Source organism: Panulirus ornatus, chromosome 11 (assembly GCF_036320965.1).
Source record: "Panulirus ornatus isolate Po-2019 chromosome 11, ASM3632096v1, whole genome shotgun sequence".
Lineage (NCBI taxonomy): Eukaryota > Metazoa > Arthropoda > Malacostraca > Decapoda > Palinuridae > Panulirus > Panulirus ornatus.
Genome location: NC_092234.1, coordinates 523,183 through 595,271, shown reverse-complemented (window position 1 = coordinate 595,271; position 72,089 = coordinate 523,183). Strand labels below are relative to the sequence as shown.

General features: G+C 41.0%; 2 protein-coding genes across 5 annotated transcripts; both read right to left on the bottom strand.

Annotated features, from left to right (window-relative positions):
• Positions 1-17,534: 17,534 nt before the first annotated feature.
• On the bottom strand, positions 17,535-69,454 carry LOC139751167 (uncharacterized). Of its 4 annotated transcripts, none has more exons than XM_071666282.1 (6): positions 69,286-69,453; positions 61,652-61,770; positions 51,715-51,952; positions 36,847-37,050; positions 29,537-29,722; positions 17,535-19,099 (listed from the first exon to the last, which is right to left on the bottom strand). In XM_071666282.1, the coding sequence occupies exons 1-6, from the start codon at positions 69,407-69,409 to the stop codon at positions 18,897-18,899; spliced, it is 1,074 nt and encodes a 357-aa protein (XP_071522383.1). In that variant the 5' UTR covers positions 69,410-69,453; the 3' UTR covers positions 17,535-18,896. The 4 variants fall into 4 exon arrangements, with proteins under 4 accessions (XP_071522383.1, XP_071522386.1, XP_071522385.1 ...); XM_071666284.1 differs by lacking the exon at positions 17,535-19,099 and adding an exon at positions 25,472-28,040 and having other exon boundaries at positions 69,286-69,454; XM_071666283.1 differs by lacking the exon at positions 17,535-19,099 and adding an exon at positions 28,047-29,405 and having other exon boundaries at positions 69,286-69,454.
• LOC139751637 (uncharacterized) lies at positions 19,112-26,871 on the bottom strand. Its single transcript, XM_071667273.1, has 4 exons — positions 26,799-26,871; positions 26,141-26,216; positions 24,776-24,956; positions 19,112-22,134 (listed from the first exon to the last, which is right to left on the bottom strand). Exons 1-4 carry the CDS (start codon positions 26,869-26,871, stop codon positions 21,835-21,837), a joined length of 630 nt encoding a protein of 209 aa, XP_071523374.1. The 3' UTR covers positions 19,112-21,834.
• Positions 69,455-72,089: the final 2,635 nt, after the last annotated feature.

Here is a 72,089-nt window from a genome sequence, read left to right as displayed (position 1 = left end):
TATATACATATGTCCACACACGCAAATATACATACCTACACAGCTTTCCATGGTTTACCCCAGACGCTTCACATGCCCTGATTCAATCCACTGACAGCACGTCAACCCCGGTATACCACATCGCTCCAATTCACTCTATTCCTTGCCCTCCTTTCACCCTCCTGCATGTTCAGGCCCCGATCACTCAAAATCTTCTTCACTCCATCTTTCCACCTCCAATTTGGTCTCCCTCTTCTCCTCGTTCCCTCCACCTCCGACACATATATCCTCTTGGTAAATCTTTCCTCACTCATTCTCTCCATGTGCCCAAACCATTTCAAAACACCCTTTTCTGCTCTCTCAACCATGCTCTTTTTATTTCCACACATCTCTCTTACCCTTACGTTACTTACTCGATCAAACCACCTCACACCACACATTGTCCTCAAACATCTCATTTCCAGCACATCCATCCTCCTGCACACCACTCTATCCATAGCCCACGCCTCGCAACCATACAACATTGTTGGAACCACTATTCCTTCAAACATACCCATTTTTGCTTTCCGAGATAATGTTCTTGACTTCCACACATTCTTCAAGGCTCCCAGAATTTTCGCCCCCTCCCCCACCCTATGATCCACTTCCGCTTCCATGGTTCCATCCGCTGCCAGATCCACTCCCAGATATCTAAAACACTTTACTTCCTCCAGTTTTTCTCCATTCAAACTTACCTCCCAATTGACTTGACCCTCAACCCTAATGTACCTAATAACCTTGCTCTTATTCACATTTACTCTTAACTTTCTTCTTTCACACACTTTACCAAACTCAGTCACCAGCTTCTGCAGTTTCTCACATGAATCAGCCACCAGCGCTGTATCATCAGCGAACAACAACTGACTCACTTCCCAAGCTCTCTCATCCCCAACAGACTTCATACTTGCCCCTCTTTCCAAAACTCTTGCATTCACCTCCCTAACAACCCCATCTATAAACAAATTAAACAACCATGGAGACATCACACACCCCTGCCGCAAACCTACATTCACTGAGAACCAATCACTTTCCTATATGTATATATATATATATATATATATGTATATATATATATATATATATATATATATATATATATATATATATATAAAACATATATAATATATATATATATATTATCCATGGGGATAGGGAGAAAGAATACTTCCCATGTATTCCTGCATGTCGTAGAAGGCGACTAAAAGGGAAGGGAGCGGGGGGCTGGAAATCCTCCCCTCTCATTTCCTTTTTTTTTTAATTTTCCAAAAGAAGGAACAGAAAAGGGGGCCATGTGAGGATATTCTCTCAAAGGCCCAGTTCTCTGTTCTTAACGCTATGTCGCTAATGCGGGACATGGCGAATAGTATGAAAAAAAAAAAAATATATATATATATATATATATATATATATATATATATATATATATATAATATATACTTTTTTTTTTTTTTATACTTTGTCGCTGTCTCCCGCGTTTGCGAGGTAGCGCAAGGAAACAGACGAAAGAAATGGCCCAACCCCACCCATACACATGTATATACATACGTCCACACACGCAAATATACATACCTACACAGCTTCACATGCCATGATTCAATCCACTGACAGCACGTCAGCCCCGGTATACCACATCGCTCCAATTCACTCTGTTCCTTGCCCTCCTTTCACCCTCCTGCATGTTCAGGCCCCGATCACACAAAATCTTTTTCACTCCATCTTTCCACCTCCAATTTGGTCTCCCTCTTCTCCTTGTTCCCTCCACCTCCGACACATATATCCTCTTGGTCAATCTTTCCTCACTCATCCTCTCCATGTGCCCAAACCACTTCAAAACACCCTCTTCTGCTCTCTCAACCACGCTTTTTTATTTCCACACATCTCTCTTACCCTTACGTTACTCACTCGATCAAACCACCTCACACCACACATTGTCCTCAAACATCTCATTTCCAGCACATCCATCCTCCTGCGCACAACTCTATCCATAGCCCATGCCTCGCAACCATACAACATTTTTGGAACCACTATTCCTTCAAACATACCCATTTTTGCTTTCCGAGATAATGTTCTCGACTTCCACACATTCTTCAAGGCTCCCAGAATTTTCGCCCCCTCCCCCACCCTATGATCCACTTCCGCTTCCATGGTTCCATCCGCTGCCAGATCCACTCCCAGATATCTAAAACACTTCACTTCCTCCAGTTTTTCTCCATTCAAACTCACCTCCCAATTGACTTGATCCTCAACCCTACTGTACCTAATAACCTTGCTCTTATTCACATTTACTCTTAACTTTCTTCTTCCACACACTTTACCAAACTCAGTGACCAGCTTCTGCAGTTTCACACATGAATCAGCCACCAGCGCTGTGTCATCAGCAAACAACAACTGACTCACTTCCCAAGATCTCTCATCCCCAACAGACTTCATACTTGCCCCTCTTTCCAAAACTCTTGCATTTACCTCCTTAACAACCCCATCCATAAACAAATTAAACAACCATGGAGACATCACACACCCCTGCCACAAACCTACATTCATATATATATACATATATATATATATTTTTATCATTTAATTATTTTGCTTTGTCGCTGTCTCCCGCGTTTGCGAGGTAGCGCAAGGAAACAGACGAAAGAAATGGCCCAACCCACCCCCATACACAATGTATATACATACACGTCCACACACGCAAATATACATACCTATACATCTCAATGTACACATATATATACACACACACACATACATATATACCCATGCACACCATTCACACTGTCTGCCTTTATTCATTCCCATCGCCACCTCGCCACACATGGAATACCATCCCCCTCCCCCCTCATGTGTGCGAGTAGCACTAGGAAAAGACAACAAAGGCCCCATTTGTTCACACTCAGTCTCTAGCTGTCATGCAATAATGCCCGAAATCATATATTTTTTTTTATTATTATTATACTTTGTCGGTCTCCCGCGTTTGCGAGGTAGCGCAAGGAAACAGACGAAAGAAATGGCCCAACCCACCCCCATACACATGTATATACATACGTCCACACACGCAAATATACATACCTACACAGCTTTCCATGGTTTACCCCAGACGCTTCACATGCCTTGATTCAATCCACTGACAGCACGTCAACCCCGGTATACCACATCGCTCCAATTCACTCTATTCCTTGCCCTCCTTTCACCCTCCTGCATGTTCAGGCCCCGATCACTCAAAATCTTCTTCACTCCATCTTTCCACCTCCAATTTGGTCTCCCTCTTCTCCTCGTTCCCTCCACCTCCGACACATATATCCTCTTGGTAAATCTTTCCTCACTCATTCTCTCCATGTGCCCAAACCATTTCAAAACACCCTTTTCTGCTCTCTCAACCATGCTCTTTTTATTTCCACACATCTCTCTTACCCTTACGTTACTTACTCGATCAAACCACCTCACACCACACATTGTCCTCAAACATCTCATTTCCAGCACATCCATCCTCCTGCGCACCACTCTATCCATAGCCCACGCCTCGCAACCATACAACATTGTTGGAACCACTATTCCTTCAAACATACCCATTTTTGCTTTCCGAGATAATGTTCTTGACTTCCACACATTCTTCAAGGCTCCCAGAATTTTCGCCCCCTCCCCCACCCTATGATCCACTTCCGCTTCCATGGTTCCATCCGCTGCCAGATCCACTCCCAGATATCTAAAACACTTTACTTCCTCCAGTTTTTCTCCATTCAAACTTACCTCCCAATTGACTTGACCCTCAACCCTAATGTACCTAATAACCTTGCTCTTATTCACATTTACTCTTAACTTTCTTCTTTCACACACTTTACCAAACTCAGTCACCAGCTTCTGCAGTTTCTCACATGAATCAGCCACCAGCGCTGTATCATCAGCGAACAACAACTGACTCACTTCCCAAGCTCTCTCATCCCCAACAGACTTCATACTTGCCCCTCTTTCCAAAACTCTTGCATTCACCTCCCTAACAACCCCATCTATAAACAAATTAAACAACCATGGAGACATCACACACCCCTGCCGCAAACCTACATTCACTGAGAACCAATCACTTTCCTATATGTATATATATATATATATATATATATGTATATATATATATATATATATATATATATATATATATATATATATATATATAAAACATATATAATATATATATATATATTATCCATGGGGATAGGGAGAAAGAATACTTCCCATGTATTCCTGCATGTCGTAGAAGGCGACTAAAAGGGAAGGGAGCGGGGGGCTGGAAATCCTCCCCTCTCATTTCCTTTTTTTTTTTAATTTTCCAAAAGAAGGAACAGAAAAGGGGGCCATGTGAGGATATTCTTTCAAAGGCCCAGTTCTCTGTTCTTAACGCTATGTCGCTAATGCGGGACATGGCGAATAGTATGAAAAAAAAAAAAAATATATATATATATATATATATATATATATATATATATATATATATAATATATACTTTTTTTTTCTTTTTTTTTATACTTTGTCGCTGTCTCCCGCGTTTGCGAGGTAGCGCAAGGAAACAGACGAAAGAAATGGCCCAACCCCACCCATACACATGTATATACATACGTCCACACACGCAAATATACATACCTACACAGCTTCACATGCCATGATTCAATCCACTGACAGCACGTCAGCCCCGGTATACCACATCGCTCCAATTCACTCTGTTCCTTGCCCTCCTTTCACCCTCCTGCATGTTCAGGCCCCGATCACACAAAATCTTTTTCACTCCATCTTTCCACCTCCAATTTGGTCTCCCTCTTCTCCTTGTTCCCTCCACCTCCGACACATATATCCTCTTCGTCAATCTTTCCTCACTCATCCTCTCCATGTGCCCAAACCACTTCAAAACACCCTCTTCTGCTCTCTCAACCACGCTTTTTTTATTTCCACACATCTCTCTTACCCTTACGTTACTCACTCGATCAAACCACCTCACACCACACATTGTCCTCAAACATCTCATTTCCAGCACATCCATCCTCCTGCGCACAACTCTATCCATAGCCCATGCCTCGCAACCATACAACATTTTTGGAACCACTATTCCTTCAAACATACCCATTTTTGCTTTCCGAGATAATGTTCTCGACTTCCACACATTCTTCAAGGCTCCCAGAATTTTCGCCCCCTCCCCCACCCTATGATCCACTTCCGCTTCCATGGTTCCATCCGCTGCCAGATCCACTCCCAGATATCTAAAACACTTCACTTCCTCCAGTTTTTCTCCATTCAAACTCACCTCCCAATTGACTTGATCCTCAACCCTACTGTACCTAATAACCTTGCTCTTATTCACATTTACTCTTAACTTTCTTCTTCCACACACTTTACCAAACTCAGTGACCAGCTTCTGCAGTTTCACACATGAATCAGCCACCAGCGCTGTGTCATCAGCAAACAACAACTGACTCACTTCCCAAGATCTCTCATCCCCAACAGACTTCATACTTGCCCCTCTTTCCAAAACTCTTGCATTTACCTCCTTAACAACCCCATCCATAAACAAATTAAACAACCATGGAGACATCACACACCCCTGCCGCAAACCTACATTCATATATATATACATATATATATATATTTTTATCATTTAATTATTTTGCTTTGTCGCTGTCTCCCGCGTTTGCGAGGTAGCGCAAGGAAACAGACGAAAGAAATGGCCCAACCCACCCCCATACACAATGTATATACATACACGTCCACACACGCAAATATACATACCTATACATCTCAATGTACACATATATATACACACACACACATACATATATACCCATGCACACCATTCACACTGTCTGCCTTTATTCATTCCCATCGCCACCTCGCCACACATGGAATACCATCCCCCTCCCCCCTCATGTGTGCGAGTAGCACTAGGAAAAGACAACTAAGGCCCCATTTGTTCACACTCAGTCTCTAGCTGTCATGCAATAATGCCCGAAATCATATATTTTTTTTATTATTATTATACTTTGTCGGTCTCCCGCGTTTGCGAGGTAGCGCAAGGAAACAGACGAAAGAAATGGCCCAACCCACCCCCATACACATGTATATACATACGTCCACACACGCAAATATACATACCTACACAGCTTTCCATGGTTTACCCCAGACGCTTCACATGCCCTGATTCAATCCACTGACAGCACGTCAACCCCGGTATACCACATCGCTCCAATTCACTCTATTCCTTGCCCTCCTTTCACCCTCCTGCATGTTCAGGCCCCGATCACTCAAAATCTTTTTCACTCCATCTTTCCACCTCCAATTTGGTCTCCCACTTCTCCTCGTTCCCTCCACCTCCGACACATATATCCTCTTGGTCAATCTTTCCTCACTCATCCTCTCCATGTGCCCAAACCACTTCAAAACACCCTCCTCTGCTCTCTCAACCACGCTCTTTTTATTTCCACACATCTCTCTTACCCTTACGTTCCTTACTCGATCAAACCACCTCACACCACACATTGTCCTCAAACATCTCATTTCCAGCACATCCATCCTCCTGCGCACAACTCTATCCATAGCCCACGCCTCGCAACCATACAACATTGTTGGAACCACTATTCCTTCAAACATACCCATTTTTGCTTTCCGAGATAATGTTCTCGACTTCCACACATTCTTCAAGGCTCCCAAAATTTTTGCCCCCTGCCCCACCCTATGATCCACTTCCGCTTCCATGGTTCCATCCGCTGCCAGATCCACTCCCAGATATCTAAAACACTTTACTTCCTCCAGTTTTTCTCCATTCAAACTTACCTCCCAATTGACTTGACCCTCAACCCTACTGTACCTAATAGCCTTGCTCTTATTCACATTTACTCTTAACTTTCTTCTTTCACACACTTTACCAAACTCAGTCACCAGCTTCTGCAGTTTCTCACATGAATCAGCCACCAGCGCTGTATCATCAGCGAACAACAATTGACTCACTTCCCAAGCTATCTCATCCCCAACAGACTTCATACTTGCCCCTCTTTCCAAAACTCTTGTATTCACCTCCCTGACAACGCCATCCATAAACAAATTAAACAACCATGGAGACTTCACACATCCCTGCCACAAACCTACATTCACTGAGAACCAATCACTTTCCTCTCTTCCTACACGTACACATGCCTTACATCCTCGATAAAAACTTTTCACTGCTTCTAATAACTTGCCTCCCACACCATATATTCTTAATACCTTCCACAGAGCATCTCTGTCAACTCTATCATATGCCTTCTCCAGATCCATAAATGCTACATACAAATCCATTTGCTTTTCTAAGTATTTCTCACATACATTCTTCAAAGCAAACACCTGATCCACACATCCTCTACCACTTCTGAAACCACACTGATCTTCCCCAATCTGATGCTCTGTACATGCCTTCACCCTCTCAATCAATACCCTCCCATATAATTTACCAGGAATACTCAACAAACTTATATCTCTGTAATTTGAGCACTCACTCTTATCCCCTTTGCCTTTGTACAATGGTACTATGCACCCATTCCGCCAATCCTCAGGCACCTCACCATGAGTCATACATACATTAAATAACCTTACCAACCAGTCAATAATACAGTCACCCCCTTTTTTAATATATTCCACTGCAATACCATCCAAACCTGCTGCCTTGCCAGCTTTCATCTTCCGCAAAGCTTTTACTACCTCTTCTCTGTTTACCAAATCATTTTCCCTAACCCTCTCACTTTGCACACCACCTCGAGCAAAACACCCTATATCTGCCACTCTATCATCAAACACATTCAACAAACCTTCAAAATACTCACTCCATCTCCTTCTCACATCACCACTACTTGTTATCACCTCCCCATTTGCGCCCTTCACTGAAGTTCACATTTGCTCCCTTGTCTTACGCACTTTATTTACCTCCTTCCAGAGCATCTTTTTATTCTCCCTAAAATTTAATGATACTCTCTCACCCCAACTCTCATTTGCCCTCTTTTTCACCTCTTGCACCTTTCTCTTGACCTCCTGTCTCTTTCTTTTATACATCTCCCACTCAATTGCATTTTTTCACGGCAAAATCGTCCAAATGCCTCTCTCTTCTCTTTCACTAATAATCTTACTTCTTCATCCCACCACTCACTACCCTTTCTAATCAACCCACCTCCCACTCTTCTCATGCCACAAGCATCTTTTGCGCAATCCATCACTGATTCCCTAAATACATCCCATTCCTCCCCCACTCCCCTTACTTCCATTGTTCTCACCTTTTTCCATTCTGTACTCAGTCTCTCCTGGTACTTCCTCACACAAGTCTCCTTCCCAAGCTCACTTACTCTCACCACCCTCTTCACCACAACATTCACTCTTCTTTTCTGAAAACCCATACAAATCTTCACCTTAGCCTCCACAAGATAATGATCAGACATCCCTCCAGTTGCACCTCTCAGCACATTAACATCCAAAAGTCTCTCTTTCGCGCGCCTTTCAATTAACACGTAATCCAATAACGCTCTCTGGCCATCTCTCCTACTTACATATGTATACTTATGTATATCTCGTTTTTTAAACCAGGTATTCCCAATCACCAGTCCTTTTTCAGCACATAAATCTACAAGCTCTTCACCATTTCCATTTACAACACTGAACACCCCATGTATACCAATTATTCCCTCAACTGCCACATTACTCACATTTGCATTCAAATCACCCATCACTATAACCCGGTCTCGTGCATCAAAACCACGAACACACTCATTCAGCTGCTCCCAAAACACTTGCCTCTCATGATCTTTCTTCTCATGCCCAGGTGCATATGCACCAATAATCACCCATCTCTCTCCATCAACTTTCAGTTTTACCCATATTAATCGAGAATTTACTTTCTTACATTCTATCACATACTCCCACAACTCCTGTTTCAGGAGTACTGCTACTCCTTCCCTTGCTCTTGTCCTCTCACTATCCCCTGACTTTACTCCCAAGACATTCCCAAACCACTCTTCCCCTTTACCCTTGAGCTTCGTTTCACTCAGAGCCAAAACATCCAGGTTCCTTTCCTCAAACATACTACCTATCTCTCCTTTTTTCACATCTTGGTTACATCCACACACATTTAGACACCCCAGTCTGAGCCTTCGAGGAGGATGAGCACTCCCCGCGTGACTCCTTCTTCTGTTTCTCATTTTAGAAAGTTAAAAAATACAAGGAGGGGAGGATTTCTGGCCCCCCGCTCCCGTCCCCTCTAGTCGCCTTCTACGACACACGAGGAATGAGTGGGAAGTATTCTTTCACCCCTATCCCCAGGGATAATATACATATATATACATATATATATATACATACACACACATACGCACATATACACACACACACACACACATATACATATATATACATATGAAAAATGTAAGAAACAATTTAGAAAACTGAAACTTCTAGCTTGAAAAGAAATGAAAAAATGAATGTCACATAATGGTTCAGCCTCAGGCTATGGAAAAGGGAAATGTATAATTTATTTACACAAACGTCAATAGCAGTTCTCATCAATTTAACCACTGTATCAATAAGCTTCAATGTCTAAGCTACATTTTTTCCAATTTCACTATTTTCTTGTCAAAGCACCATGTATGAAAAACTATCACTCCATTAACACAGCTATAAGCATTTACTTCCCCTTTAAAAAAGTTCTTTATATATATATATATATATATATATATATATATATATATATATATATATATATGTATATATAGGGTGTGTGATGTCTCCATGGTTGTTTAATTTGTTTATGGATGGGTTGTTAGGGAGGTGAAAGCAAGAGTTTTGGAAAGAGGGGCAAGTATGCAGTCTGTTGTGGATGAGGGAGCTTGGGAAGTGAGTCAGTTGTTGTTCGCTAATGATACAGCGCTGGTGGCTGATTCATGTGAGAAACTGCAGAAGCTGGTGACTGAGTTTGGTAAAGTGTGTGAAAGAAGAAAGTTAAGAGTAAATGTGAATAAGAGCAAGGTAATTAGGTACAGTAGGGTTGAGGGTCAAGTCAATTGGGAGGTAAGTTTGAATGGAGAAAAACTGGAGGAAGTAAAGTGTTTTAGATATCTGGGAGTGGATCTGGCAGTGGATGGAACCATGGAAGTGGAAGTGAATCATAGGGTGGGGGAGGGGGCGAAAATCCAGGGAGCCTTGAAGAATGTGTGGAAGTCGAGAACATTATCTCGGAAAGCAAAAATGGGTATGTTTGAAGGAATAGTGGTTCCAACAATGTTGTATGGTTGCGAGGCATGGGCTATGGATAGAGTTGTGCGCAGGAGGGTGGATGTGCTGGAAATGAGATGTTTGAGGACAATGTGTGGTGTGAGGTGGTTTGATCAAGTAAGTAACGTAAGGGTAAGAGAGATGTGTGGAAATAAAAAGAGCGTGGTTGAGAGAGCGGAAGAGGGTGTTTTGAAATGGTTTGGGCACATGGAGAGAATGAGAGAGGAAAGATTAATCAAGAGGATATATGTGTCGGAGGTGGAGGGAACGAGAAGTGGGAGACCAAATTGGAGGTGGAAAGATGGAGTGAAAAAGATTTTGTGTGATCGGGGCCTGAACATGCAGGAGGGTGAAAGGAGGGCAAGGAATAGAGTGAATTGGATTGATGTGGTATACCAGGGTTGACGTGCTGTCAGTGGATTAAATCAGGGCATGTGAAGCGTCTGGGGTAAACCATGGAAAGTTGTGTGGGGCCTGGATGTGGAAAGGGAGCTGTGGTTTTGGTCATTATTGCATGATAGCTGGGGACTGAGTGTGAACGAATGGGGCCTTTGTTGTCTTTTCCTAGTGCTACCTCGCACACATGAGGGGGGAGGGGGATGGTATTCCATGTGTGGCGAGGTGGCGGTGGGAATAAATGAAGGCAGACAGTGTGAATTGTGTGCATGGGTATATATGTATGTGTCTGTGTGTGTATATATATGTGTAAATTGAGATATATAGGTATGTATATTTGCATGTGTGGACGTGTATGTATATACATTGTGTATGGGGGTGGGTTGGGCCATTTCTTTTGTCTGTTTCCTTGCGCTACCTCGCAAACACAGGAGACAGCGACAAAGCAAGAAAAAAAAAATATATATATATTTTTTTGTTATATTCGTCATTTCCCGCATTAGCGAGGTAGCGTTAAGAACAGAGGACTGGGCCTTTGTGGGATATCCTCACCTGGCCCCCCTCTGTTCCTTCTTTTGGAAAATTAAAAAAAAAACGAGAGGGGAGGATTTCCAGCCCCCCGCTCCCTCCCCTTTTAGTCGCCTTCTACGACATGTGTACGTGTGGGAAGAGAGGAAAGTGATTGGTTCTCAGTGAATGTAGGTTTGCAGCAGGGGTGTGTGATGTCTCCATGGTTGTTTAATTTGTTTATGGATGGGGTTGTTAGGGAGGTGAATGCAAGAGTTTTGGAAAGAGGGGCAAGTATGAAGTCTGCTGGGGATGAGAGAGCTTGGGAAGTGAGTCAGTTGTTGTTCGCTGATGATACAGCACTGGTGGCTGATTCATGTGAGAAACTGCATAAGCTGGTGACTGAGTTTGGTAAAGTGTGTGAAAGAAGAAAGTTAAGAGTAAATGTGAATAAGAGCAAGGTTATTAGGTACAGTAGGGTTGAGGGTCAAGTCAATTGGGAGGTAAGTTTGAATGGAGAAAAACTGGAGGAAGTAAAGTGTTTTAGATATCTGGGAGTGGATCTGGCAGTGGATGGAACCATGGAAGCGGAAGTGGATCATAGGGTGGGGGAGGGGGCGAAAATTCTGGGAGCCTTGAAGAATGTGTGGAAGTCGAGAACATTATCTCGGAAAGCAAAAATGGGTATGTTTGAAGGAATAGTGGTTCCAACAATGTTGTATGGTTGCGAGGTGTGGGCTATGGATAGAGTTGTGCGCAGGAGGATGGATGTGCTGGAAATGAGATGTTTGAGGACAATGTGTGGTGTGAGGTGGTTTGATCGAGTAAGGAACGTAAGGGTAAGAGAGATGTGTGGAAATAAAAAGAGCGTGGTTGAGAGAGCGGAAGAGGGTGTTTTGAAATGGTTTGGGCACATGGAGAGAATGAGTGAGGAAAGATTGACCAAGAGGATATATGTGTCAGAGGTGGAGGGAACGAAGAGAAGTGGGAGACCAAATTGGAGGTGGAAAGATGGAGTGAAAAAGATTTTGAGTGATCGGGGCCTGAACATGCAGGAGGGTGAAAGGAGGGCAAGGAATAGAGTGAATTGGATCAATGTGGTATACCAGGGTTGACGTGCTGTCAGTGGATTGAATCAGGGCATGTGAAGAGTCTGGGGTAAACCATGGAAAGCTGTGTAGGTATGTATATTTTGCGTGTGTGGACATATGTATATACATGTGTATGGGGGTGGGTTGGGCCATTTCTTTCATCTGTTTCCTTGCGCTACCTCACAAACGCGAGAGACAGCGACAAAGCAAAAAAAAAAAAAAAAAAAAATATATATATATATATATATATATATATATATATATATATATATATATATATATATATATATATATATATCCCTGGGGATAGGGGTTTAAGAATACTTCCCACATATTCCCTGCGTGTCGTAGAAGGCGACTAAAAGGGGAGGGAGCGGGGGGCTGGAATTCCTCCCCTCTCATTTTTTTTTTTTTTAATTTTCCAAAACAGAGGGGGGCCAGGTGAGGATATTCCAAAAAAGGCCCAGTCCTCTGTTCTTAGCGCTACCTCGCTAATGCGGGAAATGGCGAATAGTTTAAAAAAAAAAAAAAAAAAAAAAAATATATATATATATATATATATATATATATAACAATTAACTTTTTGCAAGTTTTCTTTATCTAAACTCACACCCTAAATAACCTGTCCTTCAACCCTGCTGAACCAAATAACCATAATTTAATTCACATTTACTCTTAACTTTCTCCTTTCACATACTCACTCAGTCACAAACTTCTGCAGTTTCTCATTTGAATCTGCCACCAGTGCTGTACTGTCAGCAAACAACAACTGACTCACTTTCCAAGTCCCATCATCCCCCACATCTGCAAACTTGCCCCTCTCTCCAAAAGTCTTGCATTTACCTCCCTTACCACCACATCCATAAATAAACTGAACAACAATGGTGACATCACACACCCCTGCCACACACTAACCTTCACTTGGAACCATTCTTTATCCTCCCTTCCCACTCATACACAAGCCTTACACCTTTGATAAAAACTTCCCACTGCTTCTAACCATACCATACATTCTCAAAACCTTCCACACTCCATCACCCCTATCATATGCCTTCTCCAGATCCATAAATGACACATACAAATCCATGTTTTTCTAAATACTTGTCATACGCATCCTTTAAAGCACATACCTGATCCACACACCCTCTACCACTTCTGAAACTCCTCTGCTCCTCCCAAGGTTGATGCTCAGTATGTGCCTTCACTCTCTCAATCAATATACCAGATGCATTCAATAAATTTATACCTATGTAGGTGGAATACTTACCTTTCTCCCCTTTGCCTTGGTACAATGGCACTGTACATGCATTCTCCCAATCCTCAGGCACCTCATCATGATCCATACATACATGGAAAATCCTTACCAACCAACAATCAACATAGTCAAATCGTTCAACTGCAATATCATCCACTTCAGCCACCTTGCCACATTTCATTTTATGCAAGGCTTTCACCAATCCACTCTCCATGACCCCCTCTTAGCATACCACACCGACTCAAACACCCTACTTCTGCCACTATTGTCAAACACTAACAATCCTTCAAGATATTTACTCCTTCCCCTCACTTCATCACTACCTGTGAACACTTCCCTTTTTGCCCCTACAATGGTGCTCCCATTTGTCTCTTGTCTTTTGCACATTATCTGCATCCTTCTAAAACATCTTATTATTCTCCCTAAAGTTTGCTGATACTCCCTCACTCCAATTCTCATTTGCCCTCTTTTTCAAGCCATGTACCTTCCTCTTGACCTCCTGCTGCCTTCACTTATACATCTTCTAATCATTTCCACTCTTTTCCTGTAAGTAATGCCCAAATGCCTTTCATTTTTTTTTCTCTAGCAACTATGCTTCTTAATCCCACCTTTCTAATCTGCCTGTCTCCCATCTCTCACATGCCACATGTATTTCTTGCACATGCCTTCACTACTTCCTTAAATTCCTCCCATTCCCCACCCAATCCCTTAGCTTTATTTACTCTTACCTTTGGCCATTCTACTCTTTATCTCCCCTAGTATATCTTCAAACTAGTCTCTTTTCCAAACTCATTTATTTTTACCACTCTCTTCCACCCGACATTTTCCTCCTTTTCAAAAATATTTACGAATCTTTGCCCTTGCCTCCACAAGATAATGATCACAAATCCCACCAGCTGCCGCTCTCAGCATATTTACATCAAAAGTCTCTCTTTTACATGCCTATAAATTAAAATACAATCCAAGATAGCCTACTGACCATCTCTCTAATGTATACTTATGTATACCCTCTTTTTAAAGCAGGTATTCCAAATCACCATTCCTTTTCTAGCACACAACTCCACAAGCTCTTCACCATTTCCAATCATACCCTCAGCTGCTGCATTACGCTTGGACTTTGTTTCACTTAGAATAAGAACATCCAGGTTTCTTTGCTCAAGCATACTACCTATCTCTGCTCTCTTCTTATCTTGGTTACATCCACACACATTCAGACACCCCAGCCTGGATGAACACTCCCACCCAGGCTCCCTTCTGTTTCCTCTTTTAGAAATTGAAATATAAGAGTGGGGGTTACAGGGGTTTCCAGCCATCCACTCCTGCCCCATTTAGCTGCCCTCTATGACACACAGCGAATACAGGGGAAGAATGTCTAAATAATAGGTATAAATTCAAGGCTAATAATTCATGCTACTGCAAGTCAAGGTCATTACTGGTAATTTGATAGGGTTGGCAGTTTCCAGAAAAAAAAATAATGTAATGAAGACAGTTACGTGGCCAATGTTGGGTATTTTCAAAAGTGAATGTAAGTAGATCAGTCATAAGTCCAAAGTGGATTTCCAGTATCTTAAGTGAGCAATGTAGTCACAAGTGCAAGTTTGTGGATTGAGAAAAATCAAAGTTTTCAGTCAAATGTTACATAATCGAGAAAATTAGTTTTGTTCATGCAGTCACATCCCCAGGGTCATGGGTCTCTGCAAGCTGAGGCAGCCAAGTTTTTGATTGTTGGAAATTCAACACTGGGATTTCTAAAAATATCTTACGGTAAAATGTCTTTAATCCAGCGATCTATGGTTTGGATACACCTATGGTAAGGAAAAAAAATCTCATTTCAAATATTTTATGGTTTGGAAAATTGCCATTATCCATAAACTCGAAATACCACTAAATAGCAGCATATACCACTGATATAAAAAGGTTTGCTGCAGAGTTAGTAAAATATACCAGTAATACTTTAGAAGACCCAGTTGACAAGTGAAATTTATGTTCACCTCAACAGTTATTGCTTTATGAATATTTTAAGATTCCAACCATACGATGCAATGTCATACTTTCCTACCTCAGGGAATTGTGTTTTTTAAGTGAAAAACTTTTTTTTTTCATGAAATGGAAGAACATTATTTGAGAAAAAGTAAATCGACCAAGAAATTTGTGATATAATCCCCCACTTACCCGAAAAGAAATAACAAAGTTCTAGGGAAAGCATATCGCAAAGACAGTTGTAAGAGCTATTTAACACAATATTAATTGGGATGCTTTTATACTCTTCCCTAAATAATTTTTCTCACTAAAATGTGCATTACAAATATTCTACTGTCATAAAAATAACTTAAAGATTGTTGGAATTAATTCATCTACACACACAATTTTTGATTCACCATACCCATGGTGCCCTGCAAATAGGTTGCTATATTTTTTGCTGTAAAGTACCACATTGCAGCACTAAAACTGTTGTGCAATCATACCACAAAATTTTCATGGCAAGCAGTACTGTATCTCAATTACTATCACCATTTACAACATACTTTTCTTTACATGATAAAGTTAAGATATTAATAAACAGGTACTTCCAATTGAAAACATTCAATGAAATGCTCATCTTTTCAAATTATAAAGTTTGCTAAAATTGAAGCATTTCACATAGCGTTCATCTGTCCATGCATGTGAATATAATGTAAACAAAGATGTTGCTTTAGTCTTCCCACATTCATCCCCAAGTGCTGAGTTGAGAGTTATGAAAAATGTTGTTCTTTATAACTATATCAAAATTTCGCATAAATGAGTAAGAAGTAATCAACATCTAGTACAGAAGTTGTGTTAACGTGATATTCAATATGATAGTGCATGACAGTACAGGTACAACACCAATTTTCCAGCACTCTTGGTTCCAAAGCCTTGTCGAATTAACCATTTTGCCGGACCAACCGTGGTCACATAATAACAATTCATCAACACACCTCTAACCCACTAGTTATACATCTCCCATGTGTCTAAAGTATACCATGGACTGTTAGAACTTTAAATTAAACAAATGTTAAATGTAAATTAAATTGATAAGTGAAATACAATATACACCTGCTCAGGACTGAGGTGCTTGCCAGCTATGAGTTTCACAAATTCGTCCACATATTCGGCAGCTCCTTCGTGGTTTGCAGACCGCTTTTCTCGGCACACTTTATTCAAAATTCCATGACACTTCTTGAATCTTTGAATCCATCCTTCACTATAGTAACGCTCATGTTGTAATGTAAGTTCTTTATGGAATAACTTAGCGTGGTCCATTATCATGCTACCTGACAAATCCACCCCATCACTCCGACGCTTTTAAAACCATTCCATCATCACTCGATCGTGTTCAGTACTCTTACCATCTTTCATAGTTTTTCTAATCGTCATTTGCTTCTTGGAATCACTGTCTGCACAGAATTTCAATATTTTCTCCTTTGTTTCTTTATATCATGAACAGTGCATAAACCAATGCTGTAAATGTCACACAGCTTACTCACCAAAACACCAAAGTCCATTTTTTCAACAGTTCTACTTTATCTTGGATTGATATGGAATGGTGTTTACATTTGACACCACAACTGACACTCTCACATGTCTTAGAAACCATAGCTATGGCTAAATCTAAGCAAAATAAGCTATAAATCTCAAAGAATTGCGGTATCACCACCAACAAGTGCAGTGTAAAGAATGTAAATAAGCACACCCTATGCACAACGCCATCTGTGGCAGCCCAGTTAACTAGTCTGGTGGCCACGGTAATTTCAAGTTCGCTCACGTAATTTTGTCTAGACTAAAGGAGGTGCCAAACCATCAGTTGCTGGAAAATTGGTGGTGCACCTGTAATGTGATTAAGTGATATGACTGTGGATGATGATGCCCTATCATCATCACTACAGGCAAAGCATTCTATTTTGCCATATGATGGTAATCTTTGATGTACTTAACTAACAAACAGAACAACATATGAGAGGGAATATTTAGAAATGTTCCTCAAAAACATATCCCCATTTTATAAAACTAAATCTTTGGTAACAATGGCTGGATTTACAGTAGTTTCACTTGGAGTAAAATCCTTATAATGTTTTGATATCTACACTTCAGAAAAATCAGTAGTTGGCAAATTCTTGGTTTTGAACACGCCAAGCTGAAGACATTTCACTGTATTCATATAGTCACAAGTCCTAGCTGGATTTTCAACCATAAAAATCCTTTGAATAGTCATATGTTTCGTCTGTTGACTGAGCCTGGATGTGTCTGCTGACCTTACATGGACTTGTCTGTTGACCTAGCTTTTACATCAGGTAAGGAGGCTATACTGACCAAGTACCAGACTGGGAAATTGAACCTGGGGCCTCTAAAATGAAAAGCCAGCCTATATTTAAAGGCTCGCTCCAGAAAAATAAAACAAACCCAAAATAATACATTAGCTTCAAAATGAGACACCAGGCCAATTACTACCTAACCTGAGGCCCATAAAATGAGAAACCATTTCAAAATAAATTTACAACAAATTACATGCTTTCATCTCATACACGAGCAAAATACGTAATAATAACACCCAACATGTCAAAGAACTGTTGGTTTTCTAACAACTCTGAGTATAAAGCAAAAAACATGACTCATTTCAGTGCTCAAAAAACAGTCCAACTTGTTATATCATCAAACCATCAACTTCTCTATGATGGCTTCCGCAAAGACAAAACTTCTCCAACTAAAAACAAAACACATAAGACCAAACTTTTTACATATTCATGCATCTCACAAAATTACTAATTACACATTTCAGAACACCTGTATGACTAATTATATCTACTACCATACTCTATGTAACTATATAATTTTACTTTATATAATATAATCAATCTTATATAACTTACTGATTTATATTCCATAAAATACATAATTCTTATTATCACACAATAACCTTGCCGCCAATATCCTTAGATATCACTGTGATAACTGCAAGAATAAAAAAAAATCTTACTGAATGTTTTGTGCATTCATTATGTTCTTTAGTAATCTTAATAAATATACCCAGATTTCACTTCAAAAATATATTATTCATATCACAATTACTTCTCACACATTTCAATCATATGCAAAATATTTTTCCTAATTCTGCATGTTACAAAACATGGCTCTCAGTAAACACATAAGTAAAATCCTGATACATGCTTCAGTTCTCTTGCACAAAATGCTTGTTCTCATTTCAGCCTACAGCAAAATATATCATTTTTCAGATCCATTCTAATTGAAAAAAATTTTTGTTCTGACTTTTTTACATACTAATAATTTTTCCATATCTTTTCATTTCAACCATATTTTGACAATTATTTTCTCTCCCCTCCCCCCTAAATTCACACATGTCTGACATGGAGGTGATCATCTGCTGTCTTGACTGGCCGGAGTTTCTCAGTCTCTGTAGCTCTGTAGTCACTGATGTAATACTTATCTCTGTGGTATCGCCGACAGTAATGGAAGGTCAAGGCGGCCACGAGTAAGAACACTAGCACCAGAGGGACAATGATGAGGCACAGCTGTGACCACTCCACAGGTGACGCTGGTGAAAAGGATGGAATTTGGATAAGGAGAAGTTATGTGAGAGAGACTATACCTATCCATCTATAACTATCTATGATCAGATTTTGCTATTAAGCAGGGTAAGCACAAAGTACTCATATGTCTTTCTTGATTAGTAATCATGTCTCTATCCATGCAAATTGCATTACTGTCAATTCTGAGTTCATCTGGAAATTTTTAACTATATGACTAGGATTCAATCAAGTGTTTCTGTGCTAATCGCATGCAAGTTTATTTCACTTGGTAGTACATGGAATAACTTTTTCGTTCTCGTGTTCTTATTAATTTTTGTTTGGTATCTAGTTGGTATATTCTAACGTATTACTACAGATTTCCTTAATCTGTCTCTTTCTTGTTAAGGCTATCTACTTACCTAAGAGTACCTATAAAAAGATTTTGCCATGATGGCAGGGTTAGCATGAAGTGTTCACTGCACTTCTTGCCTGATGAAACACTATTCTTCACAGCTGCTACCTGCATTACATAAATGTCTGTTCTTGATCTACCTGAGACTGATTCCAACCACATATCAAGGATTCCTTAAAATGTTTCTGTAGTTGATCCATGCACATCTTTTATTTCTCCTGGCAATATAATAAACAGTCTTCTAGTTTCATGGGTTGAGCTGTCACATAATTTTGTATGCTTTTTTTTTCAGTGCATGCCATGGTAATCCTGAAGATTCAACAACTCTGTATCTTCCTTGCTGAGAGGCTTGAAGGTTTAATACATTTTCTTACATAACTTCAGTTTGATGCCATGTGTAGATCATCTTATATCTTTCTGTTCTTTCAAGGGTATATAGGTGCAGTTCTTTCAGCCTTTCATTGTAGTTCATATGTTCCATCCCTTTGATTTTACTCATGAAATGGTTCTGAATTCTCCCCAACTGCATATTTCTAATTGTTTCATTAGTGAACACACAACACAACATTATTCAGATTTGCTCCTTATGTATACATTAAACATTCTCATCAGTACATTTCTATCTCTTGCAAGTTCTCAGAATAAAACAAGTCATCACTTGACTTGATAGTTTTATCTTCTCAGTATGCTCTCTGAAGCCTAGTATTTCTATTATGATGACAACCAAATCTTTTACAGCTGTTCTACTCTATATCAATTCCTTTGTTGGAGCTTTATATGGTACTGCCTGTTTGGTGTCTAGCATATCAAGCAATGGGAATAATTTGCTGGTAAAGATACATGGAGAGAGGAGTCTTGTTTATTGTGCCCCCATGTTGCCCCAACTTAAAAAACAAAAGAATACTTGGATGCCCAGTGCACTTCTATATGAATAAATAACGTATCATCTTTCCCCTTAGAATAAAGAACAAACTAAAAAGACAAAAAAAAAAAACTGCAGTACAATATGAAAACGTGTTCTACACTTGATTACATCAGCAATAATTGATGTCTTATTGATTAACAAAAAAGAACAATTTCCTTTGATCAACATAGGTATCTATCTTGCAAAAAGGGAAAACCAATAATACAGGAGTCTGATGTATAAAGTTTACAGGGTTTACAGGGTTAAAGCTTTTAGATCAGACCCTAGAATTACTATGAACAGGCAGATAAGTTCCATTGATACAGTCAAGCTACAAGTCTAGTTTCCTAGGGGAAGCCACCACACATACAGATTTTGTGTGTATTTTTCTGCTGCTGGAGAATGTTCTGCTTTGGGAGTTGCACTTTGTTCAGACCTGTTTGGCTCCTTCTCCAAGTCCCTATGGGCTTCAAGTTCCAGACTTTGAGGATCACTGCCCAAGGTAGGATTAACATCACATCTAGTCACCACTTCTCTTTTGGCTTTTGTAAGTCATATAAATTACCAATTTCACCTGTACATCCTTCTGTCTCAACTTCATAGGTTCTGCTCTTGAGCTTCTTGATGACTGTTACCTCCTTCCACTCCTGTGTCTTGTCAATGGGCTGCATCCTGACCGTCTCTCCTGCTGACAGTGGTCTCAACGATCTACGGACCTAGTGTCTTTCTGCCAAAGCTTTCTGCCTGTTCTGCATTAGATGTCTCTCTTCCTCCACAGAACATTGTTTGGGCTCCAATGAGGAGTTGCTTGTGGGCACCAGCATCTTCATTCTTCTTCCCATTAGTCATAGTGTAGTACTGGTATCTAGTCCTTACTGTGGAGTGTTTCTCATGTCAGGAGTCCCATGTACATGTCTTCCTTTGCTTTCAAGAACCACTTCATCATTCCCTTCACAGCCTTCACAGCTGCTTCAGCAGGTCCATTAGCCTTGCTGTTGCCCAGGCTGGATGTTTCATGGGAATGTTCCATGCTCAGGTGAATTGCTGAAATTGTCCAGATGTGAAATGCAGTCCATTATCATTTATCAGGATTCCAGGTATACCATGGCAGGCAAAATTACTTTTAAGTTTATGAATAACAGTTTCAGAGTCAGACACAGGTAAGTAGTCAAAGTCAATGAACTGACTAAAATAATCTACAGTAACTAAGTAGTCTGTCTCTACCTCTGTCCATGGACTGTCAGGGATGTCATGTAAATACAATGGTTCTGAAGCCTGTCTACTAGCTGAAGATACACAAAAATCATATAATTCTATGTATTGGCTAATCTTAAAGGACATGCTGGACCAAAAAATCAACTCCCTAGCAAGTCTCACAAAGGAATATATTCCTAAATGGCCCACATGTAGTTTGAGCTTCACTATACCTCTCAGTGTGCTAGGAATCATAACCCTTTCTTCCCATAACAACACTCCGTCTTGAAAGTAATCTCCTCTCTGTAGCTGAAATAGGGCAACTCAACTACCTTCAGTTGGCTTAGTATTTCATCCTTCTCAGTGGCCTCTCTAACTTCACACAGGCTACCAGGCCTGAAAGGAGCATCAGTTAAATCATGAACTGGCATCATGATTTCCTGGGGCTCACCTACAGGGGCTCTAGTTAAACCATCAGCCACAGGAATGTCTTTGCCTGATTTGTGGCTCACTTTATAGTGGTACTCTTGAATTATCATTAGCATTCCTTGTTACCATTTGGGAGTATGGGATAGAGGATTGTCCCTAATGCTGAGCAGTGGTTTGTCATCTGTAATAAATTTTTATTATTATTTTGCTTTGTCGCTGTCTCCCGCGTTAGCAAGGTAGCACAAGGAAACAGACGAAAGAATGGCCCAACCCACCCACATACACATGTATATACATACACACCCACACACGCAAATATACATACCTATACATCTCAATGTACACATATATACACACACGGACATATACATATATACACATGTACATAATTCATACCGTCTGCCCTTATTTATTCCCATCGCCACCTCGCCACACATGGAATAACATCCCTCTCCCCCTCAAGTGTGCGAGGTAGCGCTAGGAAAAGACAACAAAGGCCCCATTCGTTCACACTCAGTCTCTAGCTGTCATGAAATAATGCACTGAAACCACAGCTCCCTTTCCACATCTAGGCCCCACACAACTTTCCATGGTTTACCCCAGACGCTTCACATGCCCTGGTTCAATCCATTGACAGCACATCGACCCCGGTATACCACATCGTTCCAATTCACTCTGTTCCTTGCACGCCTTTCACCCTCCTCCATGTTCAGGCCCCGATCACTCAAAATATTTTTCACTCCATCTTTCCACCTCCAATTTGGTCTCCCACTTCCCCACATTCCCTCCACCTCTGACACATATATCCTCTTGGTCAATCTTTCCTCACTCATTCTCTCCATGTGACCAAACCATTCCAAAACACCTTCTGCTCTCTCAACCACACTCTTTTTATTTCCACACATCTCTCTTACCCTTACATTACTTACTCGATCAAACCACCTCACACCACATATAGTCCTCAAACATCTCATTTCCAGCACATCCACCCTCCTGCGCACAACTCTATCCATAGCCCACGCCTCGCACCCATACAACATTGTTGGAACCACTATTCCTTCAAACATATCCATTTTTGCTTTCCGAGATAATGTTCTCGACTTCCAAACATTCTTCAAGGCTCCCAGAATTTTCGCCCCTCCCCCACCCTATGATTCACTTCCGCTTCCATGGTTCCATCCGCTGCCAGATCCACTCCCAGATATCTACCACCTCAACCAAAACACCCTATATCTGCCACTCTATCATCCAACACATTCAACAAACCTTCAAAATACTCACTCCATCTCCTTCTCACATCACCACTACTTGTTATCACCTCCCAATTAGCCCCCTTCACTGAAGTTCCCATTTGCTCCCCTGTCTTACGCACTTTATTTACCTCCTTCCAAAACATCTTTTTATTCTCCCTAAAATTTAATGATACTCTCTCACCCCAACTCTCATTTGCCCTCTTTTTCACCTCTTGCACCTTTCTCTTGACCTCCTGCCTCTTTCTTTTATACATCTCCCACTCATTTGCATTTTTTCCCTGCAAAAATCGTCCAAATGCCTGTCTCTTCGCTTTCACTAATAATCTTACTTCTTCATCCCACCACTCACTACCCTTTCTAATCAACCCACCTCCCATGCTTCTCATGCCACAAGCATCTTTTGCACAAGCCATCACTGCTTCCTTAAATACATCCCATTCCTCCCCCACTCCCCTTACCTCCTTTGTTCTCACCTTTTTCCATTCTGTACTCAGTCTCTCCTGGTACTTTCTTACACAAGTCTCCTTCCCAAGCTCACTTACTCTCACCACCCTCTTCACCCCAACATTCTCTCTTCTTTTCTGAAAACCCCTACAAATCTTCACCTTCGCCTCCACAAGATAATGATCAGACATCCCTCCACTTGCACCTCTCAGCACATTAACATCCAAAAGTCTCTCTTTCGTGCCTATCAATTAACACATAATCCAATGACGCTCTCTGGCCATCTCTCCTACTTATATACATATACTTATGTATATCTCGCTTTTTAAACCAGGTATTCCCAATCACCAATCCTTTTGCAGCACATAAATCTACAAGCTCTTCACCATTTCCATTTACAACACTGAACACCCCATGTATACCAATTATTCCCTCAACTGCCACATTACTCACCTTTGCATTCAGATCACCCATCACTATAACCCGATCTTGTGCATCAAAACCACTAACACACTCATTCAGCTGCTCCCAAAACACCTGCCTCTCATGATCTTTCTTCTCATGCCCAGGTGCATATGCACCAATAATCACCCATCTCTCTCCATCCACTTTCAGTTTTACCCATATCAATCTAGAGTTTACTTTCTTACACTCTATCACATACTCCCACAACTCCTGTTTCAGTAGTGCTACTCCTTCCTTGCTCTTGTCCTCTCACTAACCCCTGACTTTACTCCCAGGACATTCCCAAACCACTCTTCCCCTTTACCCTTGAGCTTCATTTCACTCAGAGCCAAAACATCCAGGTTCCTTTCCTCAAACATACTACCTATTGCCCCTTTTTTCTCATCTTGGTTACATCCACACACATTTAGACACCCCAATCTGAGCCTTCGAGGAGGATGAGCACTCCCCGCGTGACTCCTTCTTCTGTGTCCCCTTTTAGAAAGTTAAAATACAAGGAGGGGAGGGTTTCTGGCCCCCCCACTCCTGTCCCCTTTAGTCGCCTTCTACGACACGTGAGGAATGCGTGGGAAGTATTCTTTTTCCCCTATCCCCAGGGATAAGGGATATGGTCATTACAAAAATGACCATATGTGAAGTGGTGAATTTTCTCAAGACCATAGACAATTGCTAACATTTCTCTTTCTATTTGGGCATAGTTTTTCTCTGTCTCACTCATGGACCTACTTGCAAAAGGTACAGATTTTCCTTCTTGTAGAGGAACTGAACTGAGCCCAGTCCATATTCATTAGCATCATTCTCTAGTGTTAACTCTTTGTTTGAGTCATAAAACACTAGTAGGGATACACCAGCTATCACATATTATACTTTCTGGAAAGACTGCTCTTGTGCTGCAGACCAGCCCCAGGGAACATTATTCTTTAAAAGATTATGAAGTGGGTGCAAGACATCACACACATTAGGAAGGAATCTAGACACATGCTTGACCATGCCTAGAAATGATATGAGGCTAGTTTTGGAATATGGGGTTGGAAAGTTCTTTTTCTTTCTTTCTTTCAAACTATTCGCCATTTCCCGCGTTAGCGAAGTAGCGTTAAGAACAGAGAACTGGGCCTTTGAGGGACTATCCTCACCTGGCCCCCATCTCTGTTCCTTCTTTTGGAAAAATAAAAAAAAAAATAATGAGAGGGGAGGATTTCCAGCCCCCCGCTGGAAATCCTCCCCTCTCATTATTTTTTTTAATTACTTTTATTCTTTCAGGATCAGGTTGAAGGCCCCCCACCCCCCCTTGGTTATTCTATGTCCCATTAATGTTAAGGCATCACACTGCAAATCCATCTTTCTCTTGTTGAGCTAGATATCATTCCTTCTACAACATTTAAGAAAACTTTCTAGGTTTGCATTATGATCAGTTATGTTAACCCCATGTATTATGATGTCAAACATGCTAGTGCCTCAAGCAATCACTTTTAAAAATTTCTGAGGAGACATTCAGCCCAAAAGGAAGATGCAGCCACCTAACTCTACCATGATATGTTTGGAATGTGATTAGAACATTAGGAGTATTAAGTCTACGATGCCAATAGCCAGATACCAAGTCAACTTTTGAAAATACCCTAGACTGGTCCAATTCATGAAGGGTGTCCTCAAGAATGGGAAGAGTGTAGTGTTCTCTCTGAAGAACCTTATTCAGATCTTTTGGGTCTATACAAATTCTGACTTTCCCATGCTTTTTAGGACTCATAACAACTTGACTCACCCAAGGGGTTGGCTCATCCACAGGTTAAATTACACCCAACCTGGACACTCTTAAGTTCTGACTTTAGCTTAGGTTTCATGGATATTGGCATGCACCTGTCTGGCCTTATTACAGGTTTAGCATTAGGGTCAACTTTAAGGAAAAGTTCCTAATGATCCTTTCATTCCATCCAAATATTCATCCTCTAACTTGACCTTGTTCACTCACTTAAAGTTGCCCTCCTTCACTTCCACTAGCCCCATCTGTTGACTAGCATCAATTCCAAAAAGAGGTGTAAGATTCCCTTCAAAGACAATGAAATCAATGGGTAATTTCTGATTGGTCGCAGGGTTATAAAAATTTCTCGTGCACATACCAAATGGAACCTGACTGCTTTGGTTCCAAGTATTAGGGATGTTATTTGTAGGTTTGATATGTTTGGCAAAAATGATGGGCAGGGTATTAACACTGGAACTGGTGTCAAACTGAAAAGCTATCTCTTTACCCCTATTATCATCTTACACTTTGCTTCCTTCTGATTATTGTCACATAACTTGAAGTTACCGAATAAATAAAATCAGTAGCTGCCTCTGTTGAGGAAGATTCAGACTCAGAAGTGTTACAGTAAGTTTCACACACTTTATGTACTTTATGACCTCTCTTTTTCTTAATTTCTTTATGCTGACCAGACTGATTTTTCTGTGATTTGCACATATTGGCAAAATGATTACTAAGGCCACATGATACACACTTTCTGCCATAAGTAGGACATTTCTCTCTATCAGACTTTCTTGGAATTTTTGTACTCTGCCTTCACTCTGTAGTTCTTCTCCTTATAACCTCTGTTTTCTTATGCTACCTTATTCATTGTGTCTGGTCTCATCACTCTTGTTCAGAGCTGCTGCATTCTCAGTAGCTTTGCATATGTCAGTGCATTCCTCCAGTGTGAGATCCCTCATTTGGAGCAGATATGTTTGCAAATTTGAGCCTCTAACACCCAAGACAATATGATCTCTGACTGTTGATGGCAGGCAGTTATCAGAGTAAGCACAAGTTTTTACAAGAGATCTAATATTTCAAAAATTTCACCTTCATCCTGATTCCTACTATCAAAAATACACCTTTCATGTCACATTCAATTTTCCTATGGCATACTCCTTGACTGTTCTCTCAGATTCCTCAGTTGTAAACACAAAACTATTGTATACTTTAAGAGCATCATCAGCCAATACATGTTTAAACAAAACTACATGTACCACCTTTTCAAGCTTGTCCAAGTGAGAAAGTACAGCATAGTCCTTCTAACTCTGCTTGAAGATCTTCCAGTTCTCGACCACATTGGGGCCAAGTGTCGGGTTTAGAAATTCTAAAATTTTGTCTTATTATTGTTTCCAACATCTTATCTGAGACTGACACAATGCTAATCGGGCATTAACTTAAAGCTCTGGCTGTGATCAATTATCAGCTGCATCCCTATGGAATGTCACTTCTTCAGTAAAATACGAAAATTGTAACTGGTCCTTTTTTATTACTTTTCTATCAAGACAAAAGCATTAAGTTTCCATATCTAGCATTCTTATTTCTCAAAAAAATTATCTGACAAGAGAAAATACATAAAAAGAATACATACTGAAAATAAATATTCATGGGTGCTGTCTGTAAGATGGCATAAACTTCCTCAAGTATACCAGATTTCTTGCTCTTTACACTTATAACAATAAGAGAATTATAAAGGACAAAAAAAATTTAAATAGCCAGATTTAAAAGGATGACAAGCAGCATCATGATACCAACTCATGAGTACTCATGAGTTGGTGTAACACAGATAATGCTGCACATCTTAGTTCTGGAAAAAAAATTCAAATTTTCACCACATGAAAAGAATTAACACAAAAACTTCAGAGTGCAAAGAAAAGCATCCATACTTTTTCTATGGCATTGAGCTGAAAAAAGCATAAGTAGAATGAGCACAAATCAAGAAAAAGTTGTACCATTCTTCATTTATTTAGCTCTCTTTATGTTACCTAAAAAGAGGACACTGGATTGATACCACAATGGTAGATGGTGCATCAAAACATAAGCATGCTACACTACAGTACCCAGCTTCTTGCACAGGTCCAAAACATACCTGGGGATGGGAGAATGGGGGGCAGATGAATGTAAATGAGCCAGGAAAACAAGGTTAAAAGAAAAAAAAGTTGAGAAATAAAACTGAAATATGACTAACTCTGGCATTTCATTTTAGTCAGTACTGAATTTAAGTTTAAAAGTAAAAATGTAATGTAAATGTGTGTACAAACAAAGTGACTTATGAAACAAAATTAAATGAAATGCAATGGCTTTGGAATGTCTCCCTGTAACATACCGAAGCTCATCTCTACTACACAAGATTTCAAATTCTTTTGGTATCTGACTGATGGGGTGGATTACCAGCCATCCAAAACAATCAGGTTATGTGCAATGATTCTGAAGTACAGGTGTGCAGACAGCACATTTTTGCCCATATTTATAATGGCAAATCATAGAAATGAAACATCATACAGAGGCATTGCTCTCTGAAGTCAAATCTAATTACGCTTAGGAAGTTTTCTCCATACAAGTAAAACACTTCTCCTTTTTCATTTAGCTTGTCTTGCTGTATAGATACATACCCTGGAATTTCTGCTTCAACCACAAAATATTTCATTTTTCTGCATCAATCAATGATTCCAATGCTCTGATTATATGTAGGTTTTCCACATATCATGAAATTAGGTTATCGAAATCTACCTCAATAATCTGGGCATTTGCACAGAATATAGTTCTTTAGTATTCTGTGTTAATTAATCCTTTACAAATTGTTAACACAAGCGGTGTGTTTGATGTCATCACAGGAGGGAAGTAATAAGTGTTTTGCTAACTTTCCTGACCTAAGAGATAATGGCCTTACTGACATTACATGATATAACACTTTCATGACTTCTATTTTCTATGTTACTAGGAAAGATAGTCCAGATCTAAGTCTGACTGTCTCATGTTTCTCCTAAAAAGCTAAGTTAGAACTGAGTTCGACTGTCTCAGATGAACTGATTTCTTGCTTGTACTGAGCTGGGTGGAGCTAAGGTCAGGACATCTTACCTCTACAAATGTTTGACAAAGACTAATAAAAAATGATCAAAAACTAATGAAAGTATGGTGAAGACTGATGAAGATAAAGTAGAAAGTCAGAAAGAGGAAAAGTGAAAGATACTGAGAGAGAAGGAAGAGAGAAAGAAATGTGAGATTTCTACATAAACATTCTCATGACTATAGTAATTTCTTTAATTTTCTTCTCAACCTGGTTTCCTTTATGCTATATTCTCTTTTACTTTAACTTCCTTTATACTCTAATGCTGCTGATGATAATAGTCACAGTAAAAGGCACCTGTTTAACCTTTGTATGAGTCGATCTAACATACAGACTTCCGTGACATTCTTGCACATTCTTGCTTAAGTTTGCGGACAATAAGAAACTCTGAAAAGTTTTTGAATAAAGATTAGTTCAAAATTCAGAATAAAGCTTACCCTATAACAGCCATTTCTTATCATTCCCCTGCATTTAAAATAATACTCAATAAACTCTTAAAAATTATAGTATCAACCTACTCTGCACAGCACTCTTTGTCATTCCATCACTGGCACCTACGCTGGTACCTCCACGTAGTGAGAGACCATCTGAAGTGGGTACATGGTTGTGTGAGTGCGTGATTGGTATATGGTCAAGGAAGACCCTGGATCTATTCTGCCCATCATGCCGCTGGTCTTGGTTGGTCTCTACCTTGGCTGCCATGTCTGAAGAAGAAGTCTACATTTATAGTGTCTATGGCAAAAGCACTTTTGGATGTACTTAAGAGAATAAATTCTTTTGAATGGTTTGAAACTGGTATCATAATTTATCATGTGATTTCACTAAAGTCATAGATCTATGTTTTGGATTAATGAAAACACAATGAACCATGGACCTCTGACAAATATGAAAGGTGAAGTTAGAAAATAAGCATTATAGAGATTGTCAGAAATAAAATAAGTGTCTCTAAAATAAAATGATGACTATGTTTCTTTTCAAGTGTAATTAATATTTCACTTCATTATCATATGCAAAAAAAACATCAGACACATATAGATATCTAGAGCATTTTGAACAAACATTCATTACCAACTACCTTCATACATGCATAAATGCAACCAAGAAATAAGAAATTTTCATTTTATGCAAGATACAATATTCATTCATATATTACTATTATTACTATCAAATGCAACCCTAGGACTCCTTTTACTGGTCACTGCAGCTTTGAGGCTACATTCTATATGGCAGCAGGAAAAGGTGAACTACCTTCAGGAGAGAAGGACCTTAAAGACACTAAACTCTTTCCATCTGCTGAGATCTAGCCTCATGGAAGGTGGCTTATCATCTGCAGCATTAACACTGGCAGGAGTGGGAAAACATCTCTACCTATATGAATACAAACTTAGAGGGGAAAAAAAAGCCACTTTTGCACATATTCAGTCCTCAGCTGGCATGTGTAATGAACTGAATCCAAAGCCAAGCATTAACAGCCAAGCCCCACTAACTCCCCATTGGTTTACTGTGACCACTTCTCATGCCCTAGCTCAATCCAGTGACAGCATATTGCCCCTCAATATCCCACATCACTACAATTCACCATATGCACTTTCCCCCTCATGAATTTTTAGGCACCAGTACAGCCTCCTTCATGCCACCCTTCCACTTCCTCTCTATTTGTCTAGGTATCCCTGGGGATAAGGGAGAGAGAACATTTCCTACATATTCCCTGTGTGTCATAGAAAGCAACTAAAAGGGATGGGAGGGGTGGGGTAGAGGGGGGGTGGAAATCCTCCCCTCCAGTTTTTACTTTTCCAAAAGATGGAACAGAGAAGAGGGTTAAGTGAGGATTTCCTTCAAAGGCTCAGTTCTCTGTTCTTCATGTTACCTTGCTAAAGCGGGAAATGGCAAATTTGTATGAAAACTGAAAAATTTATTTATCTATCAATCTATCTATCTATATTGTTACGAGCCTGTGCATTCGTTATCACGAACCTGCATGTTCGTTGTGTTCATGAAAGAGAATTTGTATGCTTAGATAAGCCACGTGGTGACCTGGGAGGTCCCAAGAGATTCCTCAACTGGTTCCATGTGTACCTGTGATCTCACACATCTCAAGCCAGGTGGCCAAGATTAGCGGTGTATCTCGGAACCGGGTGCTAATTGTTTCTTCAGGTCCCATGGTCAAGTGAACCAGGGTCAGCCACAAGGTCATGCATAGGAAAGTTCGCCCACCCATCCTGGTTGTCATCAGAGATGCAGGGCTGGGCTGTTAGACAGTTTGAGGGCCGGACCTTAGGCCTCCCCTAGCCAATCACATCAGGATGAGAGCATGACAATCAGTCTTTTGACCAATCAAGGGTAATTGTGGTCATTCTGACCTATCATAGCCATAGGTGGCGGGTCAAGGCGTGGCTAGCTATTCCTGCCCGGCTGTTCCTTCACATAAAGGGCTCAGACAATAGTCTAGTAGCCGATTCCTTCTGCAGACTCGTGCCCAAAAAGGTAATGGAGGCTTTCCTAGTCTCAAACCCTGTAGCTACCACTGCCCTAGATTGTAAGATGCTATACTGTGTCATGTCAGGTCTGCGTGTAATCATGTATCATAACTAGTCATAGAATTGCCCAATGAATCAGTGTATCTCTTCATCACGTTACTGTAGTCAACTTGTCATAAAGGAAAGAGATTTCCTGGTCTGAAATCTTACTTGGAATGTAGAATGTGGAATACTGAATGTTAAGTGTTGATGAAAGCGTTTGTACCCGATCAATGTGCTTTGTTATCTTGTATTCTTATACCGATTAATGTGCATTATCTTGTATTCTTATTTTATGTATTACATGTAGGTTTAAATCTGGTGCATACCAAATAGAATTGATGACCCCCTAGGATAGCATCGTAAAACATAATTGATGTTCTTGCTAGAAGTTCATAACAATATCTATTTTTTTTTTCATTATTATTTTGCTTTGTCGCTGTCTCCCGCACCAGTGAGGTAGCGCAAGGAAACAGACGAAAGAAATGGCCCAACCCACCCACATACACATGTATATACATACAAATCCACACATGCAAATATACATACCTATACATCTCAACGTATACATATATATACACACACAGACATATACATATATACACATGTACATAATTCACACTGTCTGCCTTTATTCATTCCCATCACCACCCCACCGTACATGAAATAACAACTCCCTCCTCCCTCATGTGCGCAAGGTAGCGCTAGGAAAAGGCAACAAAGGCCCCATTTGTTCACACTCAGTCTCTAACTGTCATGTAATTATGCACCGAAACCACAGCTCCCTTTCCACATCTAGGCCCCACACAACTTTCCATGGTTTACCCCAGACGCTTCACATGTCCTGGTTCAATCTATTGACAGCACGTCGACCCCGGTACACAGCATCCTTCCAATTCACTCTATTCCTTGCACACCGTTCACTCTCCTGCATGTTCAGGCCCCGATCACTGAAAATATTTTTCACTCCAACTTTCCACCTCCAATTTGGTCTCCTACTTCTCCATGTTCCCTCTACCTCTGACACATATATCCTCTTGGTCAATCTTTCCTCACTCATTCTCTCCATGTGACCAAACCATTTCAATACACCCTCTTTGCTCTCTCAACCATATTCTTTTTATTACCACACATCTCTCTTACCCTTACATTACTTACTCGATCAAACCACCTCACACCACATATTGTCCTCAAACATCTCATTTCCAGCACATCCACCCTCCTGCGCACAACTCTATCCATAGGCCACGCCTCGCAACCATATAACATTGTTAGAACCACTATTCCTTCAAACATACCCATTTTTGCTTTCCAAGATAATGTTCTTGACTTCCACACATTCTTCAACGCTTCCAGAACTTTCGCCCCCTCCCCCACCCTATGATTCACTTCCGCTTCCATGGTTCCATCAGCTGCCAAATCCACTCCCAGATATCTAAAACACTTCACTTCCTCCAGTTTTTCTACATTCAAACTTACCTCCCACTTGACTTGTTCCTCAACCCTACTGTACCTAATAACCTTGCTCTTATTCACATTTACTCTCAGCTTTCTTCTTTCACACACTTTACCAAACTCAGTTACCAGCTTCTGCTGTTTCTCACATGAATCAACCACCAGCGCTGTATCATCAGCGAACAACAACTGACTCACTTCCCAAGCTCTTTCATCCACAACAGACTGCATACTTGCCCCTCTTTCCAAAACTCTTGCATTCACCTCCCTAACAACCCCATCCATAAACAAATTAAACAACCATGGAGACATCACACACCCCTGCCGCAAACCTACATTCACTGAGAACCAATCACTTTCCTCTCTTCCTACACGTACACTTGCCTTACACCCTTGATAAAAACTTTTCACTGCTTCTAACAACTTGCCTCCCACACCACATATTCTTAATACCTTCCACAGAGCATCTCTATCAATTCTATCATATGCCTTCTCCAGATCCATAAATTCTACATACAAATCCATTTGCTTTTCTAAGTATTTCTCACATACATTCTTCAAAGCAAACACCTGATCCACACATCCTCTACCACTTCTGAAACCACACTGCTCTTCCCCAATCTGATGCTCTGTACATGCATTCACCCTCTCAATCAATACCCTCCCATATACTCAACAAACTTATACCTCTGTAATTTGGGCTCTCACTTTTATCCCCTTTGCCTTTATACAATGGCACTATGCAAGCATTCACCAATCCTCAGGCACCTCACCATGAGACATATATACATTAAATAACCTCACCAACCTGTCAACATTACAGTCACCCCCCTTTTTTAATATATTCTACTGCAATAACATCCAAACCCGCTGCCTTGCCGGCTTTCATCTTCCACAAAGCTTTTACTACCTCTTCTCTGTTTACCAAATCATTTTCCCTAACCCTCTCACTTTGCACACCACCTCAACCAAAACACCCTATATCTGCCACTCTATCATCAAACACATTCAACAAACCTTCAAAATACTCACTACATCTCCTCACATCACCACTACTTGTTATCACCTCCCCATTAGCCCCTTCACTGAAGTTCTCATTTGTTCCCTTGTCTTACGCACTTTATTTACCTCATTCCAAAACATCTTATTCTCCCTAAAATTTAATGATACTCTCTCACCCCAACTCTTGTTTGCCCTCTTTTTCACCTCTTGCACCTTTCTCTTGACCTCCTGCCTCTTTCTTTTATACATCTCCCAGTCATCTGCATTATTTCCCTGCAAAAATTGTCTATATGCCTCTCTCTTCTCTTTCACTAATAATCTTACTTCTTCATCCCACCACTCACTACCCTTTCTAATCTGCCCACCTCCCATATACATATTTTTTCTTTTTTCTTTCATACTATTCGCCATTTCCCGCATTAGCCTGGTAGTGTTAAGAACAGAGGACTGGGCCTTTGAGGGAATATCCTCACCTGGCCCACTATTCTGTTCCTTCTTTTGGGGGAAAAAAAAAACAAGAGGGGAGGATTTCCAGCCCCCCACTCCCTTCCCTTTTAGTCACCTTCTACGACACACAGGGAATACTTGGGAAGTATTCTTTCTCCCCTATCCCCAGGGATAAATATATGGTTGTTTAATTTGTTTATGGATGGGGTTGTTAGGGAGGTGAATGCAAGAGTTTTGGAAAGAGGGGCAAGTATGCAGTCTGTTGTGGATGAGAGAGCTTGGGAAGTGAGTCAGTTGTTGTTCGCTGATGATACAGCACTGGTGGCTGATTCATGTGAGAAACTGCAGAAGCTGGTAACTGAGTTTGGTAAAGTGTGTGAAAGAAGAAAGCTAAGAGTAAATGTGAATAAGAGCAAGGTTATTAGGTACAGTAGGGTTGAGGGACAAGTCAACTGGGAGGTAAGTTTGAATGGAGAAAAACTGGAGGAAGTGAAGTGTTTTTGATATCTGGGAGTGGATTTGGCAGCAGATGAAACCATGGAAGCAGAAGTGAATCATAGGGTGTGGGAGGGGGGTGAAAGTTCTGGGAGCCTTGAAGAATGTGTGGAAGTCGAGAACATTATCTTGGAAAGCAAAAATGGGTATGTTTGAAGGAATAGTGGTTCCAACAATGTTATATGGTTGCGAGGCGTGGGCTATAGATAGAGTTGTGTGGAGGAGGGTGTATGTGCTGGATATGAGATGTTTGAGGACAATATGTGGCGCAGGTGGTTTGATCGAGTAAGTAATAATAGGATAAGAGAGACGTGTGGTAATAGAAAGAGTGTGGTTGAGGAAGCAGAAGAGGGTGTTTTGAAATGGTTTGATCGCCTGGAGAGAATGAGTGAGGAAAGATTGACCAAGAGAATATATGTGTCGGAGGTGGAGGGAACGAGGAGAAGTGGGAGACCAAATTGGAGGTGGGAAGATGGAGTGAAAAAGATTTTGAGTGATCGGGGCCTGAACATGGAAAAGGGTGAAAGGCATGCTGGGAATAGAGTGAATTGGATCGATGTGGTATACTGGGGTCGACTTGCTGTCAATGGACTGAACCAGGGCGTGTGAAGCATCTGGCGTAAACCATGGAAAGTTCTGTGGGGCCTGGATGTGGAAAGGGAGCTGTGGTTTCAGTGTTTTATACATGACAGCTAGAGACTGAGTGTGAACGAATGTGGCCTTTGTTGTCTTTTCCCAGCGCTACCTCGTGCAGATGCGGGGGGAGGGGGTTGTTATTTCATGTGTGGCAGGGTGGCGATGGGAATGAATAAGGGCAGACAGTATGAATTATGTACATGTGTGTATATGTATATATCTGTGTGTGTATATATATGTATACGTTGAGATGTATAAGTATGTATATGTGTGTGTGTGTGGAGGTGTATGTATATACATGTGTATGTGGGTGGGTTGGGCCATTCTTTCGTCTGTTTCCTTGTGCTACCTCACTAACGCAGGAGACATAACCCTATAACATGCATGTTACAGAACATGCATGTCAGAGCTGTGATGGGTTCTAGGTTTAAAACAAATAGGACAAATGTGAAACAGCTAGAACAGGTGTACAAGAACAACAGGAGAATTCCAGATATAAAAAAGGGTACATAGCCAAGGACTGGTGTGCATAAGCTAGGTCATGTGCAAAATCGAAAATGGGTTTTTAGGGCCTAGGACAAGCATGCAGGAGCTACAAGAACAACAAAGGTGAATGTGCATGGATCAAGGCACATACAGTGGAACAGAGAGAGGTTTCCCTGGACTTTGACAAATGTAAAGGAATCAGATGTCCATAGCTAGGACATGTCTACACATATATAGACAAGCTTTTAGTAACTAAAATAAATGTTTAGGATATAAAAGAGGTGTTTAGAAGCTAAGACACGATTTTAGGAACTAGGAAAAGTGTCCAGGAGCTGGGACAAGCATGTGGGTGTCGAGATAGGTTTAAAAGAACTAGGATACCATTACAGGAGGTGTCTATGAAAACAAAGATACATTCTTGAGGACTGATGTAATTGTTGAGGACCTAAGATGGTTTTAAAAACTAGGACAAGTGTACAAGGACTAGGAGAGGGATGTCCAAGTTATGATAGGTTTTACAGAGCAAGGATGAATGTGTAGAATCTAGAATAGATATACTAGGGTTATGAAAGGATTTTAGGGATTAAGGCAAATATGCAGGAGCTAGGACTGGTGCACTGGGGCTACAGAAAATTATTTTGGGTACAAAAACATTTTTGTAGGTATTGAGAAAGGTTTACAAGAACTAAGACAGATTTAGTGGATGGGGGAGTTAAGTAGGTGCTGAGATAATGTATGCATAAGCCAGGACAGTGCAGATGGCAGATTGATGAGGGAGAGGCTGGCCACACCTGTGCAAGGTGGGCAGCAGGGTTCAGCAGCATCTTGCATCGTGGTGGAGTCACGGTGTTGTTGGGAGCACGGAGCTTGGGCACACTGGGTGATGTTACACTCAGTGTAGCCTGGGGCAACACAGCCGCATGATACACAGGGTCCTCGCCTCCATTTGACGCCCACAGGGTACACAGTTTGACCATCATTGCACCCAGTGATACCTGTTGCAACACTAACATTTGTATATTTGTTGGGCCAGACCAACAAGTTACTGATTAAGCCTGAAACTTTTCACTGCACTGCTAATTTGTTTCATGAATCATTACTCTTCACTACCCTAACTAACATATTCCACTACAAGAAAAACTCAAAGTAAAAAGCATCCAAACCTTACTAAACGTTATTAATGTATGCCCCTGCATTACTCCAAATGATATTGACATATACACAGCTCAATACAGATGGTACTGATATATCCTGACTTCTGTCCACTGTATGGCACTAGCATATCTAGATCTCACTATATAAGACCCTAACACATCCTGGCATTAGTACCAACACATAACTTAGCCTTGATACACACATGACACCATCTCACAAAACATGATACTTATATGTCCTGGCCTTAATACACAAGAAATTAACATGTCCTGGCCTTACTATCCCTGACACTAATACATATTCTAGCTTCATGATACATCATGTAAACATCTTTAATGCCTCACCATATTCATTTTGATGCAAAACTGGATGTCGCAATACATTATGCTAACAGTAACAAAACTCCTTACCATACCATCAGTTACCAACTATAGCAAACTGAATGCATGTTTCATGAAATAAAAATTATAATATATAGTAGCTTCTAAAAAGTCTAACAATTAATTGTTATCATCTCTTATCACACACAGCATAACTATATTCCAGTCATATAACACTATACCACTGTGCTGGTATCATTTTACTCATGAGCAATCATTTTGCTGTCATCCTGTATCTGCATCAATAGGCAGCTTCATTACAAACTAAAGTACTCTCCTGTTATACGACAGCATTTGTGCATTAATCTGTGATATGATGATGTGGTTACTAAACCAACACTGGACCTTATGACCCACAGTTTCACCCTTAGTCTTATCAGTGTCAGTCTACACATGCATGGGACTCATTCATGCACATTGATTGACTTAACTATGAAATGGATGTCAGTTCATCTGGGAAGGTAAAATGCATATTATGAACTTTACTACATCCATGTCTCAGGGCACCTTGATTCATTTAAGTTAACTGGAAGTCAAGGCAATGAAAATCAGCATGCATCAAAAGAATATGACACAGCATGGCCAACAAAGATTCTTACAAGTTACAGTCTCTATTTCTGTACCATTTCATCACTATGTTACTATACCTAGATTTCTGATGCCTGTTCCCACTTGTAACTCCCTCAAGTGAACTCGTGTCACTTCTTAGCCTTTAGTGGCTCACTCTTAACAGTCTATTGGCAGAGGTCAAATCTAGCACTGTGTTTGCAGAGGCTACACCCTAATGTTTCTACTGACTAAGTCTATCTAATGCTCCAGCCTATCATTCCTACCTACAACTTCTGCCTAATGTTTCTTCCTAATGCAATGTGTTACTGTATTATCATATCCCTAGATGACAGTATTAGTGTGACTACATCGCCATGTAACTGCACTTATGAATTTGTGCATGTTGTACCACATTTCTGATGCATTACTGAAATACTGCAACATGTAACTGCTTTATCATTTCACTATGCAGCTAAATCATTGAAATGATGCATCATTTCACTGTATACTTGTGTTTCTTGTCAGGGATGTCCAAGTACACGTACAAGCTTGCACTTCTGAATTTTGTAACTGATAAAACTGACCTTATGTTATATAACTGGAGTACTTGTGATTTGATCTTTTATTCTCATTAGGGGCATCTTCTAAAGACAACTAATATATAAGGCAGCCTTCTAAACATTACAGGTATAAGAAAAGGGCCTTTAACTCTCGAGCATATGCGACACCCCTACGAATGTTACAAGTATATGGGGCAGTCCTCTTGCTATCCTAAGTAATTAAGCAGCTGGGTCAATAGTTGTAAAGGTTATAGGTTTCCTTATTAGTGATAGACTGCATCAAGGTATGCTTCCAAAAAGAAAAAAAATTGGGTTTACAGACAGAGACAAAATAAGAGAGCAAGAAGTGGAGCTAGCTCAGAAGCACACTCCCATGGAATTGAAGTTGTATGAATTTGGGCCATATGTCCAGCCTCTTTGGAGCTGGGAGAGTATTTAGAAGACTGTTTAAGAACACATTAGAGGTGGCACAGGTTCAGAAGGAGAGGAGACAGAGGAGGAAGACTAGATGTGGAATGAAAGTTGAATGAAAGGAAGATACAGTAACAAAAGGAGTGGCTCTTTCAGTTGGTGAGTTAGCTACAGATTGATCAGGTCAGAAGAGAAGATGAAAGGCTGAATTACAGTAGTTTTAGAAGAGACTTTTGGCTAGGAAACAGAAAACTTTCCCATCAGATGAAATAAAGTTAGTACAATTAATCTTGATGAAGGTGTGCTTAACTTTATGAAGAACAGCTCTGTAGTGGCTTAAAGCAGAAATGAAAGCAGAGTGGATTTTAGGGAAAGTGGAGAGTTTCTTAAACCAATATGTTGTCCCCTGATGGGAGAGAGACTGGAGCAAATGTGACCAAACCATCACACTTCCACAGATCTGGTTCTTTTTCAATCCTTTTCTATAACATTCATGGTCTGATTCTAACCTTCCCCATTTTGAACACCATTTGCTTATCTCTCCCCCTGATCCTATACTTCTCTCAGAAACCCAACTGTACAAGACTGCTTCTCCTTTGCAATATCAGATTTACAACTATAATCTCTATCACCGTTTCCACTTCAAGGGTAGAATTTGTGTCAACCATATTGTGAGATCTCCTACTGCTTGTCTCTTAGATCTTCAATATCCTAATTTTGATGCCAACTTTCTCAAAACATCTCTACCTTCATATACCTTGCTTTTGTGTTTTGCTTATACCCCCTCCCCAATTCCTTTGACATGGGATGCTGCTTCCTGTGGGGAGGGGTAGCAACAAAAATGGAACAGGGCAAGCAAGTATGAATATGTACATGCATATATATATTTGTGTAAGTATATATATTTTTTTTTTTTTTTGCTTTGTCGCTGTCTCCCGCGTTTGCGAGGTAGCACAAGGAAACAGACGAAAGAAATGGCCCAACCCACCCCCATACACATGTATATACATACACGTCCACACACGCAAATATACATACCTACACAGCTTTCCATGGTTTACCCCAGACACTTCACATGCCCTGATTCAATCCACTGACAGCACGTCAACCCCGGTAAGCCACATCGATCAAATTCACTCTATTCCTTGCCCTCCTTTCACCCTCCTGCATGTTCAGGCCCCGATCACTCAAAATCTTTTTCACTCCATCTTTCCACCTCCAATTTGGTCTCCCACTTCTCCTCGTTTCCTCCACCTCCGACACATATATCCTTTTGGTCAATCTTTCCTCACTCATTCTCTCCATGTGCCCAAACCATTTCAAAACACCCTCTTCTGCTCTCTCAACCACGCTCTTTTTATTTCCACACATCTCTCTTACCCTTACGTTACTTACTCGATCAAACCACCTCACACCACACTTTGTCCTCAAACATCTCATTTCCAGCACATCCACCCTCCTGCGCACAACTCTATCGATAGCCCACGCCTCGCAACCATACAACATTGTTGAAACCACTATTCCTTCAAACATACCCATTTTTGCTTTCCGAGATAATGTTCTCGACTTCCACACATTCTTCAAGGCTCCCAAGATTTTCGCCCCCTCCCCCAACCTATGATCCACCTCCACTTCCATGGTTCCATCCACTGCCAGATCCACTCCCAGATATCTAAAACACTTTACTTCCTCCAGTTTTTCTCCATTCAAACTTACCTCCCAATTGACTTGACCCTCAACCCTACTGTACCTAATAACCTTGCTCTTATTCACATTTACTCTTAACTTTCTTCTTTCACACACTATACCAAACTCAGTCACCAGCTTCTGCAGTTTATTACATGAATCAGCCACCAGTGCTGTATCATCAGCGAACAACAACTGACTCACTCCCCAAGCTCTCTCATCCACAACAGACTTCATACTTGCCTCTCTTTCCAAAACTCTTGCATTCACCTCCCTAACAACCCCATCCATAAACAAATTAAACAACCATGGAGACATCACACACCCCTGCCGCAAACCTACATTCACTGAGAACCAATCACTTTCCTCTCTTCCTACACGTACACATGCCTTAAATCCTTGATAAAAATTTTTCACTGCTTCTAACAACTTGCCTCCCACACCATGTATTCTTAATACCTTCCACAGAGCTTCTCTATCAACTCTATCATATGCCTTCTCCAGATCCATAAATGTAAGTATATATATATATATATATATATATATATATATATATATATATATATATATATATATATATATATTATTATTATTTTTTTTTTTTTTTTTTAATTATACTTTGTCGCTGTCTCCCGCGTTTGCGAGGTAGCGCAAGGAAACAGACGAAAGAAATGGCCCAACCCCCCCCATACACATGTATATACATACGTCCACACACGCAAATATACATACCTACACAGCTTTCCATGGCTTACCCCAGACGCTTCACATGCCTTGATTCAATCCACTGACAGCACGTCAACCCCGGTATACCACATCGCTCCAATTCACTCTATTCCTTGCCCTCCTTTCACCCTCCTGCATGTTCAGGCCCCGATCACACAAAATCTTTTTAACTCCATCTTTCCACCTCCAATTTGGTTTCCCTCTTCTCCTGTTCTCCCTCTCCTCTTGTTCCCTCCACCTCCGACACATATATCCTCTTGCTCAATCTTTCCTCACTCATCCTCTCCATGTGCCCAAAAAACTTCAAAACACCCTCTTCTGCTCTCTCAACCACGCTCTTTTTATTTCCACACATCTCTCTTACCCTTACGTTACTCACTCGATCAAACCACCTCATACCACACTTTGTCCTCAAACATCTCATTTCCAGCACATCCATCCTCCTGCGCACAACTCTATCCATAGCCCACGCCTCGCAACCATACAACATTGTTGGAACCACTATTCCTTCAAACATACCCATTTTTGCTTTCCGAGATAATGTTCTCAACTTCCACACATTCTTCAAGGCCCCCAGAATTTTCGCCCCCTCCCCCACCCTATGATCCACTTCCGCTTCCATGGTTCCATCCGCTGCCAGATCCACTCCCAGATATCTAAAACACTTCACTTCCTCCAGTTTTTCTCCATTCAAACTCACCTCCCAATTGACTTGACCCTCAACCCTACTGTACCTAATAACCTTGCTCTTATTCACATTTACTCTTAACTTTCTTCTTGCACACACTTTACCAAACTCAGTCACCAGCTTCTGCAGTTTCTCACATGAATCAGCCACCAGCGCTGTATCATCAGCGAACAACAACTGACTCACTTCCCAAGCTCTCTCATCCCCAACAGACTTCATACTTGCCCCTCTTTCCAAAACTCTTGCATTTACCTCCTTAACAACCCCATCCATAAACAAATTAAACAACCATGGAGACATCACACACCCCTGCCGCAAACCTACATTCGCTGAGAACCAATCACTTTCCTCTCTTCCTACACGTACAGATGCCTTACATCCTCGATAAAAACTTTTCACTGCTTCTAACAACTTTCCTCCCACACCATATATTCTTAATACCTTCCACAGAGCATCTCTATCAACTCTATCATATGCCTTCTCCAGATCCATAAATGCTACATACAAATCCATTTGCTTTTCTAAGTATTTCTCACATACTTTCTTCAAAGCAAACACCTGATCCACACATCCTCTACTACTTCTGAAACCACACTGCTCTTCCCCAATCTGATGCTCTGTACATGCCTTCACCCTCTCAATCAATACCCTCCCATATAACTTACCAGGAATACTCAACAAACTTATACCTCTGTAATTTGAGCACTCACTCTTATCCCCTTTGCCTTTGTACAATGGCACTATGCACGCATTCCGCCAATCCTCAGGCACCTCACCATGAGTCATACATACATCAAATAACCTTACCAACCAGTCAACAATACAGTCACCCCCTTTTTTAATAAATTCCACTGCAATACCATCCAAACCTGCTGCCTTGCCGGCTTTCATCTTCCGCAAAGCTTTCACTACCTCTTCTCTATTTACCAAATCATTTTCCCTAACCCTCTCACTTTGCACACCACCTCGACCAAAACACCCTATATCTGCCACTCTATCATCAAACACATTCAACAAACCTTCAAAATACTCACTCCATCTCCTTCTCACATCACCACTACTTGTTATCACCTCCCCATTTGCGCCCTTCACTGAAGTTCCCATTTGCTCCCTTGTCTTACACACTTTATTTACCTCCTTCCAGAACATCTTTTTATTCTCCCTAAAATTTAATGATACTCTCTCACCCCAACTCTCATTTGCCCTTTTTTTCACCTCTTGCACCTTTCTCTTGACCTCCTGTCTCTTTCTTTTATACATCTCCCACTCAATTGCATTTTTTCCCTGCAAAAATCGTCCAAATGCCTCTCTCTTCTCTTTCACTAATACTCTTACTTCTTCATCCCACCACTCACTACCCTTTCTAATCAACCCACCTCCCACTCTTCTCATGCCACAAGCATCTTTTGCGCAATCCATCACTGATTCCCTAAATACATCCCATTCCTCCCCCACTCCCCTTACTTCCATTGTTCTCACCTTTTTCCATTCTGTACTCAGTCTCTCCTGGTACTTCCTCACACAGGTCTCCTTCTCAAGCTCACTTACTCTCACCACCCTCTTCACCCCAACATTCACTCTTCTTTTCTGAAAACCCCTACAAATCTTCACCTTAGCCTCCACAAGATAATGATCAGACATCCCTCCACTTGCACCTCTCAGCACATTAACATCCAAAAGTCTCTCTTTCGCACGCCTGTCAATTAACACGTAATCCAATAACGCTCTCTGGCCATCTCTCCTACTTACATAAGTATACTTATGTATATCTCGCTTTTTAAACCAGGTATTCCCAATCATCAGTCCTTTTTCAGCACATAAATCTACAAGCTCTTCACCATTTCCATTTACAACACTGAACACCCCATGTATACCAATTATTCCCTCAACTGCCACATTACTCACCTTTGCATTCAAATCACCCATCACTATAACCCGGTCTCGTGCATCAAAACCACTAATACACTCATTCAGCTGCTCCCAAAACATATATATATATATATATATATATATATATATATATATATATATATATATATATATATATATATATATATATTTTTTTTTTTTTCATACTATTCGCCATTTCCCGCATTAGCGAGGTAGCGTTAAGAACAGAGGACTGGGCCTTTGAGGGAATATCCTCATATGGCCCCCTTCTCTGTTCCTTCTTTTGGAAAATTTAAAAAAAAATGAGAGGGGAGGATTTCCAGCCCCCCGCTCCCTTCCCTTTTAGTCGCCTTCTACGAAATGCAGGGAATACGTGGGAAGTATTCTTTCTCCCCTATATATATTTATCCATTTATTCACCCCGCCCTGTCGCCGTCCCCCGCGCCAGCGAGGCAGCGCAAGGAACGGCGACGGGGCAAAGTGAATAAATAGATAAATATATATAGGGGAGAAAGAATACTTCCCATGTATTCCCTGCATGTCGTAGAAGGCGACTAAAAGGGAAGGGAGCGGGGGGCTGGAAATCCTCCCCTCTCATTTTTTTTTTAAATTTTCCAAAAGAAGGAACAGAGAAGGGGGCCATATGAAGATATTCCCTCAAAGGCCCAGTCCTCTGTTCTTAACGCTACCTCGCTAATGCGGGAAATAGCGAATAGTATGAAAATATATATATATATATATATATATATATATATATATATATTTTTTTTTTTTTTTTTCTTTCATACTATTCGCCATTTCCCAAACTAGCGAGGTAGCGATGAGAACAGAGGACTGGGCCTTTGAGGGAATATCCTAACCTAGCCCCCTTCTCTGTTCCTTCTTTTGGAAAATTAAAAGAAAAAAAAAAAAAGAGGGGAGGATTTCCAGCCACCCCGCTCCCTTCCATTTTAGTTGCCTTCTACGACATGCAGGGAATACATGGGAAGTATTCCTTCTCCCCTATCCCAAGGGATAATATATATATATATATATATATATATATATATATATATATATATATATATATATATATATATATATAAATGTTTGTGTTAGTTTCAGAGTAGATGATCAACTTTAGCTCAGATCATTTTCATGAATCACTCATTTACTTCATAATTTGCCATGGTAGAGTAGATGATATCACCAGATGCATCATTTTATCCCAAAGGAATTTAACCATTTTCTTCATTCTTTATAAAGATCATCTTAGTCGCTGAATGTATCTTGTGATGTTACTGGACTCCACTTGCATGAGGTTACACCGTAAAGGAAGAGCCACCATCAGTGAGGTTGTATCATTGTCTTTGGATGAAAAGAGGTACAGTCTCTTGAAGGAATTCCTCATTCTAAAGGAGTCCATCATTTCCCTGCTTATGGATGTAGTGCAGCCTTAAAACTGCCAGATCTTCATGAAAGGGGTGTTTAGGATATGTAATAATATATTTTAGAATAATATATTTAGAATTATCCCTGGGGATAGGGGATTAAGAATACTTCCCACGTATTCCCTGCGTGTCGTAGAAGGCGACTAAAAGGGGAGGGAGCGGGGGGCTGGAAATCCTCCCCTCTCGTTTTTTTTTTTTTTTTTTTTTTTTTTTCCAAAAGAAGGAACAGAGAATTGGGCCAGGTGAGGGTATTCCCTCAAAGGCCCAGTCCTCTGTTCTTAACACTACCTCGCTAATGCGGGAAATGGCGAATAGTTTGAAAGAAAGATATATATATATATATATTTTTTTTTTTTTTTTTTTTGCTGTCGCTGTCTCCCGCGTTTGCGAGGTAGCGCAAGGAAACAGATGAAAGAAATGGCCCAACCCACCCCCATACACATGTATATACATACGTCCACACACGCAAATATACATACCTACACAGCTTTCCATGGTTTACCCCAGACGCTTCACATGCCCCGATTCAATCCACTGACAGCACGTCAACCCTGGTATACCACATCACTCCAATTCACTCTATTCCTTGCCCTCCTTTCACCCTCCTGCATGTTCAGGCCCCGATCACACAAAATCTTTTTCACTCCATCTTTCCACCTCCAATTTGGTCTCCCTCTTCTCGTTCCCTCCACCTCCGACACATATATCCTCTTGGTCAATCTTTCCTCACTCATTCTCTCCATGTGCCCAAACCATTTCAAGACACCCTCTTCTGCTCTCTCAACCACGCTCTTTTTATTTCCACACATCTCTCTTACCCTTACGTTACTTACTCGATCAAACCACCTCACACCACACATTGTCCTCAAACATCTCATTTCCAGCACATCCATCCTCCTGCGCACAACTCTATCCATAGCCCACGCCTCGCAACCATACAACATTGTTGGAACCACTATTCCTTCAAACATACCCATTTTTGCTTTCCGAGATAATGTTCTCAACTTCCACACATTCTTCAAGGCTCCCAGAATTTTCGCCCCCTCCCCCACCCTATGATCCACTTCCGCTTCCATGGTTCCATCCGCTGCCAGATCCACTCCCAGATATCTAAAACACTTCACTTCCCCCAGTTTTTCTCCATTCAAACTCACCTCCCAATTGACTTGACCCTCAACCCTACTGTACCTAATAACCTTGCTCTTATTCACATTTACTCTTAACTTTCTTCTTTCACACACTTTACCAAACTCAGTCACCAGCTTCTGCAGTTTCTCACATGAATCAGCCACCAGCGCTGTATCATCAGCGAACAACAACTGACTCACTTCCCAAGCTCTCTCATCCCCAACAGACTTCATACTTGCCCCTCTTTCCAAAACTCTTGCATTCACCTCCCTAACAACCCCATCCATAAACAAATTAAACAACCATGGAGACATCACACACCCCTGCATTCAAATCACCCATCACTATAACCCGGTCTCGTGCATCAAAACCACTAACACACTCATTCAGCTGCTCCCAAAACACTTGCCTCTCATGATCTTTCTTCTCATGGAGATGGAGTGAGTATTTTGAAGGTTTGTTGAATGTGTTTGATGATAGAGTGGCAGATATAGGGTGTTTGGGTCGAGGTGGTGTGCAAAGTGAGAGGGTTAGGGAAAATGATTTGGTAAACAGAGAAGAGGTAGTAAAAGCTTTGCGGAAGATGAAAGCCGGCAAGGCAGCAGGTTTGGATGGTATTGCAGTGGAATTTATTAAAAAAGGGGGTGACTGTATTGTTGACTGGTTGGTAAGGTTATTTAATGTATGTATGACTCATGGTGAGGTGCCTGAGGATTGACGGAATGCATGCATAGTGCCATTGTACAAAGGCAAAGGGGATAAGAGTGAGTGCTCAAATTACAGAGGTATAAGTTTGTTGAGTATTCCTGGTAAATTATATGGGAGGGTATTGACTGAGAGGGTGAAGGCATGTACAGAGCATCAGATTGGGGAAGAGCAGTGTGGTTTCAGAAGTGGTAGAGGATGTGTGGATCAGGTGTTTGCTTTGAAGAATGTATGTGAGAAATACTTAGAAAAGCAAATGGATTTGTATGTAGCATTTATGGATCTGGAGAAGGCATATGATAGAGTTGATAGAGATGCTCTGTGGAAGGTATTAAGACTATATGGTGTGGGAGGCAAGTTGTTAGAAGCAGTGAAAAGTTTTTATCGAGGATGTAAGGCATCTGTACGTGTAGGAAGAGAGGAAAGTGATTGGTTCTCAGTGAATGTAGGTTTGCGGCAGGGGTGTGTGATGTCTCCATGGTTGTTTAATTTGTTTATGGATGGGGTTGTTAGGGAGGTGAATGCAAGAGTTTTGGAAAGAGGGGCAAGTATGAAGTCTGTTGGGGATGAGAGAGCTTGGGAAGTGAGTCAGTTGTTGTTCGCTGATGATACAGCACTGGTGGCTGATTCATGTGAGAAACTGCAGAAGCTGGCGACTGAGTTTGGTAAAGTGTGTGAAAGAAGAAAGTTAAGAGTAAATGTGAATAAGAGCAAGGTTATTAGGTACAGTAGGGTTGAGGGTCAAGTCAATTGGGAGGTGAGTTTGAATGGAGAAAAACTGGAGGAAGTGAAGTGTTTTAGATATCTGGGAGTGGATCTGGCAGCGGATGGAACCATGGAAGCGGAAGTGGATCATAGGTTGGGGGAGGGGGTGAAAATTCTGGGGGCCTTGAAGAATGTGTGGAAGTCGAGAACATTATCTCGGAAAGCAAAAATGGGTATGTTTGAAGGAATAGTGGTTCCAACAATGTTGTATGGTTGCGAGGCGTGGGCTATGGATAGAGTTGTGCGCAGGAGGATGGATGTGCTGGAAATGAGATGTTTGAGGACAATGTGTGGTGTGAGGTGGTTTGATCGAGTAAGTAACGTAAGGGTAAGAGAGATGTATGGAAATAAAAAGAGCGTGGTTGAGAGAGCAGAAGAGGGTGTTTTGAAATGGTTTGGGCACATGGAGAGAATGAGTGAGGAAAGATTGACCAAGAGGATATATGTGTCGGAGGTGGAGGGAACGAGGAGAAGAGGGAGACCAAATTGGAGGTGGAAAGATGGAGTGAAAAAGATTTTGTGTGATCGGGGCCTGAACATGCAGGAGGGTGAAAGGAGGGCAAGGAATAGAGTGAATTCGAGCAATGTGGTATACCGGGGTTGACGCGTTGTCAGTGGATTGAATCAGGGCATGTGAAGCGTCTGGGGTAAACCATGGAAAGCTGTGTAGGTATGTATATTTGCGTGTGTGGACGTATGTATATACATGTGTGTGGGGGTGGGTTGGGCCATTTCTTTCGTCTGTTTCCTTGCGCTACCTCGCAAATGCGGGAGACAGCGACAAAGCAAAAAAAAAAAAATATATATATATATATATATATATATATATATATATAATATGGGAAATGACAAATATATATGAAATAAAATATATGTGGTTTGATTGACTAAGTAATGAAAGGGTAAAAGATATGTGTGGTAATAAAAAGAGTGGTTGAGAGAGCAGAAGTGGCTTTGTTGAAATAATTTAGACTCGTGAGGATGAGTAAGGAGGATTAACAAAGAGGATGTACGTGTCAAAGATGGAGGGAACGAGGAGAAGTGGGAGACCAAATTGGAGGGGGAAAGATGGAGTGAAAAAGATTTTGAGTTATCGGGGCCTGAACATGCAGGAGGGTGAAAGGCGTGCAAGGAATAGAGTGAATTGGAACGATGTGGTATACTGGGGTCGACATGGTGTCAATGGATTGAACCAGGGCATGTGAAGCGTTTGGGGTAAACCATGGAAAGTTCTGTGGGGCCTGGATGTGGAAAGGGAGCTGTGGTTTCGGTGCATTATTACATGACAGCTAGAGACTGAGTGTGAATGAATAGGGCCTTTGTTGTCTTTTCCTAGCACTACCTCACACACATGAGGGGGAAGGATGTTGTTATTCCATGTGTGGCGGGGTGGCGATGGGAATGAATAAAGGCAGACAGTATGAATTATGTACATGGGTATATATGTATATGTCTGTGTGTGTATATATATGTATACGTTGAGATGTATAGGTATGTATATGTGGTGTGTGTGGACGTGTATGTATATACATGTGTATGTGGGTGGGTTGGGCCATTCTTTCGTCTGTTTCCTTGCACTACCTCGCTGGCGCGGGGGACAGCGACAGGGCAAAGTGAATAAATAGATAAATATATATAGGGGAGAAAGAATACTTCCCACGTATTCCTGCATGTCGTAGAAGGCGACTAAAAGGGAAGGGAGTGGGGGGCTGGAAATCCTCCCCTCTCATTTTTTTTTAAATTTTCCAAAAGAAGGAACAGATAAGGGGGCCATATGAGGATATTCCCTCAAAGGCCCAGTCCTCTGTTCTTAACGCTACCTCGCTAATGCGGGAAATGGCGAATAGTATGAAAAAAAAAAAAAAATATATATATATATATATATATATATATATATATATATATATATATATATATATATATATATATATATATATATATTTGTTTACACTCAGTCTCTAGCTGTCATGTATAATGCACCAAAACCACAGCTCCCTTTCAACATCCAGGCCCCACAAAACTTTCCATGGTTTACCCTAGATGCTTCAAATGCCCTTGTTCAATCCACTGACAGCACGTTGACCCCGGTATACCCCATCGTTCCAATTCACTCCATTCCTTGCACGCCTTTCACCCTCCTGCACATTCAGGCCCCAATCACTCAAAATCTTTTTCACTCCATCTTTCCAACTCCAATTTGGTCTCCCATTTCTCCTCGTTCCATCCACCTCTGACACATATATCCTCTAGGTCAATCTTTCCTCACTCATTCTCCTCATGTGACCAAAGCATTTCAAAACACCCTCTTCTGCTTTCTCAACCACACTCTTTTTATTACCACACATCTCTCTTACCCTTTCATTACTTACTTGATGAAACCACCTCACACCACATATTGTCCTCAAACATCTCATTTCCAGCACATCCACCCCCCTCTGCACAACTCTATCTATAGCCCATGCCTCGCAACCATATAAAATTATTGGAATCACATTAATATCCAAAAGTCTCTGTTTCACACGCCCATCAATTAACACATAATCCAATAACACTCTCTGACCATCTCTCCTACTTACATACATATACTTATGCATATCTCTCTTTTTAAACCAGGTATTCCCAATCAATAGTCCTTTTTCAGCACACAAATCTACAAGCTCTTCAACATTTCCATTTACAACACTGAACACCTCATGCACACTAATTATACGCTCAACTGCCACATTACTCACCTTTGCATTCAAATCACCCATCACTATAACCCACTCTAGTGCATCAAAGCTGCTAACACACTCACTCAGCTGCTCCCAAAACACTTGCCTCTCATGATCTTTCTTCTCATGACCAGGTGCAGAGGCACCAATAATCACCCATCTCTCTCCATCCACTTTCAGTTTTACCCATATCAATCTAGAGTTTATTTTCTTACACTCTATCACATATAGGAATGTATATGTTTGGGCATGAGAGAGATTTGGTAGCAGTCTGAATATGAATGAGAGTTTTGAACAGGTGGTGCTAAAATGGTTTAGTCATATTGAGAGGATGAGTACAAAGAGACTATCTAACAGTATACATGCATCTCAGGAGGAGGAAGCAATGACAGGAAGACTGAGAAAGAGATGCAAGGATGGTGTGAAAAAAGCTTTGACTGATCATTGCTTGGATATGCAGATGGGTGTGGGATATGTATGGGACAGCACAAATTGGTGTAATGTTGGACACAGGGAGAGATGTGCTATCAATAGGCTAAACCAAGGCATATGAAGTGACAAGGGAGAAAGCACAGAAAGGTTTCTGGGGCATGGCTGTTGATAGAGTGCTCTGATTTCAGTGCATTATACATGAAAGCTAGAGTAGATGTAAGCAAATGAGGCAATTCCTTGGTCGTTCCTGGCACTATCTTGCTATGCAGCAAAGAGTGAATTAGTATGAAAAAAAATTTAAATCAAAATTTTGAATAACAGTACATACTACCAAAGATATTGAACCTAGCACATCTGACCCTTCCCATATTCTTGGCTGGATGGTCACTTGATTCGTTAACCAGAGAGATTTAGAAAGAGCAATTACAACAATTACTCACGTGTCGTGTTGCAAGGTGGGTTGGTCTGAGCAGTGGTGTACACACCATTCCCTGACACCTCATCTACTGTGAAATCATCATGCGCTGAAGTGAAGATGGAGAGCTTTGGGCTTTGGCAGTGGCATGTGCGGCATCCATGGTGGTCCTGCTCCAGACCTCCAGGACATTGCTGTTGGCAGCCGCGCATGCTTGGACACTTACGACACTTGCACTTCTGACATCCCCTCACTTCATCCACCTGAGAGGAATGGTGTGGCTTAGGGAGAGTTACACCACAGAGAAAATTAAATAACATGGAAAACCTGCAAGCCATATATTAAACAAACTAGCTTTCATTTTTGTTCCAGCATTCAGGGGTTTAGAAATTTCCATGATTTTTAAAAAAAAAAAGTTTCACCCATTCAATTTGAGGAAAAATTTCCAAAACAGACTTTGTGCAATTTTTCTTGAAAATGCATCCTAAGTTCAAATTTTTTTTTACACCCAATCAACTAAGACCACATTATAATCAATCTTTAGCTAGCTATAACCAATCTGAATAGTGTCACTAAATAATGGAGGTCAGATATTACATCACAGATAATAAGTAGTCAAGCAAATAAACTCCTATTGTCTTGAACACAACTTCCTTTCTTGATGTGGTTGACTTCTTAACTTTAATGTGATCAATGAAAGTCTCTCTCTCTCTCTCTCTCTCTCTCTCTCTCTCTCTCTCTCTCTCTCTCTCTCTCTCTCTCTCTCAGGGATTTGGTGGTAACTATCAGCAAGCAAGAGTAAGGTGAATGGAGGGAAGTTAAAGGGGGGGAGAACAATAAAATTATGTAAGACAAAGATAAGTGAATACAATGTAGAAAGACTTTGTAGCTTTAGCAGATGATATGGGAGTCATAGTAGCTTAAGCAGATGAAGGGAAACACAGAAGCTTTAGCAAATGAACCGAGAAGCCACAGTACTTTTAGCAGATGATAAGGGAGTCAGTACCTTTAGTGGATGATATGGGAGTCACAGTAGCTTTATAAGATGATAAGGGGGTCACAGGCACTTTGGAAGATGTTAAAGGAGTCACAGTAGCATAAGCCGAGGATAGGGTGGTCACAACAGCTTTAGAAGATGATAGGGCCATCCAAGTAGCTATAATAGAAGATAGGAGAGTCATAGCAGCTTTAGCAGAAGATACATGAGTCACTAGCTTTAGCAGATGATACATGAGTCACAGTACCTTTAGCAGACGAGACAGGTGTCACAGTAGCTAGAAGATAAGAGGGGAGTCACAGTAGCTTTATAAGATAAGAAAGTCCCAGTCACTTTAGCAGATGACAGGGGAGTCATAGTAGCTTTAGTAGATGATAGGGGAGTCACAGTCACTTCAGCAGATGATAGGGGAGACACAGTAGCTTTGACAGATAGCAGGGGAGTCACAGGAGCTTTGGCAGATGATAGAGGAGTGACAGTAGCATTATCAGATGACAGGGGAGTTACAGCAAATCTAGGAGATGATAGGCATGTCACAGTAGCTTTTGCAGATGACTGGGGAGTCATAGCAGCTTTTGTAATGATAATTATTTCAGTTTATATGAAAATTATATTTTTATTATATGACATCATATATGAGAAGAGTGGGAGGTGGGTTGATTAGAAAGGGTAGTGAGTGGTGGGATGAAGAAGTAAGATTATTAGTGAAAGAGAAGAGAGAGGCATTTGGACGATTTTTGCTGGGAAAAAATGCAATTGAGTGGGAGATGTATAAAAGAAAGAGACAGGAGGTCAAGAGAAAGGTGCAAGAGGTGAAAAAGAGGGCAAATGAGAGTTGGGGTGAGAGAGTATCATTAAATTTTAGGGAGAATAAAAAGATGTTCTGGAAGGAGGTAAATAAAGTGCGTAAGACAAGGGAGCAAATGGGAACTTCAGTGAAGGGCGCAAATGGGGAGGTGGAAACAAGTAGTGGTGATGTGAGAAGGAGATGGAGTGAGTATTTTGAAGGTTTGTTGAATATGTTTGATGATAGAGTGGCAGATATAGGGTGTTTTGGTCGAGGTGGTGTGCAAAGTGAGAGGGTTAGGGAAAATGATTTGGTAAACAGAGAAGAGGTAGTAAAAGCTTTGCGGAAGATGAAAGCCGGCAAGGCAGCAGGTTTGGATGGTATTGCAGTGGAATTTATTAAAAAAGGGGGTGACTGTATTATTGACTGGTTGGTAAGGTTATTTAATGTATGTATGACTCATGGTGAGGTGCCTGAGGATTGGCAGAATGCGTGCATAGTGCCATTGTACAAAGGCAAAGGGGATAACGGTGAGTGCTCAAATTACAGAGGTATAAGTTTGTTGAGTATTCCTGGTAAATTATATGGGAGGGTATTGATTGAGAGGGTGAAGGCATGTACAGAGCATCAGATTGGGGAAGAGCAGTGTGGTTTCAGAAGTAGTAGAGGATGTGTGGATCAGGTGTTTGCTTTGAAGAAAGTATGTGAGAAATACTTAGAAAAGCAAATGGATTTGTATGTAGCATTTATGGATCTGGAGAAGGCATATGATAGAGTTGATAGAGATGCTCTGTGGAAGGTATTAAGAATATATGGTGTGGGAGGCAAGTTGTTAGAAGCAGTGAAAAGTTTTTATCGAGGATGTAAGGCATGTGTCGTGTAGGAAGAGAGGAAAGTGATTGGTTCTCAGTGAATGTAGGTTTGCGGCAGGGGTGTGTGATGTCTCCATGGTTGTTTAATTTGTTTATGGATGGGGTTGTTAGGGAGGTGAATGCAAGAGTTTTGGAAAGAGGGGCAAGTATGCAGTCTGTTGGGGATGAGAGAGCTTGGGAAGTGAGTCAGTTGTTGTTCGCTGATGATACAGCACTGGTGGCTGATTCATGTGAGAAACTGCAGAAGCTGGTGACTGAGTTTGGTAAAGTGTGTGAAAGAAGAAAATTAAGAGTAAATGTGAATAAGAGCAAGGTAATTAGGCACAGTAGGGTTGAGGGTCAAGTCAATTGGGAGGTAAGTTTGAATGGAGAAAAACTGGAGGAAGTAAAGTGTTTTAGATATCTGGGAGTGGATCTGGCAGCGGATGGAACCATGGAAGCGGAAGTGGATCATAGGGTGGGGGAGGGGGCGAAAATCCTGGGAGCCTTGAAGAATGTGTGGAAGTCGAGAACATTATCTTGGAAAGCAAAAATGGGTATGTTTGAAGGAATAGTGGTTCCAACAATGTTGTATGGTTGCGAGGCGTGGGCTATGGATAGAGTTGTGTGCAGGAGGATGGATGTGCTGGAAATGAGATGTTTGAGGACAATGTGTGGTGTGAGGTGGTTTGATCGAGTAAGTAACGTAAGGGTAAGAGAGATGTGTGGAAATAAAAAGAGCATGGTTGAGAGAGCAGAAGAGGGTGTTTTGAAATGGTTTAGGCACATGGAGAGAATGAGTGAGGAAAGATTGACCAAGAGGATATATGTGTCGGAGGTGCAGGGAACAAGGAGAAGCGGGAGACCAAATTGGAGGTGGAAAGATGGAGTGAAAAAGATTTTGTGTGATCGGGGCCTGAACATGCAGGAGGGTGAAAGGAGAGCAAGGAATAGAGTGAATTGGATCGACGTGGTATACCGGGGTTGACGTACTGTCAGTGGATTGAATCAGGGCATGTGAAGCGTCTGGGGTAAACCATGGAAAGCTGTGTAGGTATGTATATTTGCGTGTGTGGACGTATGTATATACATGTGTATGGGGGTGGGTTGGGCCATTTCTTTCGTCTGTTTCCTTGCGCTACCTCGCAAACACGGGAGACAGCGACAAAGCAAAAAAAAAAAAAAAAAATTGTAATATTTGTTGCTTTTGTAGCAGGTAATAATATCATTTTTCTTTTAAAAAGACTTGTCATGATGCAGGGGATTAAGGTGTGATTCTGTATTGGAACAACAATAGCTTGGCCCCACTTATGGAAAAGCTGTTTTTCTCAGTCCCTCTGCCTTCTTCACCTTAATGCCCCCTTGACATGGCACATATTACATGGTGCCAACATCTCACGTGCTTCTGGCTATAAAGAGGAGCTACTTGTGTGAGAGGAAAGAAGATTGGTAGCAAAACTGAGGTACTGTCTTGAAGTGGCAGTCTCCTTGTGATATTGTTATGGTCACCTAGAATGTTCAGGATGAGCATCCACAGTCGACTTCCTGAACCCCCTGATATTATCAGGTAATACAGCAGAGAACTGGAGAAGATTCTGCCATGAATTTGAGATATATCTACTGAGTTCTGAGAAAGATGAAAAGAAGGATGAGGTGAAGATTGCTTTTCTGCTAAACTGTGGTGGAAGAGAGCTCCTTGACATATATAACACTCTGCCTGTAGAGGAAGCTGATAAAAAGACATACAAGACTCTTATAGAGAAGTTGCAGGAATATTCTGAGCCAAAGAAGAATGTCACTTATGAAAGAAAAAAATTTAATTGTACAGTGCAACAGGCTGATGAAAATATTGATAGTTTTGTTACTGACCTAAAAAAAGACTATAAACTGTGAGTCTAGTGCCTTGGATAATGAAATGATTGAAGACAAAATCATTTGTGGCATTAGTGATGACAAGCTCTGTGAATGGCTGCTGAAGAAAGGCGACATGACCCATAAAGAAGTTGTACTACTGTGCAGAGCTCATGAGGCAAGTGAAGAACAGGTGAAGGAGTTTAGTGCAGCTGTAAGCAGTTTGAACGTCAACAGTGAGAAGTCAAAGAAAAGAAGTAAGTATCAATCCTCAATTCCTGGCAACACAACAAAAAGGACCTGTAAGTTCTGTGGCTTCAAGCATATCTTTGGAAGGATACACTACCCAGCTAGCAACAAACAGTGCATGGAGTGTGGCAGGACTGGACATTTCAAGAGGAGGTGTGACAACTCAGCAGTTCAGGAAAAGGTAAGAGTGTCTGTCAGGCTGGCAAAGAAGATTCGTCATCCAACTCTGAGGAGTGTTGCAAGAAGCCAGTGGGTGGTTTACATGTCCTGAAGAAGTTGGCAAAAGCAGTGTCTAAGGTAACTGCCAATCAGTGAGGAGGACCAGATCAAGATAGCCAGCTTACTCTTCTTCTTCAAGATCAACCAGCATCTTTCCAAATGGATACAGGAGCTGAGGTCAGTGTATTGCCTAAAAGAATGTACGACAAGCTAAAAGGAAAACCAGAGCTGAAATGCACAAAGACTCTATTAGTTGCTTTCACTGGAAGTAAAATTAAATCCCTTGGTAAGTGTCAAATGATATGTTTACATAATTCTGGAATATATCATGTGGCATCAGTGATGACAAGCTATGTGGAAGGCTGTTGAGGAAAGATGGCATGACCCTTAATGAAGTTGCACTACTCTGTAGAGCTCATGAGGCAAGTGAAGAACAGATGAAGGAGTTCAGAGCAGCTGTAAGCAGTTTGAATGTCCACAGTAAGAAGTCACAGAAGAGAAGTGAGTATCAATCCTAGATTCCTGGCAACACATCACAAAGGACCTGTAAGTTCTGTGGCTTCAAGCATGTCTTTGGAAGGATACATTGCCCAGCTAGCAACAAACAGTGCATGAAGTGTGGCAGGACTGGACATTTCAAAAGGAGGTGTGACGACTTCAGCAATTCAGGAAAAGGCAAGAGTGTCTGTCAGGCTGGCAAATATTCATAATCCAATTCCAAAGGGTGTTACAAGAAGCCAGTGGGAGGTTTATACATCCTGAAGACGTCAGCAAAAGCAGTGTCCAAGGTGACCACCAACCAGTTAAGAGGACCAGATCTTGAAAACCAGTTTACTCTTCTTCAAAATCAATCAGTGTCTTTCCAAATGGATACAGGAGCTGAGGTCAGTGTATTGCCTAAAATAATCTATGACAAGCTAAAAGGAAAACCAAAGTTGAAACACACAAAGACTGTATTAGTTGCTTTCACTGAAAGTAAAATTAAACCCCTTGGTAAGTGTCAAATAATATGTTTACATAACTCTGGAAAACATCAGCTTACTTTCTTCATTCTTTATGTAAATCATGTGCCACTGTTGAGTAAGAATACATGTAAAATGTTAGAGTTAGTCAAGTTCTTGAATCAAGCAAGTCAGAGACCTGCTTAGACACAGCCACTGATAAGGTATTGCAGAAATATAAAGATGTATTTGATGGATTGGAATGCCAATGGGGTGAACTGCATCTAGAGGTTGATTCAAAGATTAGACCAGTGGCTCATCCACCCCATAAAGTGCCTGTTGCTCTGAGAGATTGATTAAAATGTGAATTTGAGGACATGGAAAAGAAAGGTGTAATCATCACAGAAAGTAATCCCACAGATTGGGTTGACAGTATGGTTATTCTGGATAAGGGAAGCAAATTAAGAATATGCCCAGATCTAAGATATTTGAATAAGGCCTCGAAAAGGCAACACTATCCACAACCTACAATTGAGGAAATATCAACAAGATAAGCAAATGCTAAGGCGTTTTCTGTGTTAGATGCCACCAAGGAGTTTTAGCAAATTAAACTCGATGAAGAGTCTTCCAACCTGCCTGTATTCAACACTTGTTTTGGTAGATACAGGTATTTACATTTCCCCTTGATACAGGTATTTACATCTCCCCTTTGGGATAAGTCCAGCTCCAGAAATCTACCAGAGGTACATGCATGAATTGTTTTATAATCTTGATGGAGTAGAAATCATAATGGATGACATATTAGTTTATGGTAGTTCTGAAGTACAACATGATGAGAGACTAGAGAAAGTCCTTAAGAGATGCCAGGAAAGAAATTAAAAGTTGAACTGCGCCAAGCTTTAGCTTAAAACTGAGCAGGCAGAATACATTGGCCATGTATCAACAGCAGAAGGATTAAGACCAGACCCTTAGAAGGTAGACACTGTAAGTGACTTCCAGCTCCTAAGCACAGACAAGAGTTACTTAGATTCCTAGGGATGATCAACTACTTAGGTAAGTTTGTTCCCAAGATGTCTGAAATAAATGAATCTCTGAGAGGGTTACTGGAGAAGGACAATGAATTTAAATGTGATGAACAACAGGAGAAATGTTTTCTGAAACTCAAGCAAATGATCTGTGAAGCACCAGTTTTGAGGTTGATGCCTCACAGTATGCTGTTAGGGCTTGTATTCTATAGGAAGATCACCCTGTTGCCTATGCTACCAAGTCCCTAACTAAAACTCAGAGAAATTATGCTCATGTTGAAAAGAAATTGTTTGCCATTGTTTTTGGAGCTGAGAAATTTCATTCTTATCTGTTTGGAAGAAGTAAAGTAGTTGTAGAGACTGATCATAAAGCCTTAAGAGTATTTCTGAGAAGTCCTTGTCATCTGCTCCTTCTAGGTTACAGAGAATGCTTCTCAAACTCCAGAAATATTCCTTAGAGGTACATTATAAGAAAGGGAAGGACATGCATATAGATGATGCTCTAAATACAGTCAGTTGGGCTGAAGAAGTGCAAAATGATGATATAGATGTTCAAGTAAATCTAGCAACTCATGAACAATGAGACACTACAGTTATAAGCTTAAAAGTTCTTAAAGATAGGACTAAGGAAGATAAGAGTATGGCTGACTCTTAAAGAATTCACATTAGAGGGATGGCCTGATTGTAAGAGAAAGAGACACACTCCAGCAGAAATTCTTGCCTTTTGGTATTACAGAGGTTCGATATGTAGACAGAATGTGGCATAAAATAAACAAAATTATTGTGCCTAAGGAACTAAGAAATAAGGTACTTAAACACATTCATAAATCTCATCAAGGTATGAAAAGTCTCTAAGGATAGCAAGAGATTTTGTGTACTGGCCTGGAATGGGGGCTGAATTTAAGGATCTGATCAGTGCTTGTGACACCTGTAATGCTTATAGTAACCACCAAGCAAGGGAGCCATTGATGCCTCATGAAGTCCCTTAACTCCCTTGGCAAAAACTTGGAGCTGATTTATTTGAGATGAAAGGGAAGAGGTATCTGTTGCTTGTTGATTATTACAGCAAATATTTTGAGTCTGACTTGTTAGAAAATACTCATTCCAGTGCTATTGTGAAATACTTTAAGTATCATTTTGCTAGGCATGGAATGCCTCAGACTATTCACAGTGACAATGGCCTACAGGTCACAGCTGTAGAATTTAACGAATTCTGTAAGTCATATGGAATAGACTATACAACTTCATTCCCCTATTTTCCAAAAAGTAATGGCTTAGCAGAAAAAAAGTGTACAGATAGTAAAGAGGCTGATGAAGAAGGCAGCCAAAGAAGGCAAGGATCTTTAGGTAAGAGTGCTGGATTATAGAAAGACTCCTGTTGTGGGGACAGCAAGCCCCAGTCAGTTACTGCTTGGTAGGAGATCATGAACCACACTCCCCACTTCTGAAGCCTTGTTACAACTAGAGACACAAGACCCACTGACTATCAGACACCTACTTCAAGACTCACATACATACCAGTGGTCATAATGACGAACTAACTGATGTATGTTATGAAGGAAAAGGTTCTGTGACACCAGGAATCAACAGCAGACAAGCTGAGCCAGAAGAAGTGACAAGTGCAATGGACACAAATGGAGAAGGTACATCAAAGAGGAGTAAGCATGATTCCAGTGAGGTTAGATCATCTAGAGGTAGACTAGTACAACCCCCTGAGAGGTTAGATCTGTAAATGTATGATGAAAAAGTTATCTTTATAGTTTGCAAATCCATGAGTAGTGTTGTGTAGTATATTTAGTGTTATCTTATTTCATTCTATTTCATTTTTCTTGTTTTGTTTTAGGGAAAGATGTGATGACAATTATTTCACTGTATATGGAAATTATATTTTCATTATATGACATTATATCTGTATAATTTGTTGCTTTTGTAGCAGGCAATTATATAACATTTCTTCTAAAAAGACTTGTCACGATGCATGAGATTAAGGTGCGATTTTGTATTGTTCAAACAATAATAATAGCTTGGCACCACTTATGGAAAAGCTGTCTCTCTCAATCCCTCTGCCTTCACATTAAAGCCACCTTGACATGGCACAAATTACAGCTCTGGCAGATGATAGGTTAATCACAGTAGTAGCAGATGATAGAGGAGTCACAGTAGTAGCAGATGACAAGTGACTCACAGAAGCAGTAGATGACAAAGAAGTCACAGCAGTAACAAATGACAGGTGAGTCACAGTATCAGCTGATGACAGATGTGTCATATTAGTAGTTGAAAATAGGTAAGTCACAGTATTAGCAAATAACAGGTGAGTTACTGTAGCAGGAGTTTCTGTGGGTTAGCAGATGATAGAGGGTGTACAGTAGTAAGAGTTTCTGTAGTTTAGCAGATGACAAGGGAGTCACAAAAGCTTTGGCTGATGATGGGTAGTCACAGTAGAAGTAGGATAGTCACAGCAACAGGAGTTTGTCCTGTGAACCAATGCTGTCTCTTAGGTACCCTTTCCTTTGGAAGTAATACTTCATTTGTTTTCTGGTTATCTTTTTTCTTACTCATCAACGACACTGCCTTGTAGTTAATTGTATTTTCCCTATCTTCTTTCTTAAAAATAAGCATAGAATTTCCTTCCTTTGTTTTCCTCAGAAATAATTTTTCTATCAATTTTCTTAATATCTAAAGTGGCCTATTACACATTTCTGCATGCTGCTCCTTCACTTCATATGGAAAGACTCTATCAGGTTCCTGTGCCTTATATAAAACAAGATTCTGTTATAAGCTACTTACATTCTCCTTAACAATGTCTGCACTTTCCAAGAGCTCATCCCCATCTCATCTCATTTGTTGTGTTGTGACCTTTACAGCCAATATCACTTCTCATGGCTTTATCTTTAAGTGCTATTTATTTTATTGATAGGTATGTATCAATAATCTTGTGTATACATGTGTAATGGATAATATTGTGTGTGTGAATTAATACTGTTTGTCTCAGCATTAGTTTTTTGGCCTAATATACCTACATTTAACTGAATAATGAAATACCTTAAAACCTGTAGGACATGACTTCCAGCATGGTGGGCTACAGAAGGTGGAAGATGTTGGGTGATGCATCTCCTTTTCTCTCTGATTATTCTTGTTCTCTCTCTCTGCTTCATGTAACCCTGAAACCCAAACTTATCAGTTAGAAAGTCATGCATAATATGTATTCTTTCTTTTAAGTTAGCTGATATAGCAAGGGCAATTGAATGCCCTAATGAAGACCATTATACATTTACACCCTAGCCTAAGCTAAGTACCCAATTCATCAACCAGCCTCTAAGTGAGGATGAACAGCTGGGTTGACTATGCATCAACTCCCCCCCAACCAGGATTCAAATCTATGTGCTTGACCCAAGGCAGCCTATGAAAGCATCACGGTCAGCAACACAAACTGCTACATAACAGAGTCTTCATGTTAAAGTAATACCATTATCAGCTTAAAATTCTAAAAGCCTGAACAAGCTCATCACTTTTTATTGTGCTCTGGTCAATTCCAAGATTGTTTCTCCTACAATCCTGTGTTTTGTGGTAACCTTCTAATCGCAGATCTCAGCTAAGCACTTTTCAGGAAATTCTTTAAACCTTATTTTATCTATTTATTTTGCTTTGTCGCTGTCTCCCGCGTTAGCGAGGTAGCGCAAGGAAACAGACAAAAGAATGGCCCAACCCACCCCCATTTTTTTTTTTTTTTTTTTTTTTTATACTTTGTCGCTGTCTCCCGCGTTTGCGAGGTAGCGCAAGGAAACAGACGAAAGAAATGGCCCAACCCCCCCCCCATACACATGTACATACACACGTCCACACACGCAAATATACATACCTACACAGCTTTCCATGGTTTACCCCAGACGCTTCACATGCCTTGATTCAATCCACTGACAGCACGTCAACCCCTGTATACCACATCGCTCCAATTCACTCTATTCCTTGCCCTCCTTTCACCCTCCTGCATGTTCAGGCCCCGATCACACAAAATCTTTTTCACTCCATCTTTCCACCTCCAATTTGGTCTCCCTCTTCTCCTCGTTCCCTCCACCTCCGACACATATATCCTCTTGGTCAATCTTTCCTCACTCATTCTCTCCATGTGCCCAAACCATTTCAAAACACCCTCTTCTGCTCTCTCAACCACGCTCTTTTTATTTCCACACATCTCTCTTACCCTTACGTTACTTACTCGATCAAACCACCTCACACCACACATTGTCCTCAAACATCTCATTTCCAGCACATCCATCCTCCTGCGCACATCTCTATCCATAGCCCACGCCTCGCAACCATACAACATTGTTGGTACCACTATTCCTTCAAACATACCCATTTTTGCTTTCCGAGATAATGTTCTCGACTTCCACACATTTTTCAAGGCTCCCAAAATTTTCGCCCCCTCCCCCACCCTATGATCCACTTCCGCTTCCATGGTTCCATCCGCTGACAGATCCACTCCCAGATATCTAAAACACTTCACTTCCTCCAGTTTTTCTCCATTCAAACTCACCTCCCAATTGACTTGACCCTCACCCCTACTGTACCTAATAACCTTGCTCTTATTCACATTTACTCTTAACTTTCTTCTTCCACACACTTTACCAAACTCAGTCACCAGCTTCTGCAGTTTCTCACATGAATCAGCCACCAGCGCTGTATCATCAGCGAACAACAACTGACTCACTTCCCAAGCTCTCTCATCCCCAACAGACTTCATACTTGCCCCTCTTTCCAAAACTCTTGCATTTACCTCCCTAACAACCCCATCCATAAACAAATTAAACAACCATGGAGACATCACACACCCCTGCCGCAAACCTACATTCACTGAGAACCAATCACTTTCCTCTCTTCCTACACGTACACATGCCTTACATCCTCGATAAAAACTTTTCACTGCTTCTAACAACTTGCCTCCCACACCATATATTCTTAATACCTTCCACAGAGCATCTCTATCAACTCTATCATATGCCTTCTCCAGATCCATAAATGCTACATACAAATCCATTTGCTTTTCTAAGTATTTCTCACATACATTCTTCAAAGCAAACACATGTATATACATACACGTCCATACACGCAAATATACATACCTATACATCTCAATGTACACACATATACACAGACACAGACATATACATATATACACATGTACATAATTCATACTGTCTGCCTTTGTTCGTTCCCATTGCCACCTCGCCACACATGGAATAACAACTCCCTCTCCCCTCATGTGTGCGAGGTAGCGCTAGGAAAAGACACCAAAGGCCACATTCGTTCACACTCAGTCTCTAGCTGTCATGTAATAATGCACCAAAACCACAGCTCCCTTTCCACATCCAGGCCCCACATAACTTTCCATGGTTTACCCCAGACGCTTTACATGCCCTGGTTCAATCCACTGACAGCACGTCGATCCCGGTATACCACATCGTTCCAATTCACTCTATTCCTTGCACGCCTTTCACCCTCCTGCATGTTCAGGCCCCGATCACACAAAATCTTTTTCACTCCATCTTTCCACCTCCAATTTGGTCTCCCACTTCTCCTCGTTCCCTCCACCTCTGACACATATATCCTCTTTGTCAATCTTTCCTCACTCATTCTCTCCATGTGACCAAACCATATCAAAACACCCTCTTCTGCTCTCTCAACCACGCTCTTTTTATTTCCACACATCTCTCTTACCCTTACATTACTTACTCGATCAAACCACCTCACACCACATATTGTCCTCAAACATCTCATTTCCAGCACATCCACCCTCCTGCGCACAACTCTATCCATAGCCCACGCCTCGCAACCATACAACATTGTTGGAACCCCTATTCCTTCAAACATACCTATTTTTGCTTTCCAAGATAATGTTCTCGACTTCCACACATTCTTCAAGGCTCCCAGAATTTTTGCCCCCTCCCCCAACCTATGATTCACTTCCGCTTCCATGGTTCTATCCGCTGCCAGATCCACTCCCAGATATCTAAAACACTTTACTTCCTCCACTTTTTCTCCATTCAAACTTACCTCCCAATTGACTTGACCCTCAACCCTACTGTACCTAATAACCTTGCTCTTATTCACATTTACTCTTAGCTTTCTTCTTTCACACACTTTACCAAACTCAGTCACCAGCTTCTGCAGTTTCTTACATGAATCAGCCACCAGTGCTGTATCATCAGCGAACAACAACTGACTCACTTCCCAAGCTCTCTCATCCACAACAGACTGCATACTTGCCCCTCTTTCCAAAACTCTTGCAATCACCTCCCTAACAACCCCATCCATAAACAAATTAAACAACCATGGAGACATCACACACCCCTGCCGCAAACCTACATTCACTGAGAACCAATCGCTTTCCTCTCTTCCTACACGAACACATGCCTTACATCCTCGATAAAAACTTTTCACTGCTTCTAACAACTTGCCTCCCACACCATATATTCTTAATACCTTCCACAGAGCATCTCTATCAACTCTATCATATGCCTTCTCCAGATCCATAAATCCTACATACAAATCCACTTGTTTTTCTAAGTATTTCTCACATACATTCTTCAAAGCAAACACCTGATCCACACATCCTCTACCACTTCTGAAACCACAATGCTCTTCCCCAATCTGATGCTCCGCACATGCCTTCACCCTCTCAATCAATACCCTCCCATATAGTTTACCAGGATTACTCAACAAACTTATACCTCTGTAATTTGAGCACTCACTCTTATCCCCTTTGTCTTTGTACAATGGCACTATGCAAGCATTCCGCTAATCCTCAGGCACCTCACCATGAATCATACATACATTAAATAACCTTACCAACCAGTCAACAATACAGTCACTGCAATACCATCCAAACCTGCTGCCTTGCTGGCTTTCATCTTCTGCAAAGCTTTTACTACCTCTTCTCTGTTTACCAAATCATTTTCCCTAACCCTCTCACTTTGCACACCACCTCGACCAAAACACCCTATATCTGCCACTCTATCATCAAACACATTCAACAAACCTTCAAAATACTCACTCCATCTCCTTCTCACATCACCACTACTTGTTATCACCTCCCCATTTGCCCCCTTCACTGAAGTTCCCATTTGCTCCCTTGTCTTGCGCACTTTATTTACCTCCTTCCAAAACATCTTTTTATTCTCCCTAAAATTTAATGATACTCTCTCACCCCAACTCTCATTTGCCCTCTTTTTCACCTCTTGCACCTTTCTCTTGACCTCCTGCCTCTTTCTTTTATACCTCTCCCACTCATTTGCATTTTTTCCCTGCAAAAATTGTCCAAATGCCTCTCTCTTCTCTTTCACTAATAATCTTACTTCTTCATCCCACCACTCACTACCCTTTCTAATCAACCCACCTCCCACGCTTTTCATGCCACAACCATCTTTTGCGCAAGCCATCACTGCCTCCCTAAATACATCCCATTCCTCCCCCACTCCCCTTACCTCCTTTGTTCTCACCTTTTTCCATTCTATACTCAGTCTCTCCTGGTACTTCCTCACACAAGTCTCCTTCCCAAGCTCACTTACTCTCACCACTCTCTTCACCCCAACATTCTCTCTTCTTTTCTGAATACCCCTACAAATCTTCACCGTCGCCTCCACAAGATAATGACCAGACATCCCTCCACTTGCACCTCTCAGCACATTAACATCCAAAAGTCTCTCTTTTGCATGCCTATCAATTAACACGTAATCCAATAATGCTCTCTGGCCATCTCTCCTACTTACATACGTATACTTATGTATATCTCGCTTTTTAAACCAGGTATTCCCAATCACCAATCCTTTTTCAGCACATAAATCTACAAGCTCTTCACCATTTCCATTTACAACACTGAACACCCCATGTATACCAATTATTCCCTCAACTGCCACAATACTCACCTTTGCATTCAAATCACCCATCACTATAACCCAGTCTTGTGTATCAAAACCACTAACACACTCATTCAGCTGCTCCCAAAACACTTGCCTCTCATGATCTTTCTTCTCATGCCCAGGTGCATATGCACCAACAATCACCCATCTCTCTCCATCAACTTTCAGTTTTACCCATATCAATCTAGAATTTACTTTCTTACACTCTAACACATACCTCCACAACTCCTGTTTCAGGAGTAGTGCTACTCTTTCCCTTGCTCTTGTCCTCTCACTAACCCCTGACTTTACTCCCAAGACATTCCCAAACCACTCTTCCCTTTTACCCTTGAGCTTCGTTTCACTCAGAGCCGAAACATCCAGGTTCCTTTCCTCAAACATACTACCTATCTCTCCTTTTTTCTCATCTTGGTTACATCCACACACATTTAGACACCCCAATCTGAGCCTTCGAGGAGGATGAGCACTCCCCGCGTGACTCCTTCTTCTGTTTCCCCTTTTAGAAAGTCAAAATACAAGGAGGGGAGGGTTTCTGGCCCCCTGCTCCCGTCCCCTTTAGTCGCCTTCTACGACACGTGAAAAATGCGTGGGAAGTATTCTTTCTCCCCTATCCCCAGGGATATATATATTTATCTATTTATCTATTTTGCTGTGTCTCTGTCTCCCGCGTTAGCGAGGGAGCGCAAGGAAACAGACGAAAGAATGGCCCAGCCCACCCACATACACATGTATATACATACACGTCCACACTGCAAATATACATACCTATACAACTCAATGTATACATATATATACACACACAGACATATACATATATACACATGTACATAATTCATACTGTCTGCCTTTATTCATTCCCATCGCCACCTCGCCACACATGGAATAACAACTCCCTCCCCCCTCATGTGAGCGAGGTAATGCTAGGAAAAGACAACAAAGGCCCCATTCGTTCACACTCAGTCTCTAGCTGTCATGTAATAATGCACCAAAACCAAAGCTCCCTTTCCACATCCAGGCCCCACACAACTTTCCATGGTTTACCCCAGACGCTTCACATGCCCTAGTTCAATCCATTGACAGCACGTCGATCCCCGGTATACCACATCGATCCAATTCACTCTATTCCTTGCCCGCCTTTCACCCTCCTGCATGTTCAGGCCCCGATCACTGAAAATATTTTTCACTCCATCTTTCCACCTCCAATTTGATCTCCCACTTCTCCTCGTTCCCTCTACCTCTGACACATATATCCTCTTGGTCAATCTTTCCTCACTCATTCTCTCCATGTGACCAAACCATTTCAAAACACCCTCTTCTGCTCTCTCAACCACACTCTTTTTATTACCACACATCTCTCTTACCCTTACATTACTTTTTTTTTTTTTTATACTATTCGCTATTTCCCGCGATAGCGAGGTAGCGTTAAGAACAGAGGACTGGGCCTTTGAGGGAATATCCTCACCTGGACCTCTTCTCTGTTCCTTCTTACTTACTCGATCAAAACCACCTCACACCACATATTGTCCTCAAACATATCATTTCCAGCACATCCACCCTCCTCCACACAACTCTATCCATAGCCCATGCCTCGCAACCATACAACATCGTTGGAACCACTATTCCTTCAAACATACCCATTTTTGCTTTCCGAGATAATGTTCTTGACTTCCAAACATTCTTCAAGGCTCCCAGAATTTTCGCCCCCTCCCCCACCCTACAATTCACTTCCACTTACATGGTTTCATCCGCTGCCAAATCCACTCCCAGATATTTAAAACACTTCACTTCCTCCAGTTTTTCTACGTTCAAACTTACCTCCCAATTGACTTGACCCTCAACCCTACTGTACCTAATAACCTGGCTCTTATTCACATTTACTCTCAACTTTCTTTTTTCACACACTTTACCAAACTCAGTCACCAGCTTCCGCAGTTTCTCATCCAAATCAGCCACCAGCGCTGTATCATCAGCAAACAACAACTGACTCACTTCCCAAGCTCTCTCATCCACAACAGACTGCATACTTGCCCCTCTTTCCAAAACTCTTGCATTCACCTCCCTAACAACCCCATCCATAAACAAATTGAACAACTATGGAGACATCACGCACCCCTGCTACAAACCTACATTCACTGAGAACCAATCACTTTCCTCTCTTCCTACACGTACACATGCCTTACATCCTCAAAAAAACTTTTCACTACCTCTAACAACTTGCCTCCCACACCATATATTCTTAATACCTTCCACAGAGCATCTCTATCAACTCTATCATATGCCTTCTCCAGATCCATAAATGCTACATACAAATCCATTTGTTTTTCTAAGTATTTCTCACATACATTCTTCAAAGCAAACACCTGATCCACACATCCTCTACCACTTCTGAAACCACACTGCTCTTCCCCAATCTGATGCTCTGTACATGCCTTCACCCTCTCAATCAGTACTCTCCCATATAATTTACCTTCTTCTGTTTCCCCTTTTATATATATATATATAAAACAGATAACATGTGGGTGGTCAAATATGACAAATAAAGACCCACCATTTACTGTGCAATATAGCTGAGTGCAAAGTATTTATTTCTTCATTTATTTATCAAATTGTATATAATTACCCTAAGAGCAATTAGGGAAGTATAACAGGAACCACCTAGGATATGAGCTAGCTAAAAAGGTGTCTCCTGCTGCCTCTCTCTCGCAAGTAGAGCTTTTCTGCTATCTCACTTCATTATATAAGTTATGAGGCCATTACCTGTTCCTTTTGAGTTATGGAGTATTTTGTAGAAGTCATCAACTTGGGGAGGTTGTCCTGAACCTTCCTCCAGGTTATCATGGTCTTCATCATCGAGTGGAGGTTGTTCTGATGGAGGGGTCATGAAACCCTCAGTCAGACCAGCTGTAAGGGAGGAGGGAAGGTCAGCAAGTAGTACAGGGCAGGGTAAAGGGGAGTTAGGAAAAGAAAGAGAAATATATATTAGTAAAACATTATAACATAAGTAATTCTATAATAGAAAACACTGTTAATATTTAACAAAGTTGATAACATCAAAATGAAGCAGTTGCAGCAGATGACCAAGAAAATATACTAATACCAAACTACAAGTCCCATTATTTAGCATGTTACATATTGGCAGGTGTCTAATGATACATTAACCTTCAGATTTTCTGTCTGATCTACCACTGTTACAAATGCCATGATGTGCAAGATACACTAACTTTTAAAATGTATTCTGCACTCCGACTTTTGATGGGGTGCTATACTGTACAGTGTTTTTTCATTTTTCATTTTGCTTTAATTTGGTATAGTAATTCAACTTCCATCTTATGCATCAGTCTATGTGAAAGTTTCATTCACCATTTTATGTGATAGTTTCATTTTCATTTTGTGTGCCTGGTAATCTTGAAGACAATTTTATTTCCAGTCAACCCAAGCATCCCAAAATACCTAGGTATCATAACCATACCTATGTGTGTACCCATATGCATTACCAGAGTACCATAAACATACTTGTTTACCCCTCTTGAAATCAGTGTATCCCTGATGTATCAATGTGCTGCTGCAGTAATGGCAAGGGCAACAGTGTTTCTTAGGTGAGTTTTATACCCAAAACATAACAATGATCTCGTATTCAATTGTCACATTTCAATTAAGTAAGATTTGTATGTAGCATTTATGGATCTGGAGAAGGCATATGATAGAGTTGATAGAGATGCTCTGTGGAAGGTATTAAGAATATATGGTGTGGGAGGCAAGTTGTTAGAAGCAGTGAAAACTTTTTATCGAGGATGTAAGGTATGTGTACGTGTAGGAAGAGAGGAAAGTGATTGGTTCTCAGTGAATGTAGGTTTGCAGCAGGGGTGTGTGATGTCTCCATGGTTGTTTAATTTGTTTATGGATGGGGTTGTTAGGGAGGTGAATGCAAGAGTTTTGGAAAGAGGGGCAAGTATGAAGTCTGTTGGGGATGAGAGAGCTTGGGAAGTGAGTCAGTTGTTGTTCGCTGATGATACAGCGCTGGTGGCTAATTCATGTGAGAAACTGCAGAAGCTGGTGACTGAGTTTGGGAAAGTGTGTGAAAGAAGAAAGTTAAGAGTAAATGTGAATAAGAGCAAGGTTATTAGGTACAGTAGGGTTGAGGGTCAAGTCAATTGGGAGGTAAGTTTGAATGGAGAAAAACTGGAGGAAGTAAAGTGTTTTAGATATCTGGGAGTGGATCTGGCAGTGGATGGAACCATGGAAGCGGAAGTGGATCATAGGGTGGGGGAGGGGGCGAAAATCCTGGGAGCCTTGAAGAATGTGTGGAAGTCGAGAACATTATCTCGGAAAGCAAAAATGGGTATGTTTGAAGGAATAGTGGTTCCAACAATGTTGTATGGTTGCGAGGCATGGACTATGGATAGAGTTGTGCGCAGGAGGATGGATGTGCTGGAAATGAGATGTTTGAGGACAATGTGTGGTGGGAGGTGGTTTGATTGAGTAAGTAACGTAAGGGTAAGAGAGATATGTGGAAATAAAAAGAGCGTGGTTGAGAGAGCAGAAGAGGGTGTTTTGAAATGGTTTGGGCACATGGAGAGAATGAGTGAGGAAAGATTGACCAAGAGGATATATGTGTCGGAGGTGGAGGGAACGAGGAGAAGTGGGAGACCAAATTGGAGGTGGAAAGATGGAGTGAAAAAGATTTTGTGTGATCGGGGCCTGAACATGCAGGAGGGTGAAAGGAGGGCAAGGAATAGAGTGAATTGGATCGATGTGGTATACCGGGGTTGACGTGCTGTCAGTGGGTTGAATCAGGGCATGTGAAGCGTCTTGGGTAAACCATGGAAAGCTGTGTAGTTATGTATATTTGCGTGTGTGGACATATGTATATACATGTGTATGGGGGTGGGTTGGGCCATTTCTTTCGTCTGTTTCCTTGCGCTACCTCGCAAACGCGGGAGACAGCGACAAAGCAAGAAAAAAAAAAAATACCTCATGTAAATTATACTGGATCCTTAATATACAAATATATTGTGAGACAACAAATGTATTACAGCTATGTTATAAATGTGTTATTCATTTATTTCTGATATTCAGCTAGACAACAAAGGGTTTTCCCATCATAATTACTCATTTATACAGAAAGAGTAGGGAACATTCACTTCCATCATACAACTTCCTAAATCCATGTGTGCAGCAAAGGGAGTTTTCCCATCATAGTTACTCATTTATACAACAAGGGGAGGGAACATTCACTTCCATCATACAACTTCCTAAATCTGTGTGCAGTCACCATTAACCAAATCCTCAGTCAATCTATTCCATTCAACCATCATTCTTATACTATAAAAGTCTACATCTTTCTTCACAACTTTTTTGCTTTGTTTCACGTTCTGTCCTCTGGTTGCTCTATCCCTACATCTCTCAAAGAAGTTCATTGTCCATATCACTGATCTATTCATAAAACTTAAAGGTTGTGATCAAGTCACCCCTCTCACTCTTCTCTCTTTCCTATCTTTCAGCTTTCATAATTCTGGTACCCTCTTTGCTGCCTTCTCTGAACCTCCTCTATTGATTCTTTT

Excerpts from the sequence above, each read along its gene's own strand:
- LOC139751637 (XM_071667273.1), bottom strand. The coding sequence starts at position 26,871 with ATGAGGGATCTCACACTGGAGGAATGCACTGACATATGCAAAGCTACT. Across the intron at positions 26,217-26,798 it reads TGCAGCAGCTCTGAACAAGA|GGAATCTTACACCTCTTTTT; the intron begins GTGATGAGACCA and ends TTGTCTTTGAAG. Across the intron at positions 24,957-26,140 it reads GTGAAGGAGGGCAACTTTAA|ATGGACTGGGCTCAGTTCAG; the intron begins GTGAGTGAACAA and ends ATGCTAATGAAT.
- LOC139751167 (XM_071666282.1), bottom strand. The coding sequence starts at position 69,409 with ATGACCCCTCCATCAGAACAACCTCCACTCGATGATGAAGACCATGAT. Across the intron at positions 51,953-61,651 it reads CATGTCCTACAGGTTTTAAG|GTGGATGAAGTGAGGGGATG; the intron begins GTATTTCATTAT and ends CATTCCTCTCAG. Across the intron at positions 37,051-51,714 it reads CCCACCTTGCAACACGACAC|GTATCACTGGGTGCAATGAT; the intron begins GTGAGTAATTGT and ends GTGTTGCAACAG.